The sequence below is a fragment of the Symsagittifera roscoffensis genome, chromosome 2 (genome assembly GCF_963678635.1).
Source record: "Symsagittifera roscoffensis chromosome 2, txSymRosc1.1, whole genome shotgun sequence".
NCBI classification, from domain to species: Eukaryota; Metazoa; Xenacoelomorpha; order Acoela; family Convolutidae; genus Symsagittifera; species Symsagittifera roscoffensis.
Window position 1 is genome coordinate 70,897,178 of NC_087063.1, and position 72,089 is coordinate 70,969,266.

Genomic DNA, 72,089 nt, shown 5'->3' on the forward strand with positions numbered 1-72,089 from the left:
CATCTCTCGCAAGCTTTCCTCAATCCTGGCCAATCAAACCTGTGAAGTATTCTTTGTTGCACCTTGTCTATCCCCTGGTGCCCCATCTGGTCGTGCGATCTGAATAACACCTCTGTCTGATACAATTGTGGTAATATGATGAGGTTGTGCTTGTGTAATATCTTCTCCTCATCTTTTCTCTTGCACGCTACCACCCCGTCAGCTGTGTGATAGAGTAAATCTTTCTTCTTTTTGTAGAACTGGCTCAAGATCTTGTAGCTGTCTTCTTCGAGTTCCCCTTTCTCCTTGGACCCCGTCCGGATCCATTTAAAGAGGTTAATTGTCATCTTGTCATTTTTTTGGGCTCTTATCAGGTCCGACAGCCTATATCTCGCCTTGACATGTTCCTGTAGTGCCATGATCTGTCCATTCATTTCCCCAGGGTTGTGGATGTCATCATTCAGCTTCACGAATATTATCCTCTTCACAATCTTCATATCGTCTTCTGGCACCAGATTTGTTTTGACATTTGAGTTGCATGATAGTTCCCTGAATGGTTTCCTCGAAACTGCAATTCTTTCAAGTTCTTCACCTCTTCGTACTTCTTGTACGTCCAAATTGTACGTTTCTGAAGATGGATCTGTTTGTAATTCCCTGTCGCGGTGTCTAATCTTCTCTTCCGCCAATATCATGCATAGACTATCCTGATTGTCGCTGGTTTCATCCGAGTCCTCATCCCATGTTCACACTCCCCGGACAAATTTCCTTCTTCAGTATCCTTTTCCTCCGTGGACGTGGACCACTCCCCGGACTCTTGACCTAGTCGCAGGTATTCAGCTTCTTCCTTGAACGCCACTTTCTTTTTCCTAACCCGAGTCTGTTCAAGTATGTCGTCAGGGATTTTTTCAACCAGTGACTGCACGACTTCTTTCCCATCAGGGTTAGTCACCTTCGAGGTGTTTTTATCACTAACTATCTCGCTCCTTCGCAGTATTGTGACCTCCGGTTCCTCCTTACCCTTTTCTTGGATCACGGTTTATCATCTGCTAGTTTCTCGAGTAACCTCATTAAGTCATCATCTATTTGTGCATCTCCCGTTTCTACCTGGTTAAGATCATAGCCTTTTGCCTTTAGCGTCTCCCTCACAATCTTTGACTTGAGTATTATCCCTATCGGCATCCCTCGGTTCTTCTTCAAGATTGTTTTCTCCGGAGGTTCTTTTGGTAATTCGGGGTGATCTTCTATTGGTTTGCCTGATTTGTCTAGCCATCTCGTGAGTGGAAGACTGTCGTACGTTTCCTTATCCATGAAGGAGAAGCCATCTTTGATTTCAGGTCTATCTGCCTCCCTCTTTTCTTGTCTCTCGTAGAACTCCGTCTTCTTACTCAAGCTGCCAGCGTTTTGATGTTTGTCTCGTGTTCTATGCTCAATTATCATGTTGTACCCATCCAGGCGAACTATCCACCTCCCAATGTAACTTTGGTCCATTGAGTACGTCTTCAGCCAGCTTAGTGCCCTGTTGTCGACTCGCAGCTTGAATGGCTCGCTGCCTAGGTATGCTCTATATTTCTCGACAAAGGTAACCACCGCGAACATCTCTGCTTTCGTGCCCCGTACTTCATCTCCGTGTCACTTAAGACTTTGCTCCCGTACGCTATTGGTCTCAAGACTGTTTTCCCGTTCCATTCTTGTTCCTGATGGAGAATTCCAGAAATCGCTACTACCGGCGCGTCCGTATCCAACACGTGCATCCCTTTTTCCGTTGGCATCCCCAACACCGGTGCCTCGCACAACTCTTTCTTTATTCTCTGGAATGATTCTTCTGCTGCGTTGTTCCACGTGAACTTCTTGCCTTTGTGTCTCATTAACTGTTGCATCGGGTATACCTTGTCCGCATATCCCTTGATGAATTCCTTGTAGTAGTTCGCAAAACCCAGGAAGCTCATCAACTGATGTTCCGTTTTTGGCGATTTCCAAGTTAGAACTGCTTCCACTGCATCTGGATCCGGTCTGATGCCATGCCTGTCCACCATTCTGCCCAAGTATTTTATTGAATCCTTCAGTATCTCGCACTTTGACGGTTTACACTTTAGCCCCGACCTCTTCATACATGCAAACACATCGTCCAGTCGCTCGATATGGTCTTCAAGTGTGGGCGTCGCTATTACCACGTCATCCACATAGCACATTATCAGATTGCCGTACTTCTTTGTCACTCCTATCATTGCATGTGCCATCAACCGTTGAAAAGTGGCTGTGGCATTGCAAAGGCCAAATGGCATCCGTTTCCATTGAAACAGCCCCAACTCGCAAGCGAACCCTGTTTTGTCCCTTTCCTGCTTCCTCGGTGGGACCTGCCAGAAAGCCGATCCTAAATCAAGCGTCGTAATAAATTTTGCATCAACTAACTTCGAGAGGCTCTCATCAATTCTAGGTATGGGATAGGCATCCTTCACCGTGACGGAGTTCAGATACCAAAAGTCACAACAAAACCTCAATTGGTCGCCTTTCTTTTTGGCCATCACTACTCCACGCGCCCACGGTGATTTGGATGGTTCTATCATGTCATACTCTAGTAGCGTTTCGATCTCGTTTCTACACGAATCCGATTTGTGTGGGGTGATGCGCCTCGCCCACTCCCTGTGCGGTACCGCATTCTCCTCAAGTTCTATTTCATGCTCAACAAAATTACAACACCCGATGTCTGCCTTATGTCTCGAAAAAACTTCCTCGTTCCGCTCTAATACGTCCTTGATGGCTTCGAGCTGTTCTTCCGTTATCTTGCCTCTCAAGTGTTCGATCTCCGGCAGGACCGGTTTATCAATTTGCATTCCATCGAGTGTGGGTCGTTCCGGAAAGTTCGAACAGCTCGATAGCCCATCGTCCGTCTCTGACTTAAGTGACTTCACAAGACCTGATGAACCTTTTATTTTCTTCAATCGTCTCAAGATACAAATTTTGTCCCTATGATTTGGACAATCAACGACTTCATTTTGTTTTGAATTTTCAGTCATTTCATATCGAGTTTTAACGGGTAAAGCATATCCCAGCTTCCTCCCCCTCTGTATCGTGATTGGTATGTCAAGAGTATTCAACAAGACACTGACGCAGAGACCGCTCTTCGTTATCGAGAAGGATCTTCCTAAAACAGCAGCACTTTGACTATTTGGATTTGGGACTATGCATACCTGCTTGTTGTCTTTTAGTTCATTGTAATTTTTCATTCGCAAGCTTACGATCGCCGCTTCGTTCGCCTTTAGCTTCACCCTCCTACTCAAGAATACCGGTGCTTTGTTCTCATTCGCCATTATTAAATTCACCGGTTTAATTGCGTACCTCCTATCCGGGTTCCGTATCCTGAACATTGCGTTGTTTAGATCAATCGTTACATCGAAGTTCCTGATAAAGTCTCTGCCTAAAATGAATTGGTCAGACTCATCTAGGTTTTCTACCACAAGAAAGCTCATCCACAGGTTGCGTTCCCCCAGATTTAGGGCTATTATTGGCGTTCTGCCCAGCACCCGCAGCGCCCTTTTGTTTGCAGCTGACAACCGTATTCTCGAGTCTATCAAATCATTTTTGTTGAAGCCCATTCGTTCCCAAGTTTCGATTGGTATAACACTCAAGACCGCTTCCGTATCAAGTAACCCACGTAACTGAGTCTTCTTGCCACTTATGTCGAGCACATGTGCTGATACATCTGCCTCTGTCCCGATGTGCATTGCATCTTCCTCAAGCATGGCGCAGTGTCCAATCGATCTCGCTTTGAACTCTTCTTTTCCTACGTAGATCTGCCCTACTAGATCTTCATCACATGTTATCATTGTTTTCGCATAGATGTTGATCCCATCTATATTTAGCATCACCTCGTGCGGACCATAAGCTTCTGTGTACCTGTTATCAACTCGGACTGACTTGCTACCCCCTCTTGTGAGTAGTGCCTTCAATGCTCTAGAAGTCGTTTGTGGGCTTATACCACTCAAGTAATCTGCGTACACATCAATGTGCATTATTGTCTGGTCGCTGGGTTCGCTCAAGTTTCTCGTAACCTCATGGCCGCCCACAGTGATTATTGACATTATTCTGGCTCCGATCTTCGTTATGCCGAATGGCTTCCCCGTCACCATTTTTACAGTGTTGTAGTTTCCACTTTTTGTCGACCCCGCTACAGCCTCTGGTATTGACTGCGAGCAACCTAATGCCTCGTTCATTTTCTGTCTTTCGATCTCTTGCTTTAGTCGTTGTTCTATTTCCTTTGTTGCTAGGTCCTGTTTCACCTTGTTGATCGCCTCTGACGCCGCTTTCTCATAATTTATCTCTAGGGCGTTCTTGGCCATGGCCTCTATCGCATTGTTAGCCTGCGTTACCGACTTTACTGTCTTCGTTGGCAGTTCCGTACTCGGTGCTTCTAAGTTTTTTGCTTCAAACTCGGTTTGTCTGTTTCGCTGATTCTGCAACGCCGCTAATGCAAATTTATGTTTGGGGTGACTCTGGTTGTTGACCGCCTCCCAAAACAAAGGACAATCCATCCTAAAGTGCCCTTCCTGATTGCAGAAGAAACATCTTGCACCTATCTTGATGATTAAGCCACTATAGTACTCGTGTTCTTCCATCTGGCTCATGTCCTCCTCATCTGGTGCGTACCCCAGACTCTTCATGCCCTGCTTTTATGTTGTGCAATCCGTCACGTGATGATCAGCTGACCCGCAGTTTGCCATTGATCTACGTTTGTCCATGTCATCCCTGGGCTTGTACCATGACGACCTTTGTGGTTGATTCCCCCCTTGCGTATTCCTGTTATCTGAATACGAGTACTTTTTGGGTTTCATTAGCATGTACTCTCTTGACTTCTGTCTCATCTCTTCTGGAGTCGGTGCAATGTCTTTCGACAAGGTATAGTATGTTGCTAACATTGTTCTCAAGTCATCACTCTTTACCCCATCAATGAACTTTGAGGCGATGCTAAAGTTCCTTCTATTGGTGGACTCTTCCGGGTCACTCCTTCGTCTCAAGCTCTCAAGATCATCTAGGAACCTGTCTATTGATTCATCGTCCCTTTGCCTTCTCTTTTCAAATCGCATCGTCGCTTGATGACCCTTCATGCCTGACCCGAATCGATTTAACAATATCTCGAAGATTTTATCCGCAGTGTCGCGTTCCTCTTCCTTCTTCGCAACCACGCATTTCAATGCTGTGCCTTCCAAGTTGCTTAGTATCGCTGTGCATGCTTGCCTCTCATCGTTCAAGTTATCTTATTCTAAGTGCAACCCCATGACTTCTACCCAAGTGTCAATGCATCCATCTGAATCATCCTTGAATTCTTTCGGTTTTTTGAAAGTTTTCCTGGATTTGTTGCTTCCTCTGTCACTCGAGTCGGTGTTCCTTGTGGCGAAAGCTTCTAGTGTCCTGTTCATCATTTCCCAGGTGCTTGCCCATGTCATGACAACCCGTCCCACGTTGTTGTGAGTCGTGGAGTCCCCTGAACCACTCGTTGTGTTTGCTGTTCCACTTTTCATAATCGCTTTGGCCCCCCGGTGCTGTACTTGCGGCATCCCGGGGTAATGGTAACGGTGTTGACTGCCGTTTGTTCCGTTGTGGTTCCACGAAGTCAACTCTATTGCCTTGCGTTCGCTCCACTGCTTGCCTATCCTGTGACGTTGAGTTCCTCAAGATGGCGTCTAATTTTGCCTGTATTGCACATGAACTCTCAGCCTGGTGCCTACTCATCGTATCCATTCTCGTTTCCAAACTCCCCAACTGGCTGTTCACTGCGTCATATCGTTGCTTCATTTCTTGCATGTCTTTTTTGATGTTCTGGTCTCGCTCTCCATCAGTGGTATCTACCTTGTCCGACATCTGCTGAAGCCTTTCCTCTGTAGCTTTCGCTAGATTGAAATAACTGTCCAGGTACTCATGTTTGTTGTTTTTTAATTCTTTCCTTATCACATCTCTATCCTCCTCGCTGTGCTTCAGTTTCTTGTCGATCTGATCTAGCTTTGCCATCAAATCGCCTAGCTCAAGAGTAGTTGTTTCATGGTCAGCTGCTGCCCTGTTGTTGGCTGCTGTTCCTGGTCTAATCTGGTCTTCGTTTTGGTCGGTGTCTGTCGTTTTCGTGGAAACTGTTCCGAATGTTTTGCCTTTCTCGGTTTTCGATTCTTCCGCTGCTGCGTCTCTCGACTTCATTCCGACCATTATCGCCAATCTTTCAGTAAAAGACGTTCTTTTTGCTTGAGACTCGTCCTTCACCGTTTCTGGCGTGTTGCCTATTGTGTCTTCTACATTGTCTATCGGTGAGAACTCCATGGATTTTGGATTTGAATCTTCTGCATTCGGCATCGGTGTTGAATCCGTCGTCTTCTTTTCCACCTCATCCACACTCTGGTCTGGTTTTTCTAGGTCAATCTCGATGGCGGGTTTTGCTTGTTTCCCTTCCGTGCCCTCTTTTGTTCTGTTCTCTGTATTACTCCTTGTGTTGACCATGCTAACTGAAAAGTTCTTCTTTGTTATCTTTGGGCCCATTGATGTCGTTTTACGAAGCGACGAGTTATATTTTGTCCTTGATTCAGTAGATCTTTTTTCAGCCACCGGTACCCTGCACCGCCTCATTATTTTTATTCACAATTGTTCCTATTTACAGTATTACTATATACAAAATTCTACTCTGAGGTTAAAATCTCTTTTGACAAAATTAATAAAAAGAAATTTACAATTTAATAAAAACAACGTTTCCTAAGCTTTTTTGAAAATTATATATTTTCTTGATCCCCACAGTACCGGATCTTTATGACAAGTCAGAAAATTTAATTTTGCGATTGGTTACTTCAACCTGTCTTAGTACTCTTTAGTACCGTCACCCCCCTTCTTTATACTGTTCCAAGACTTCCTCTCTACTGTTCCAAGACTATTCAGCGCTGTCCCAGTACTTCTTGTTAGTGTCCCAAGACCACTCTCCCAAGACTACTGTCCCAAGACCCTTGCCCTAAGACTACTGTCCCAAGACTAGTGTCCCAAGACCACTGTCCCAAGACTACTGTCCCAAGACTACTGTCCCAAGACTGCTGTCCCACGACTACTGTCCCAAGACTACTGTCCCAAGACCAGTATCCCAAGACCACTGTCCCAAGACCACTGTCCCAAGACCACTATCCCAAGACCACTGTCCCAAGACCAGTGTCCCAAGACCACTGTCCCAAGACCACTGTCCCAAGACCACTGTCCCAAGACCACTGTCCCAAGACCACTGTCCCAAGACCACTCTCCCAAGACTGTGTCGTACCAAGACTGCTCTGGCCCAAGACTGTCCCAAGACTGCACCGTCCCAAGACAGTCCCAAGACTGTACTGTCCCCAGACTGTCCCAAGACTGTACTGCTCCAAGACCGTCCCCAGACTGCAATGTCCCAAGACTTCTTCGGTACTGTCCCAGGACTTGTCACTAAGTGTCGGGATATTAGGATCTCTTCTTCTTCGTTGTGGGGACTTTTCAGAACCACTGTACTGTGTACCACCACTTGAGCTCTAGTAAAAATTTTCCCAAAATCCCTATCTTAATGGCCAAAATCCAAATACTGACCCCCTGTATTTATCTCCCTCTCGTTGTTTCAGGCTATTTGAAACCCCAATTTCTTCGCAGGTATCTTGTGATCACCTGTTCGTTCAAATACCAACAACAAATTTTCACTAAAACGTAAGAACTTAAACAGGAAACATTATAAAAACAGAGAGATGAACCCATCTAAAATTCAAAGCTGACTGATGTCAACCTTTGTCCGAAAAAATGTCTTGTACCCGATTGCCACGCGTTTTCCTCCCCCCTGCTAGCGATCTTATGGGGTATCACAAAAACTGTCTTTGTCCGTTCCCCCTACCGATCCGACCAGGGTACCTACCTTAACTCGATGTTAAATTTGGATATCCGCTTCTTATAACCAACGCGTGTAAGTCTCTAATGTAACTAAATCGACGATGCCGAACAATTAGTTACTCTAATGTGTCCCCCCTTTTTAAAATTTACAACCACCAACCTTTAACCTAACCAGCCCCCCTTCTAACCTCCCCCCTCTTTAGCCCCCCTCTTAAGCCGAAAAATCCCTTAAGCGCCGGGTGCTAAACCTCTCGAGAAAAAACCATAGACCTGTTTCCAGGCCTGCTTGTGTAAAAACTTCCTCAAAACAATGGGGCTCCGCTTATCCAATTTTACACTTATTTCCTATAATGTAATGTGGATTTTAACGATACCCGTTTGTCCAACTTGAGAACAACCCTGTGCGTCCTCCTCTTGTTGTTGCGATCCCGTGCTGGTTGTCCCCTTGACGTGCACTGCACTTGACACCAACACCTCCTTCCCACTTGGCTGGTCACCTCTTCCAGTCAAGTCTCCTAGTGGTCCAGCTCTGTCCTTGTGAACCACTTTCCCACTCGGCCGGTCACCTCTTCAAGTCAAGTCTCCTAGTAGTCCGTCTAGGTTGCAAGCTATCTGAAAACCCTTAACAACGCCCCCCACTTGGGCACCTTATTGAAGTCACTGGTTTAGATTGCTAGATTGATCGAAACGATCGGTCTTATAAAACAGTATGGGTATACTATTTAATTATTATAAAGGTTTGATCCACCTAATCTGGTATCAAAGTCACTGTCATTTTTGTTTTATGGTTTTTGTTCCTTTTTCTATACTTTTTTCTTGTTTTTGTTTCGCTTTTTGTCTTTTTGCTCGTGTTTTTGTCCCCCTAGTTACCCCCTCCCCCCTTACTCGGTTAGCTAAGCCTCGTTCGGAGAGCGTACCAGGAAGTTTTCTCAAGTTTTCTTAAAAAGCAATCACGGTACAACCGGAAGGCTTACATGTTCCCGCTGAACCGTACCACCGGTACTCTAGAATGGGCATGTAGCCCGGAGCTGTGTCAAGTGGGTTCGACTCCGTAGTCTTGATGTCGTAAAAACACCCAGGAGCGCCATAAAAACACTATGTAACAGTCGCCTACTTCGGTCACATATGAGGCTTAAGAAAAATAGGCCCTATAACCATTGGCTCAAGAGTCAGGGACACTATCTCTTGTGTTTTTCTACCTCAAAACGGTCGGAGCCAATTCGGTTCGCTTGCGACATGAGACTAGAACCCGTTACAGCTTAGAGGCCACTACCAAAATATCCCCCCACTCTAGAAAATAAGAACGTCCCCATAACTAGTTCTCAAAATACCCAAAATACACGAACGCCGTTAAAAACCGGGTTGGAACAATCCGTTAAGTTACTTTTTTATTGGACAGTGGAACTTTGATCCATTTCAGATGGATCAACCTAAAACTCGCCTTACCTCAACATAACAATCGTAAAACACACTCGGGAAAATTAAATTAGGTACTTACATAGCAGCACACTCGAGAACTAGAGGTAACTAAATTAGTGAGCAACTTGAGAATGATCGGGGAATTAAGTTTGATTCAATAAGTTCTAATCGAACAAGTTTTATCTCGAGAATGGAGTTTTGGTTCTGGACCATTGGGACACTTCGGCTGTCCACCTTTCCACCGAAGGCTCACTCTGGTTCAGCTAGATTCCGATCTTCTTTTGTAATCACTGTCTCCTATATCAAGATAGGACAGCGCTACTCTCGTGGTTTTTTCTATTATCTTAGAAATTGCGAATAGCAATTTCCCGCTGTTTTTCTGTCACTTTTCCCGCAATTGTCAATTCGGTCGTTCTTTTTTATATTTTATGTTTTCAGTTGTCGCGAGAAAACCGAGCATGACAGGCTCCATTCGAATTTTTGAAAAATAAAACTCCATTCCAAAACCACGTATTTTCGTGTTCCTCAAGGTCAAACTTCCAGATATGACCGACTGGTACAAAGTTTGTGATTCGAATTCAGCCGGGACCTGTTTTTTTTTTGCCAGCTGGAATTGTTGTGTTTTTCGGACTATCGTCCGTCTGTTTATTTTGTCGGCTTAATTTCCGTAGCCCGACTTTTTGGAAGACTCAGCTTTCTTCCAAGTTTGTGACGACGTAGCCGGGAGTTCGATTTCAGTCGGGACCTGTGTTTTGCAAACTGAAAATTTTCGGATATTTAAGATTCTTGTCTCTGCTTTTTTGTCGGCTTAGTTCCCACAGGAAGAATTTTTTTGGCAGTTCGGCTTATTTCATGCATTCCGAACGCTTCTTGTGAAGCTTCTTATAGTGCAGGTGTTTTTGTTCGAGATAAATTTTGGCAGTTTTATCAATTTTTTGAGGGTAGTGGTAGAAATACCAAACTTTCCAAATTTTCCAAATAGTAAAGCTCCTCGCACATTCTATTGCACATTCTACTAAATTCTCCAAATAGTCGCACATTCTACCAAATTTTCGCTCATTCTCCAAATAGTCGCTCATTCTCCAAATAGTCGCACATTCTATTGCACATTCTACCAAATTCTCCAAATCTATCGCACATTCTACCAAATTTTCCAAATAGTCGTAAAGCTCCTCGCACATTCTATTGATGTTTGTGTCATACTGGTGAGAAAGGCTCACTTAGTATTGATTTCTTTCGTTATAGTCCACGCTACCGAAGCTTCCATTCCAATTGTTATTATTATTAATATTATTATAAAGTTTGCTCAAAAAAACTTCTGTGCTTGGGCTGGCCGTCAATTTAAATATACCCTCCTCGATTATAGCACAGATAAAATTGTCTATGATAGATATATTTTTTTAAGTTTTTTGCACCCCCTGAGGCAGAGGAGTGCACTCCTCAGAAGTGCAGATCTTATTTTTGTTCTTTTGAAGTTTATTGTGTCCGAGTATGTTTCGTTCCGTTTTTCGCTTAGTTTCTCTGCTAGTTTCTGGAAGGCTTTTGTAGAGCCTGGTGCTGCACCTGCGGTACACGCAAAAATTAGTCTTGATTTTCACAAATGGTTGCTTGTTTTCCATTCCAATTGTTATTAAATCATGACTACGTTAAAGTCGTTTTTCAAATTTTATCAAAAGGGCGGGCATGAATAAGAGCCAAAATTACTTTAAAAAAGTCAAAAGGAGAACGCAATTTTTTGAATTTCTCAAATTTTTTGTTCATTGCACGTCATAAAAACACGCGAGTATCGTAACTTTAGCTGGTCAGATACTTTCAACATTCTAAATGATGAAACACACGATTGCTTTTTTCAGATTAATTTGTAGATTGTAGAATGCTTGCAGTCAAGACTGGATTTGATCATCTTATTACCCACAACACATACCGATTGAATCTTCCACACAATGTTGCACATACTCACCTTTAGGGCTCGAGCTGACTTGCAGTTAATTGACATATTTAGGTCAGTTGATTTTCTGGTTGATCCAAGAAGAAGCAATTTTGCTCAAACTTTGGAGTTTTTAGCCATGCTATTATAATTAGTGGCAAAAATTGGAACAGACTGAACTAAATAAAAAGAGCAGTTTGCCGATTTTGAGCACTTTTGCTCGCAACTTAGCATTTTATGCGACCTTGAGACATCCTTTCTGACGGAACAAGTAGCTTTTTCATGCAAAATTTCCCAAATAGGTAATTTGCTCTTTTTAATGAATTTTGTGTGTTCCAACTTTTTGGAACTCTCTATAGTAAGGGTGTTGCAACCATGTACTAGACTTTTCCCCTTGAACAACTTTGTTCTCAAAATTCGCACGTGAAAATCTTACACAATTTACTTGTTTAATTATAAATTCATATTCAATCAACCCTCTGGCTTTGAAGTTACGCACCTGCTTGAGACGGCAAAAGTTTGTGATTCGAATTCAGCCGGGACCTGTTTTTTTTTTGCCAGCTGGAATTGTTGTGTTTTTCGGACTATCGTCTGTCTGTTTATTTTGTCGGCTTAATTTCCGTAGCCCGACTTTTTGGAAGACTCAGCTTTCTTCCAAGTTTGTGACGACGTAGCCGGGAGTTCGATTTCAGTCGGGACCTGTGTTTTGCAAACTGAAAATTTTCGGATATTTAAGATTCTTGTCTCTGCTTTTTTATCGGCTTAGTTCCCATAGGAAGAATTTTTTTGGCAGTTCGGCTTCTTTCATGCATTCCGAACGCTTCTTGTGAAGCTTCTTATAGTGCAGGTGTTTTTGTTCGAGATAAATTTTGGCAGTTTTATCAATTTTTTGAGGGCTTTCGATTTTTTTTTTTCATTTCAATTATATTCATTCGTTTTTCTATCGCTAGTGGTATCGCCAATTCAAAAATCATTTATAAGTCTTTTTTTTCCAGACGAAAAAGTTGTTTCACGCTCAACTTTGTTTCGTTTCAACTTCTTTTTTTAGGGTTTGGCCTTTGTTTTTTTCTACCCTTGCGATCAACAAGGTTATTGCAATAGGGTACTAGACTGTTTTTTTTTCCTGTAAATAACTAGAGTTATTAGAAATTTCAATTCTAGTTATCAGGCACAGGACTCATCATTTGATCTTTTGGACTCCTTCGTCTTCTGACATGCTGAATTTCTTGAAAATTAAAATAAAACTACTAGAATTTGAGTAATAATTAGGTAAAGCCCGTTTCAGGTTGTAATTATTTTTTTGAAATTTTTTTTTCGGGTTCGTGGTTTTCGCCCTAGTTTCTGTCTGTTCATTTTCCGTGTTTTAAACGCCATTTTTTTTCTATCTCATAAGATTTTTATTGGCTGATTTTCTAGAGCATTTGTTTTGTTCCAATTTAAACAGTTTTTTACTTTTACGGAAAGTTCAGCAGTTTCTAAATTTACAAAGTCTAATTTTGGGTTATTTTTTTTTAGTTTCTAGTTTTTTTTATGTTTAAACAGCTTCAGTTTATGTTGTATCGGCTCATTCAACTTATTTTGCATAATTTCGAGTGCAAATATTTTCGGATATGATTGTGTGTTTCAGATTGAATGGGTCGTAAAAATTGTAAAAACTTTATGAAACTTTTCATGACAGTTTTGTTTTCGGCTCAAACAGGTTTTGACCCAAAATTTGTTGACGCTCGGTATTTAATTTTCAGTTCTTTTTCAGACAATTCATGAACTTCTTTTTATACAACCATGAAGTTTCTGTAGCTGTATCTTTCAAATATTCAAGTTATTCTTTCGAGTAATTTTTTTTTCAGTTCGGTTTTCAGGTTTTTTTTTGTACGCAAGTGTTGCGAAGCTTTGCTTCGCGCCTGTGTTTAATTTGCTTTTAAGTTCTTATTATAATAAGAAACGGCGTTAAATGATGATGAAATGGAATGCAAGTTGCGGCCTTCTGTGACTGAGTTGAATATGAGGAAAAAAACGTGATCGACATTCCTGCTTAAGTTGATTTTAATTTTAAGATTCAACCAGTTTTTTGTTGCATGGAGTGCATTGATACTTTTTTACACAAGCGAGCAGTTGCGTTAAATGCTTGTTAACTTTTTTCCAACAGAAGTGGCACAAATAAGTACTCAAATTTAGTACTCAATGTAGCTTGCGTTTTATCCGTTTTATAAGAGCGCCGGATATTTACGAAAAGATGATATCATGCTATTTAAGGCAGCTAGGATCGCAAATGTAAAAATCGACTCCAGTTAGGAAGACTTATATTCCATATTCCAGAGGTCGGCGGTTCAAATCACGTAGTTGGCTCACTTTCTTTTTAAAAAAATATCTGCTCTTTTGTTTGCTTCGAAGTACGAGTTTCAGAGAGCGAAAAAGAGAGAGACTTTTATTTAAACATATCCGTTAATTTAGTTGGTTATTAATTAACAAAAATGATGTAATTGTAAATTCAGAAAAGTTTGAGGCGTTAAATCCGCAGCAGTTCAAATTCATCATTAAAAAGTTTAGTTAGCTAATTTAACTGCTAGGACCGAGGTAAAGGGTTTCTTGCAGAAGTTAGAAGGCAAGAATAATTCTTGTCTCAAAACTGAAGAGGCTGAGTGGCAGTATAATGATTTGACTTGAAGCCAGCTTGTTTCTGGGTTGGCCCTAATTGGATGTTGGCGCTAGTTTTGTCGGCTTAGTTGCCGCTTTGTGATTTTTTTGGATCTTTTCCGTTACACGGCCCAAAACAGATATTTTTGACATGTTTAAAAACGGAATTAATTGGGATGAAAACTCCCAAGCCTGATTGGTTGCAAAAGAAAGCAACCGAGAATAAATATGGAAATTGATTTTTATACCAAAGTTCGATTAGCCGAATAATACAGAAATGACAGAAAATATTGTTTTTTAACAAATAACCAACTAAATTTCAAATCGCTGTAGTTCTCCGTTTTCCGCAACGACAACATGACCAAAATTAGATGGAAATTGCTCAAATTTGGTCAGATTCATAGCGGATTTCTCAAAAAAAAAAACTTAAAACGAATGAATATTTTTTGCATTGTGTTTTGTCACAATTATTTTAATTAATAAAAATGTTGACGCACGTTTTTTCAGTTTTGGGTCGAATAACTGAAAAGATCCTATTTTTAACTAATTGCACCAGTCAACTGATTCGAAATATGTCTATAAACTTATTTACTTATGCGGAGCTAATGCTGTGGGTGTAATATTATGAGGCAGCTGTTTTCCTACCGAAGCTGTTTGGCGATTAAAAATGACATGAGCTTATTTGCAGACCGGCAAAATAGCGCAGTGGATGCAGCAAGTGACTCAATGTTTTCAAGATTCAATGTTTCCGTCTCCAATTTCTGCTCGCACCGTTTTCCGCTAATTGTGCCAGTTCTATGAAAAATGTGTTGGTGGTAATTTTTTTTGAAACTTCATCATCGTACATTTTTTTCTTCGATTTTCGAAAGTTTTATCAGTCAATTTTTTCTGTTTACTTGAGTTCATTGACACTTCTACAACTGTTTGTTTGATCTTTTTGTCCTTTTTTGAGCTCCCGTGTTCGAAAAAACCCTAGAATTGAGTTGAATTTATTTCACATATCGGCGAGTTAACATTTTCCTGTGAAAAACTATTAATGCTTTAATGTTTTTTGATCATCAATGATTCCGGTTGAACTAATACCAGTTGCAGGTTGTCATTTGCATAATTTTGTTCTGTCTGACCCGGCGGATGTTGCGTTGTTTTGAAATCAACAATAAAAGTAATTTAGCCTCATTTCAAAAGGCCATGATGGATTGAGATTGTGTGTTGTTTGGTGTTGGTGCCGACTGTTTGTTGACTTCTACACTGAGAAATAAACTTTGAAAAAGAACTGGCGAAAAATAGGAGGACAGTGGCGGAGGAGGTGGTATTATAATATCCAAATGAGTAGTTTCAGTTCATTTCATTTTGACTACTGTCCGGTCTTGTCCTGCGACAACAACTGGAATTGAGGAATTGAATTGAATGGAATGGAATGTGTGCAACCAAAGCCCCCAGTAGTCCAGTCCCAGTCGGGTACTAGTAGTTGACCAGTGTAACAGTAGCAGTAGTATAGTTGGCTGTTAGTTGTTTAATCTCCAATTTTCCATCCCATTTCTGTTCACGCCGCCATATAATATTGAGATATGATTTTGCCCTTCTCTAGTTTGAGGCGCCTCTCTCTCTCTCTCCCTTTTTTCCTCTATTCACCCATCAACTTTACTTTTATTGCCACTAGCTCACCCACATCACATCACAGCCACAACAAACAATAACCACAACAACAACCACACACAACTCAACTGAGCACACACCACAATACAGCAGCCAACCCCAGCCACCCAACCCGCATTCAACATTTCTTTTCTCTTTTCTTTTCATCCATCGCCCCAACTAACAATCGCTTACCAACTTCAACTGAACTCAATCAGCAACCAACCAACCAACCCGCGTGCCTCATCAGCGTCACAACAGGAACAGGACAGGACAGACCCGCTCTAGTCCGCCAACGCCATGCCACGCCACATCACAAAGCAATAATTTATACACCGAGTTAAGCAAATAAATATGGTCACTTCTGAGTTTTATCGACTTCTCCATACCCATCGCAGTCAAATGAGACCAGCCTCAGCCTCAGCAGCAGCACTACAGCAGAGCTAGTCAACAATCTCTAACTCAGTCACTGCTGCCGTGGCAAGGAAACTAGAAGTAGATGGCAATTGACAAGGCGTCTTGTTGCTCCCTCTCTCTCGCTATTTGGTGCTTAAATGACCAATTCGATTGGCTCCCTCCTCAGTCATAAAGTGCAGTAGTCACTATATGGCCCAATTGCTTCTTCAAAACACAACATAACATAACACAGCAGCAGTTTCTATCTATCAAATTGAAAAGTGAAAAAGAAGGACTTTGATCCAAATACCAAGGGCGTTCAGGAGCTCCTATAGCTAGAGCAGTTGAATTCATTTTAATTTACAAACAATTACTTGTATACAGTTGAAGAGACCATTAAAATGAATCCACGCTGCCTTCAAACTCTGAGGTTTGATGTTTAATATACCCCTTTCACCATTCTAAAACTGTTGTCCTAAATATATTTTTTTGTTTTGTAAGTTTCCGTCTTTTATTGAAGGCGAAAAAAATGGAGGTTGAGTTTGAGTTTAACTCATCCTTATATTTAGATCGAATGTTGTAATCGGTTTTAGGAAACATTGTTCAGAAAATTTATAGAAATCTTGATTTCTTTTAAGTTCTTAAAATTCGAATGGAGGTAATCTACCCAGGACAAAAGCTCAAGAATTTTGAATTAGATTCTAGCATCGAGCAGTTTTGAGCGCTTATTTTCAGAGCTAATTCTGGAGTTCAAATATTCTTTTGAGTGACACAATCCTAAGTTTCACTTTTTCGAGTTACAAAGTCAACAATAATTTATCATAAGTATTTCATTTACCAACGCTTTAGCCAAGCAAATAAAATACTGCAGAAGATATAGAATGTCTAAACTCATATAAGAAATTACTGGTTGACTTATGGCCTCGTCTTGTACGTCATTTTTGTTCAGCAGTCTTATTTTCCTCGCAACCTTGAAAATGAACTTAAAAAAAATTTATATCGCATTCTTCCAGATTATCATTTTTAAACTTCGTGATATTCAAACGCGCGCTTTTTCTTTTTTTTACTTGCCATTTTTTTCATAGATTGAGCCAATGTTCCATTCATTTAAATTTTTTTCATAATCATTTCTCCAAGCAACTTCATTATCTAAGAAATATCATCCAAACCAGAGCTTAGACACGAGCGATTGGTAAGTAATGCTGCCGAAGTCGCTTTAGAATGATTTAAATGTGGGTCGACCAAAAATGGATGCCACGAAATAGTATCAAAGACCCTTTGGTTGGCCAGGGGTTAAAATCCGCACCTTGTGGCTTGATTTGTGCTTTCATTTAAAGCTTGATTTCCAATCTAATTACGCTTGCGGCTAGTAAGTTTTATCAAATCGGAGAATAGGTCGCGTGATCAACTTGTTTATCAAAATTACTTAGATAATTTGTTCAAAAACAGATGCCTGTATTTTAAATATACTTTCTTTTCGAAATTTGGTCGATTTGGTCTTTCAGTTTTCAAATGTCAATGAATGTAGTGAGGCCACTTCTGTAGGTCGAAATGGTTTTTGTAGTTTTTAGAATTTTGATTTTTTGTGGTTTGACTTTTGACTTCTTTTAAGTTCAATTTATTTCTTTTCTTAAAATGAAGGCAAACTCCACTTTTGAACAGCAAAAGTATAAAAGTCACAAAAAACATGATTGGCTTCTAGTTTTGAAAGTGGATTTTAATTTTCAGATTTCCCAGCAGAATAAAACTTAACTAATTGATCAATTTTTCTCCAATTGAATTAATTTTTTTATCATAAATTGTTCTTGAAACTTGAAGACCTTTAAAGGTATAATTTTTTCTTTAAAATTCGAAAATTAAGATTTTTCGTCAAACAACCAGATTTTTTGTTCACTAACGTTCCTGTCTGTGGACAATGTTTTCATATAATTTTTTCTGAATATTTGCTTTATTACGTGTAAAAGGTCGAATTTTGATTTTCAAAGTATTTGATAGCGGAGAGTTCTTTGACACCATTTTTTTGGCCCAACTGATATATGCTTAATTATTGCCGTCTTTGTTGCCGCTGCGTAAAGTTTGTTTCGCTGCAAATTCAACACTGGTAGTTGACTTAGTTGGTCTGTTTTCCTCACAATATACTTATACAAATCGTGACTAAGGTATACACTTTTGGTAGTTTTTCCGACATTGTTTCAAAATGATTTTGGGCTAGCTTTTTTTTCTCTGTTTTTTGTGGGCTAGATTGCCCGGGTAACTTTAAGAGCCGATGAACATAGTGAAAACTATATAGGTCGTGATTTTTTTTTCAGTAAAATTTGGCTTTTCGCGTTTTGAAGTTGTCCTTTTTTTGTTGAACTTCCCTACCGAACAGCAAAAGTCTGAAGGTCACGAAAAACGTGATTGATTTCTAATTTCGAATCTGAATTTTTTATTTTTAATAGTAATGAACGTAGCGAAGGCTCTTTTATAGGTCTTGCTGATTTTTTTTCAGGAAAAGTCGCTAATAACTACAGATGCGCATTCATACATCTACAAAAAAATGTTGTCCAATTTGCCTATATTACTATGATTGTCGATAATGCCCGAAATATAGATTTACGTTTATCCTTGTATCACATTACGCAGAAAAAACTACACTAATTTGTAACAAAAACTTGTAGCTTTTAATGACTATAGTCGGAGCATTCTGTTGTATTTGCACAGTAACCAGCTATCCTTATTGTTGTTGTAGAATGTGTTGCTCTGCTGTTTAGAGTGTGAGTGGGCTAGCTAGTAGGCAGCAGCAGCAGCAGCAGTCATGATGGAAGTGGCCATGGCAGGTGCTCCAGGTTATTACGAGCCGAGTAACTTGAGAGGATACAAAAGCAACCACAGACGCAAGCTTACACCGAATGCCAATGCGGCCAACCACAACCACCCCACAGAAACACATATGATGTCATCAGACCCTCCTAGGACTAACAACTTCAATTCCATGCCCCCCAACCCCAACTTCTCATCGCACCCCACTCCTAGCACAGATAAACGGTTACTACTGCACGACCGCATTGTCATCAACGTCAGTGGCCTAATCTTTGAGACTCAGGACTCCACCCTTTTACAGTACCCGGACACCTTACTGGGCAACAGGAACAAAAGGCGCAAGTATTTTGATGCGGCCAGAAACCAATACTTTTTCGACCGGAGTAGACCTTCATTTGACGCTATTTTATACTATTACCAAAGTGGAGGTCGCTTGAAACGACCGGCAAACGTACCGGTGGAAATCTTTCTGGAAGAGATCAGGTTCTACGAGCTAGGAGACGAGGCTATAATGAAGTTTCGCGATGACGAAGGCTTCACACATGAAACAGAGAAGCCGATGCCTAAGAGTGCGACTCTGAAGAGAGTGTGGCTGCTGTTCGAGTATCCAGAGAGCAGCGGACTTGCTAGAATGGTGGCCATTTTATCCGTAACTATAATACTGTTATCAATTGTCATTTTTTGCCTTGAAACGATGCCTGAATTCAAAGCCTACAAAGAACAAGCTCAGTATAACAACCCTTTCTTCATAATCGAGACCATATGCGTCATCTGGTTCACTTTGGAACTCATCTGCAGATTCAGTTCCAGCCCATGCAAATGGGCTTTCGTCAAAGACTTGATGAATGCCTTTGACTTAGTGGCCATCCTTCCCTACTTCGTAGAAAATTTCTCAAAAATTGTGGGAAGCGAACAGGAAAACAGCAAAACCATGTCGCTCGCTATCATCCGAGTTATCAGGCTTGTGCGTGTCTTCAGAATTTTTAAACTATCCCGACATTCGACAGGTTTGCAAATTTTGGGAAGAACATTACGCGCCTCAATGCGGGAATTGGGTTTACTCATTTTCTTTCTGGGAATTGGCGTTGTTGTGTTTTCAAGTGCAGTTTACTTTGCCGAAGTGGACTCAGATGTCTCCAATTTCAGTTCGATTCCGGATGCCTTTTGGTGGGCAGTTGTAACTATGACCACAGTTGGGTATGGAGACATTTTGCCGCGCACCTTTGCGGGAAAACTGGTTGGGTCACTTTGTGCAATAGCTGGTGTGCTGACCATAGCTCTGCCAGTACCTGTGATTGTGTCCAATTTCAACTACTTCTACCACCGGGAGCAAGAAGACGAAGATCCGGATCAGTACAAACACGTATCCAGCGAGCAAACTGTGCCTCCATCTAGCCAACAATTTCCTCCTAATCCAAATGTAGTTCTGTCGCCAGAACAAGCAGAATATGATATGCCTTTAGAACGTTCCCGCAACTCAAATCTATCGCCCAACTTATATCACAATGAGGCGACTCCGTCGTCGCTCAGACAGGTCAATTCCCAATCAGGTGCTAACTTGCTGCTATCCGAACCAAACCAGTCCTCGCCCGGCTCCAAAAGGAAAAGCAGCGCCGGCTCATCCGTGGACTTCCTCCCAGATCCGATGAAAGATCTCACAGCACCCAAAGTGTCCAGCGGCACTGGCCCTGGAGCTTCTTCCACTACAGTCTTGCCGAACTCAACGGGCCAGGGGGGTCGCAAAGTGTCGTGGAATTCGGGTGCGGCGCCTACGATCTCGGGATTAGGGCGGAGGGTGTCTCTAGTTCAGCCAAAAGTATCGCCAGCAACAAATAACGTCGATCCAGGCAGCGCAATCCGAGACCGCGATGCAGGGAAGAGGATAACTAACGCCACCTCAGCTCCTCCGACTAGGACCGAGACTGATGTTTGATATCCTGGTTAAGACGGACCAATATTGAAGAAATTTGAGCCAGCTGCCTTCACACGATTTTCGTTTCCAATAGGGAAGCTCCAGTTAAGGTACGTTGAAGTTGTACTTCTTGTTGCAATATAAAGATACAATTTCACTGCAGTGATTTTAAATCGTGTCAACTTTTTAATAAGGTATTTTTCTTTAGCACCTTTTTTCCAGCGTACTAAACATCATAAAATGTCGAATTATCTTAATCACACGACCTTTAGTTTTTTTGAACTTTGGCAGGTAACGATAAAGATGCACGTTATAAATGATGAATTTGATTTTTATTAATCATTTTAAATAAATCGAGTGAATCCTCTTTTGGCTTAGATCTAGATCGTGCGGAATTTTTACTCGGCGCGGAATTATCGCTTTCCTTAAATTTTTCGAGTTGTCTTTTGTTGCGAGTTTTCACGGTATCCTCGCTTTCCATTTCATATTTCAATTGGTTTCCGTTTCATATTTCATTTGGTTTCAGTTTCATATTACACCTCTCTATTAACGAAGATGGAGAAAGCGTAAGAAATGATCGTCGACGAAGCTGAAAAAACTTTTCTGTAATGTACTTTTGTCTATAAAATGGAACACGGCAGTTTAATTAGTTTCTATAAAAGTTTTTTTAAGTGTCTAGGAACGAAGTGATGAAACTTATTTAGGTCTTGCTGTTTTTTCGGGAAAGTCAAATTCAATATTTCGCGTCTGGCTTAATGTTAAACGGAATTTGAAAATTACCATTTCTCAAATTGAATTAGTTTCATCAAAAAACGTCAATCATAGAGAAATTCTTGAAACTCTTCGTTTCCCTGAAGTTACCCTGGTTTCTCACTTGTCTAGTGGCTTTCATTCGCGTTTATTTTTTCAATTGCGACTAAGAATTGGCGCCAGATTGGTTACTTGACGTTTTTTTCCTGTAAACAACTTGTATATCTAAATCATTTTGAGCCAAAACGTACTGAAAACTGCCAGAGCACTCTGTGCTACTTGAAAAGTGACCGGCTTCTTTTGTTGATTTGACTTATTTTGGAATGTAAATTTTCATGACAACTAATGGTGAGTATGCACGATAGTTTGTATTTTGTTCTTTCTGAAGACTTAACTAAAAACTTTTATATTATAGTGCGAGTAGATGGCCATATTTAAGTTTTACTGCACGCCTGTTTTAACACATCCATTTTTCAACCGAAACTTTGAAAGATTTGATTGTTCGTTGCTCTCGTGATATTACTGACTGGTTGGCTGGCAATGCAAGCATCTAAGTTATGATATGCGAAGAGGGGGGGGGGGGGGGGTTATAATTTTAAAGCTCAAATTAATTGTTCGTGTCACTTGGATATTTTATGTAGTTAAGAAGCCATTAAAAATTCTATAGCAATCCGCGCAAGAATCAGCCAATCGAGAGATATACCCCCCGTCTTTCTCTTTTACATTTAATCTATTCTATGTACGGTGCTTGCCAAGCTCTATCGTGACTTGTGTGATGACTTGTCTGCTGCCAGAGAGATACTAGCACACTTAAGTCTCTTGAACAGTTTAGCTGAGCCGCAGATCTCAAGCATGAAACTTGACTACTGGTGTAGATATTTGTGCCAACTTGTGAGTTTTTTCTCTACGAATCCTCTCGTAATCAAGAAAAATTCGAGCTTTTTGTGCTTGTGCCAACACGAAAAATTAAAAGCACTTGCGAAGCACTTTCTGGTAGAAAAACATTCTATATTCGAAGTTTTCTATATTTTGTCAAGTGTTTTGGCTCATTATAAGAATAACCACTCCGTTCGAGCCAGTCGTTTTTTTCTCGTTTTGCCGAACTTGTTCACGCTGCGTTATAATTTCAACTTGGAATGCCGCCATCCGGCTCTATTCGCCACAGAGACATAGGAGGATTGCATTCTATTTCGAATACAAACGGAGTATTGGATTCAAACACATCCCCTCTAATGAGTTCCTCGCCACAAACCAATCCCCTGATGAGCTACCGACACTTCTGCTACCTGTGTGATCTGCCTCGCATGCCCTGGTCGCTGCTCTACGACTTCACTGAACCCGTGTGTCGAGGCTGCGTGAATTACGAAGGAACCGATCGAATCGAGAGCGTCATAGAAAGCACTCGATTCATGAAGAACCACCTTTACTCGTTGCGCAGAGGAGGAGGAGGAGACCCTTCCAACTTAGAATCATCTTTGGACGGCATCGATAGCCCGTGTGGGCCACCATCTCTCGCAAATGGCGGTGCGACCACCTCTACATATTCGAAGCCTGACTTGCTCAATTCGGTTGCTCTGATGAACAGAAAGCGTCTTCAAACCAACCAAATTCCACCAGCAGTGGTGCACAAAAAGGAACAAACGAGTAGTGGCCTTGGTTTGAGACAACGTGCTGTCAATAACGCCCAAGCCATCAAGGACACGTTGAACGTCTGCTGTCCCTTCCTGATCCGCTACTACAACACGGGAACTCGATGTCTGGCAAAAGTCCTGAGCTTCAGTGCCAGCTCAAGTTTCGGCCTAGTTGTGTTGGTTGAGTATCCTTTGTCGTCCGGTCAGAGGTTCCATTCTTTAGTTGAAGTTGTCCGTGCAATGACTAATGACAATCCAAATATCGAAGCCCTTGTGAAAGGCGCGTATGTTGCGTTCCCAGAACGATTCTTAGAGTATCAGAAAAATCTTGAAGACCCCAATTCGTGGAATCTTCTATCAGCGCTCTTGACTGAAGGTGTGATGTCTTTCCTAGAAACGCCGAACCCATCCCTGCTTCCAACCTCGCTTCAAAATACTTCAAGCAACGCCGTTGTGGATGATTCAAGCCAGGAGTCAAGGCCTTCACCACATCAGATGGCTAACGGCATGGATTTGAGCATACGACCAGCCAAAAAACCCAAAACAACTATTGAGATTCAAAGAAGCAACGCAAAAGTTACGAAGTCTCCGTCGCCTGGGGGCGTTGGAGCCAAGCCGCCATTGACGTCTGGAACCATTGACTTGACAAACAATGTCAGGTCATCTACGTCAACAGCAGTTTGTGGTAAAGACAGTATCCAGACGACGATGAGTGTTTCGAGTAGTTGTAGTGTGAGCAGCAACAACAGCACTCCTTCAGTGGGAACTGTGAGCTCATCGGCAAGCTACAACTGCTTCATCTGCAAATCAGTGCTTGAGGAGAGTCACTTCATACAATGTCCGTCAGTGACTAAGCATCGCTTCTGTTTCCAGTGCACCAGCAAGGTCATCGATCAACAGTTCCATGGCCCCACCGGCACTGGCTCTACAACAGAGGTCCACTGCCCGAGCGGAGAGCACTGCCCAGTGGCGGGATCCACCGTCCCCTGGGCCTTTTTCGAATCAGAAATGACTGCAGTCAAAATAGCTGCTTCTAAAACTGCACAAAACTAATAGCAATTTTAAAGTTTATGTTCTGTCATTCTCTACTCAAAGAATTCTCTACTTAAACTATAAAATAATAAAACAACTTAGAGTTAAGGAAGCTCTTGAAATCTAATTTCCTTTTTCATTGTTTTCAAGGAAATATGGCTTGGGTAATTTTGCCGATATATTTTGGGCTTAGTTACTGCTTCGCAGTTTTTGTTTCGATGATAATTGCACTTATCTTTTTTCCGTAAACGACAACTTAAAAATCTTCAAGATCTAAGTGCAATTACTGTCACGCGCAGGCTGCTGTAATTAGGACAAGGGGCGGATCTAGGATTTTCTCGAGACCCTATTTTAATTTTAAAAATTTAGCTCCGCAGGCAAATGTCGAAAAAAAAAACAGGTAATAAAATCCGTTTTTGGGCACTTTTGCGTTTTTTTTTCGGCGCGCTCTCCCCTTTAAAATTAGGGTTGGTTGGCCTAAATTGGATGTCATAAAATAATACATGGTGTGATGGGGTCTGAATTAGGTGGAGTTCATTTGAGGCAGTATTTAAATTTTTGGGGATTCGTGGTTTTCGTCCTAATTTCCATCGGTTAATTTTCGTGTCTTTAAAAGTCGATGAATGTAGTTGAGGTTCTTTATGTGTCGGGATATTTCGCGGTTTGACTTTTTACTTTAAGTTTACTTCATTTCCTTTGTTAAAAGAAAGGCAAACTGCACTATCTAACAGCAAAAATGGAAAGCTTATTAAAAAGTTTCTAAAGTGGATTTAAATTTTCTGATTTCAAAGAGGAATTAAAGTTTTATCTATTGATCCAGTTGTTTCAAATTGGGTCAATTTTGTCACAAAAGTGTCAATCATAAGTTTTTCTTGAAATTAAAATTTTATAGAGCTGTAAGGCCATTTTTTTCTTTGAAATTCGAATCTTCTCAAAAAAAATAAGTATTTTTTTTCTGTTTAATTGCGTTCTTCGCTCTGTTCCAACTGTCTGTTAGCTATGTTTTACTTAAGAAGAAATACACTTTGGGCTTAGGACGTTTAGTTTATTTATTAGTTTCCCAATGCTTAAGTTTCACTTAAGATTTTTTTTTATTAGTTCTTACTTGAAATTTTGAACCATTTTATTTAATTCTCTGTAGAATACAAATTCATGCTAGAAAGAAGGCAAGTTACGCGATCAAATAACTAGTACCAGTGCCAACAAGTGTGATTGGCATGAATTTTCGAAAATGCGTTTTTTTGATGCGCAGCAGTTTAAAGAAATACCAATTGATCCAGTTTTCTCCAATGGGCTAGTTTTTATAAGAAAAGCGTCAATGTGAATTATTTTAAAATTTAAAAAACGAAGTGATATTCACTGATAGAGTTCTTGATGATTTTTTGTTTGCTTTTTTCAGGAACAATTTCTTGAATGCTCTTATAACTACATAAGAGCATACTTCATATTAGTTTACTGTAGGATCCTTCTTTTTGATCATATCCTTGTAATTGATTAGATTGATTGATCTCCTAAGTTTTTCCAGAAAAAGAAATAAGAGTTCGCTAACACAAAATTTAATCTTTAGTGGGTTGACTTGGTTTTTTTCACGTTCACTTCAATTTCATTTCCGCAACGCAAGGCCGTTTACGCTCTTAAAAAACAAAAATGCCAGAGGAGTGTATCAACTTGAATGATTTTTAGTTTCTTTTTTGTTTTTCTTCAATTTATAGACTTCCCTGCGGGTAAAAAAGTTAACGTATCAATCCCGTTTTTATCAAATTGATATTAATTTATCAAAAATGTTACAATCATAAAAGAGTTCAATACATACTAATGTCAGTATTATCATAAACGTTTGTTTCAGTCGTTAAGACCCTGCCGTTCTAACACAAAGAATAAAATTATTTCTATAACAATCTCAAGGATGGGATAATTGTGAAAAACTATTACACCTACGGAGAGATTACGTAGCACACCGATGATACACAAAAGGTTGATAATTTGTTAATGCCCTTTTTTGAATATTTCATTGCCAGTCGAACTTTTTCAAAATTTTAGTAAAATGGCACTACTGTTTTTCGAACCTAACTCGCAAATAAATGTGCTCATTTGGCAGTACTTTTGCTAATATCACTATCTTTTACCATTGGAAATTTCATGGCATCTGTTCTCTGCTTTAGTTGTGGCTAGTGTTTGCCGATTGTTAAGCGTCCATGGCTGAGAGGGAAGGACACGAGACTCAAAATCCCGAGTTTTTTGCTTCGAATCCGACATGTTGCAACAGTTTTACTAATTCGAGGCGTGTTTCTACTTTTTTTTATTTCACTTTATAGAGCTGCTTTTTTGTCGTTTTCTCGCTAATTTTGCGAAGGACAGCTTCACCTCTTTGTGAAATTTAGCTTCTCGAGCTTTTTGGTCTATAGTTTTTGGGATCAGTTAACGCTTCAAGTTTGCTTTAGGATGCATTCTTTGGATGGTTTACAAACCGCAATTGAGAAATTTCGCAAAAATTCGATTCTAGATTGTTCCATATTATCCAATTAAACTTGAAAATATAGTCTGCTCATATTTATCTTGCATTTAAAAAAGTAACTAAAAACGTTAAATCTTAAAGTACTAAAAATTATAAATGACATTTTCCACTCAAATTTTAACCTGTGTAATCTGCTCATCTTTGCAATTGATATTGCAATTCAATTGAGGTCATTTTTATGATCGAATGCATGTGGTGCGTATTTTGTCTCATTGTTGGTACTGAAACGAGAATGAATAAGTTTTAGTTTAATGTCAACAGTAGTAAAGCGATTTTTTAACAAATGCATCCAACATTACTTCTAATCAATATTTAAGTCACGAAAATAATAAAATTTAGTGTATATTTAGTGATGTAAAATGAAAAGCTTCAAATTTTTTTCGTTTGCAGCTGGAACTAGTCTGACTAAAAAAGGGCCGGACAAAATTAAATCTCGAGTTTTCGGTTTCTAACCTGTTTTTGAATGTTTTGAAGCAATTCCAACGAGGATAGCTGGTTGGTGTAATGCAGTTTTCTGGCTTTTGTTTTTCTGAATGCCGTTTTTTGCTGATCATTTTTCAAATTATTTTGATAGAATTCTAGAAAATACTGTTATACGAGAAAACAAGACTGCTCGTATCAGGGCAAAGCCCTGATTGTTCCGACTGTCCTTCAATTGGTATCGAATAGTTTTTGGTAAATTAAGTATTGGCAAAACTATGAACTTTAGGCTGATATTATTTTAGTGTTACAAGAGGACACATACTTAAGATCATGGATTACTATTTTTTTGGTGTCCAATTAATCGTCGTTCGTTTTCTAATGGAGGCTGAAGTAAAATTTGAGCTTTCATATTTTTGCCAGACTATGAACTTTAGGCTGATATTATTTTAGTGTTACAAGAGGACACATACTTAAGATCATGGATTACTATTTTTTTGGTGTCCAATTAATCGTCGTTCGTTTTCTAATGGAGGCTGAAGTAAAGTTTGAGCTTTCATATTTTTGCCAGACTATGAACTTTAGGCTGATATTATTTTAGTGTTACAAGAGGACACATACTTAAGATCATGGATTACTATTTTTTTGGTGTCCAATTAATCGTCGTTCGTTTTCTAATGGAGGCTGAAGTAAAATTTGAGCTTTCATATTTTTGCCAGACTATGAACTTTAGGCTGATATTATTTTAGTGTTACAAGAGGACACATACTTAAGATCATGGATTACTATTTTTTTGGTGTCCAATTAATCGTCGTTCGTTTTCTAATGGAGGCTGAAGTAAAATTTGAGCTTTCATATTTTTGCCAGACTATGAACTTTAGGCTGATATTATTTTAGTGTTACAAGAGGACACATACTTAAGATCATGGATTACTATTTTTTTGGTGTCCAATTAATCGTCGTTCGTTTTCTAATGGAGGCTGAAGTAAAATTTGAGCTTTCATATTTTTGCCAGACTATGAACTTTAGGCTGATATTATTTTAGTGTTACAAGAGGACACATACTTAAGATCATGGATTACTATTTTTTTGGTGTCCAATTAATCGTCGTTCGTTTTCTAATGGAGGCTGAAGTAAAATTTGAGCTTTCATATTTTTGCCAGACTATGAACTTTAGGCTGATATTATTTTAGTGTTACAAGAGGACACATACTTAAGATCATGGATTACTATTTTTTTGGTGTCCAATTAATCGTCGTTCGTTTTCTAATGGAGGCTGAAGTAAAATTTGAGCTTTCATATTTTTGCCAGACTATGAACTTTAGGCTGATATTATTTTAGTGTTACAAGAGGACACATACTTAAGATCATGGATTACTATTTTTTTGGTGTCCAATTAATCGTCGTTCGTTTTCTAATGGAGGCTGAAGTAAAATTTGAGCTTTCATATTTTTGCCAGACTATGAACTTTAGGCTGATATTATTTTAGTGTTACAAGAGGACACATACTTAAGATCATGGATTACTATTTTTTTGGTGTCCAATTAATCGTCGTTCGTTTTCTAATGGAGGCTGAAGTAAAATTTGAGCTTTCATATTTTTGCCAGACTATGAACTTTAGGCTGATATTATTTTAGTGTTACAAGAGGACACATACTTAAGATCATGGATTACTATTTTTTTGGTGTCCAATTAATCGTCGTTCGTTTTCTAATGGAGGCTGAAGTAAAATTTGAGCTTTCATATTTTTGCCAGACTATGAACTTTAGGCTGATATTATTTTAGTGTTACAAGAGGACACATACTTAAGATCATGGATTACTATTTTTTTGGTGTCCAATTAATCGTCGTTCGTTTTCTAATGGAGGCTGAAGTAAAATTTGAGCTTTCATATTTTTGTCAGTTTATTGCTAAAATTTTCATCTGTTAATGTTTCTTCTAATCATCTGCATAGCAAGTGTAGAAATCATTAAATCCTATTTCTCACATTCGCCCACTAAAAATAATTGCCGATATTTGAAATTTGTTGTTCATGACTGGCGCATCAAAGATGTGTATTACGCAAATATTCAGTGCCTTTGATTTAGCCGTTAGCACGGAGTAGGATAACGAAAACACACCAACATACACACAAGAGGCTTTTGATATATATAGAGTTGTGTTCAGAGCACGTATGAGAAATCTAGGATCGTTGGCCAAAGCTGGTTATCCTAATTAAGAAAGCGCCCTCCCCCTAATTGGGCCGTTGAGTAAGACCTTCTGGTGAAGTATGTTTTCCAATTTTCTGAAGTTGAACTACTGTTTTCGTTTTACTGACATGCCAGACACATCTGTATAGTAAACTGGTTGGCTGTGCGATTTGTCCTACCATGACCTGTCCTGTCCATTCAGGTCATTTAGTAGATGATTGTGAAGTAGCAACTTGTACCCAATCATATTCATTAACTAAGGGGCGAGGCAGTGCAATTGTGACCATAGCTGCATGCAGATTACTATGTGTGCAATGTAAGATTGCATGATTGTTGGCACTGAAAGGCAACGACTGTTTCTATGCCGCCGCCGCTGCTGCTGTGGGGTTAAAAACTGAATTGGCACAGTTTATTGGATTGAGTCGAAATGGCAGATGAGAGGAGGAAATAAAGCAAAATAGCCGCAAAGAACTGCTCTCTTTATTTGCCAAATTGACGTCATCATGATTAGCACCTCCGCCATCCAGTGAATTCATCTATCTCCACTCTCAGCCATCATCACACAACACACCTCTCTTATGTGTTGTGGTATGTTGTGTTGTGTTGGTGTGTTAGTTTATCTTTACTGACATTATCCCGTAGTTCAGACCATATCAACTCAGACTTGATTTGAAGCACTATACTCCACACAGAATGACCGGATTGCAGAAAATCCCCCCCCCCCCCCCCAATCAAAAAAGCCTTCAAACAGATCAAAACTCTTCACTGAGCTGTTCAATTTTTCTATCACAGTGTTTGAATACTGAATGATGATTGGCTAATTCAACCGTATGCCATTTGCCCTTAATGTGCTCTTCAGTCTTCAGTTGGTTCTCTGCTAGTTTGCATTCCCCCGCTTCCGCCAACTTCTCTCTGGGGTCGATAGGGACAAAGACAAAGAGAAGAGAACAGAAGAATTAGAAGAAGAAACTGGCAATAGCAGCCAATTTTCATACTCTGCTCTGCTCATTTTAGATCTTGTCTTGTCTCTCTTCTCTCTCAAGACTAGAGGTGCGACGGCGGGCGACGCAGATGGAAATAGGATGCGTAGAGGATTTCTTTTTGATTTGAATTTTATCACGCTTGCCACAAAGGCACAGCTTAATGTGAACAAAGCGCGACGCGGCCGAATTATCTGAGAAGAATTTTTCAACCTCTGTTTGATATGGCTAATATATGCATGTCTTGCTCCGTCATCCAAACATTTGAACGAATACCAGCCAGCCACAAAATATGACCCAGTGAATCTTTTTCAAATTCAATAGCATTTTTCGATCTAAATACGAATTGGACGTACTACAGTGGTGTGCGCAAGATTTTTTTTTGTTGTGGGTTGGTTGAAAACTTTGGTCGACTTTGTTTTAGGTCAGCCTTTTTGAATTGATTATGCTTCGCTGAAGCCCTAGAATGACCAAAACGTCCCATTTTTAGTTGAGCTTCCTCCTCAAATTTAGAATATATTGGCGCCGAATAGGTCTTTAGTTTTTCTGAGTTTTTTGGCTTTTAACGGACATTTTTTTTTGAATCGTAGTTATGCTATCAAAGCAACGTAAAATGTTTCCAAATTTCATGGATTGAATAGCTTGCTGTCAGAGCTTGTTCCTTTCAATATCTCAGCTAAGTATCTTTAATATTCCAGCTGACTAGATGCAGCAATAATCATGATTAATTTTTTTACGCCTGATATCTATGAATCAATTATGTGTGACAAGTTTGCTAACCTTCGAGAAGTTGACTCAACTGCAACTCTGCCATTCTGTCATGTCAAAACTAGAATTTTGAAATACAAACAATTGATTTGCAGATTGAGATAAGGACTTCGCAAGCACACAGCAATCCATATCTTGAACTCCTGATTGACGAATGAAAACTCTCCTATGTAAATTGACCTTTCGTGTTTTCTAAATAGAAAGAGTCATTTTAATTAGGAATAACCCTTGTAAAAATAGCTTAATCAGATGGAAATTATTATGTTATAAATGGCGTGATATATCCGAAGTGGCGTGATGCTCTATCTTATCAAATTATGAAATGTTATATAATCTGATTTACTGAGAGCAATAGAAATACTAACCAGAATCACGTAGAGAGTTGATTTTTACAGAAAATGTCTTCCTTTTCTTATAAGCAGGCTTCTCTAGAAGACCAAAACCACGCATTCTGAAATCTCAAAAGCAGCTGCAGGTCTTTAATTGAGATGCAAAAGCTGTAGTTATGAGACCGTAAATCTATTGTATAACAATATGTGTATTTGTTGTCTAGATGATGATGCCATTAGCTAAGTGGCGAAAACACAAGGCTGCAGATCTAATTTCGAATCCTGTTGTACAGAGGTGTTTAAATTTAAAATCGATGTTAAAATAGAAAAATCACGGTTTTTAACATATAAAGCCCGAGGTTTTTTTTTAATCTTAAGGTAATTTTTAAAATGTATTTATTTTTTATATACTTTTTTTGGCCGCTTAGAATTGCATTTAATGTGGATTACTACTCTATTTTAAACGGGGTTTTCTACTTTTCTACCCTCAGTCGAAGCTGCTATTTGGAAGCTCAAGCGAAATAGATCTCTTACTTTTTTGCTGTTTGTTTTTGCTTGTTTGCAAAGTATAACATAACCTCGCCGGTGTGTAGAAATAAGTTTCTAAACTGAAACTGAAGGTTCTCAACTTGTTTAAATTAGAATAGTTATCTACATTACATGTAATCCTGAACTTTTGCGTGAACTGCATTGGCGTTTTTTTAGAAAGAGCGGGAGAGTGGAGATATAAAGTAGCAGCAGCTGCAGGCAGCTCAACTGTCAATCACTCGCACCAGTCAGTCAGTCCTTAGTTGACATTCTTCTAACATGACCTTCTATACATCTGCCGCCGTCACTGGGCTTCGAAATTGTGGGTCGCGATTGGCTTTGTACATTTCAAGCCAAGCTCTTGGTTTGCACCCTGCGCCGGTGGTAGATGGAGGAGATACTCACATCCTCGGTGAGTAATTATTGCACTATAGTTGATTTTTGAGCTATTTTGCGTCAATTTATGATGCTTTTTTGCCCATTACAAAACAAAAAACTTTGCATCTGCAAAAACACAGAACAACACGTGAATTTTTCCAGAAATTTTCAAAAATGCACATGATTTTTTAAACAATTTTGTTCCGACCATTGCATTGAAAATCGGGAGGAACTTTGTATTCGGATGAGTTTCAGTTTTTTTAAGTTTTCCACGCAAAATCGGGTACCACAAATAATCATCGGAATGGGTCGAGTGATATATCACATTAAAGCCCTTTCAGTTGTGATTCGAACTACATTAAAACAATTTTCAAACAGGTGTCTCAGTGTCAAGAAAAATCGGTTTAAACCGGCTATCCTCCTATGTTTCGCCAATGTTGCAGGGAGCTAAAACAAAAAAATTCAAGATAATATTGTTTTAGCTTTGTATTGTTTTAAGCTCCATATTTTCATTTAACCAAGGGGTTGACGTCGAATTTCCACGTTACGACAATTTATCATCGAATTGGTTGACTACACTAGCGTCAGCTTAGTGAATTAATAAGAACCTTCTTTTTTTTCTAACTTCAGTCGCAATTATTGGTGACACTTTCGGGGCACCTTTACAGCTTTTTGATAGCTTGTGCTTTAACATTCGAATAGTGATAAGTTAACACAGTTGATTCATTTTTCAGAGTAATGAACGTAGTGAGGACTCTTATATAGGTCTGATGTTTTTTTTAGGAAAAAGTATTAAAATGATGATGCACTTAGGAATATATGCACTTTTTGAGCTCAATTGAATTTCATCTGCTGAAAGTGACGTAAATAGCACTCTCCAATTACGAACGTGCAAATGGCGCAAAAATTCGCCAACAATTTCTAGTTTCGAAAGTGGAATTTATTTTATAGATTTCCAGCGTAATCAAAACTTTACTGTTGATCCAGTTTTCTCAAATTGGGTTAATGTTATCAAAAAAGCACCAATCAGAAATCGTTCTGGAAACTCGAAGAGCTTAAAGGTCATCTATTTTATTCTTTCAAATTCGAAAGTTGAGATTTTTTCAACGCGCTCATTACTCTTTTCCAATCTTCGATTGGCCATGTTAAGTTCGTCAAATGAGCCGAAAAAAGCTATTTGTTTCAAACAAAATAACAACAGTAAAAACTCGATTTCAGAAATTTTCTATCTCAATAGATCTTGCAATTTTTTAAAAATTCATAATGAGGTTTTATGCTTTCCAGTTTGTTACATGCAAAGTTAGTGTGGATGCCTTCAGTTTGCTATATCCCAAATTATTACTTGCAAAATTGTGTCTATTTGAATTTGGTGCCACTTTTGCTGAATTGTATTGGCAATTTATTAGCATGGTAGCTGCTTTATTCGTGACTAGTGTTTGTCGGTGGTTAAGCGTGCGTGGCTGAGTGGTTAATGCGTGAGACTCAAATTATCTAGATTGCAGTAGGCTTAGATCGAATCCTAGACCTAGCCCAATTTTTACTAATTCGAAGCTTATTTCTATTGTTTCTTCGTGCAATTTCTAGAGCTGCTTTTTGTCGTGTTCTAGTGTTTGCGAAGCAATGCTTCTATTCTGTGTACCATTTAATCTGTAGCAATTTTTTAAATGAACGATGCACTCAATGCTTCGAAAACTCAATAAGTATAATTTTATAATACTCCTTGAACGCAACATTAGCATAAAGATGTTTAAATGGAAGTTATACTGGAAGTGCTAGGGATCTCAAGTTTTGCTGTCGAAAACCAGCACCGATGTTTTCCTGAGTTGAGGAGGTTCTGATTGAAACCGATGAAAATAGTATTGCTCTTCAACGTTTTCAATCGTCTCAAAATTTGGCATGTTGAACAGAAGAAATACGTGAGCTCTGAGCTCCATACATAACGTTTCTTAAGGATTACAAATCTTGACTAGATACTCACCCCTGCTGGAGAAACATGATTAAGAAAAGGCGTCAGAAAAGACAACGCACTGTTTCTATCGTTTTGGAGTTTTCGTAAGTCTTACAGCCGAGGATGAGATAGTGGATGCAATACCTTCGGTTTTTATTACTCCTTACCTGGTACCAATACGGTTGGTTTTTATTTCTCCTTACCTGTACCAATATCATAGGGTAGATTCGCTGTTTTTCGAAACAATTGCTTGTCTGCAATGTTCAACCCATTCTGCAATGTTTCGTTAACGGCTTTTTCGGGTCAGTATGAGCATGCAACTTACTTTCTTGGCCTGTTAATGTTTGGTCAGCAAAACTTTTGATTTTATTGATCATCGAAGGCGCCAACTATCGATTTATTTGGGTTTACTGAGTCTGGTTTCAGTATTACAAATTTTGTCATAGTGTTATGCCACCATGTCGTTTCTTTTTTCGGGTCTGTAAATACTGCAGGTATGATGTTGTCTCGAAAACTTATCACAACTCCATTTTTGGATACTCGTCGGTCATCGAAAAAAGATGATATAGGAGTTTTGGTTATGGTGCTCGACGCCACCGATTCTTCTTTGAACGTCTCCAAAGACTTCCTCGGAGAATTTTCTCAGATTTTCAGAAGCTTCGCCGATATATAATTTTAGGAACTTTCCGTTGGCCTTCAAGAGTTTCAATCAAACGAATTGCAGACTGGAATATATATATATATATATATATATATATATATATATATATATATATATAAAACATGCTTTTCAAGTTCTGCAGTTTTTTGTATTTTTGAAGATTTTGATTCCAAAAAGCGCTAAAATACTCAAAGTAAACTAACGTTACTTATATAAAACTAAGTTTATTACGTTTTAAATTAAGCTATTGTAAGCTTTCAAGCAGTTAAAGTAAGACTGCTTGCTCGCTTTGTTCGCTCGAAATAAGGCGAAAAGTCAAAAATTTCTAACCGGATTGATAAATCATTCAACCCAGTCCGATGATTATTTGTGGTACCTGATTTTGCGTGGAAAACAAAAAGAAAACAAACAATTGCCTCTTACTGTGCAAATTGCACAGAATTTTCCGACCATAGACTTTAAAAAACTACGGTTTAGAAAGTTTTTTTTTCCAAATTAGTGTTGTTTTTTTCTGCTTGGTGTGATGAAAGGACCTGAGGTAAGACTATAATTTAACTATTTTATACAGTCATAGTACTATAGGCAAATTGGACATCAATTTCTTAGAAAAGTGACTAAAAACCTGAAAAAAAATAAATAAAAATTAAGTTGTGAGGGCTCTTATATGATAAATAACTCAACCCAGTTCGATGATAATTTGTGGTACCTGTTTTTGCGTGGAAAACAAAAAAGAAAAAACTAAAACACACCCGAATACAAAGTTCCTCCCCATTTCATTGGTCGGATCAAAAAGCATAACAAATGAAACTTTATGAATAAAAAAATTGTTGAATACCTGCCAATTCGCAATTCATTGAAATTTGTCGTGCAAAAATTTGAACGTGGGTAATCTTTTCAATTTTCACTATGCGTACTGGTAGCGTTTCAAAGAGCCGAATACCCGGATAGCCGAAAAAGTTTGTTCCCGGATAGCCGAAACATAAATTCGTTCCCGAAGAGCCGAAAAAAAGTTCGTTCCCTGATAGCCGAAAAAGCAATTTGTTCCCGGATAGCCGAAAAAGTAAATTTGCGCATAGCCATGAAACAATTGTTCATATTACTCAACTGGATTTTTACGTTGAATATTAAAATAACAATTTTATTAAGTTATAGCAAAGCAGAAACAACCGAAGCACCAGACGAGTAGTCCTGTATATTACGAGTTCTTTTTTGAACAGACAGTTTGAGTGCTGTTATTTTACCATTCAATCTTTGTAATTTTTTCAATTGTCTCTGGGGGTCTTGACCCTATTCGAACATTTTTTTTCTTGTTACGCAAACATTCTTCAGGTTCCATTTACCTAATTATGAGCCAATCGAACATTGTCTTTCTGAATTTTTGTTAAACGATTGTTCTAGCCCTCACAGCAGTTTGTGGTTGGCTCTCTATCGAAAACATTCCAGAACTTGGTCAGAAAAAAATGCAGTCGAATCTTTTCAAAGTATTCTGTAAGTTTTTGCAATTGTGGATATCGAGTTTTCAAAACCAGAACATTGGGCGAGTTCACAAACGTTCAATAACAATTTCGAGCTAAAGCTTCTGGCAGAAATGCGAGGGCAAAAAATTGTTTCTTGACTTTTTAAACTTTGATTTAATCTGTAAGCAGTTATTAGGCCCAGTGAACTCACTTTTTGATAAGTGCTGCGTAAAATGAAAATAGCAACCAATAGGACGACTTTCTGGGAAAATTTCTGCTATGGCTGCTTTGAATCAACTTTCCTAGTCGGATAAATCATTATCTGATTTGAAAACTTTGTAAATTTTTTCTCAGATAATTTTAAGCATAATTTGTAATGGTCGCTTGTCTTCCCAGTAAGAAGAGCAAACACTAGCGGAATCTTGCAGTTTTTAAAATCACCAAAAATTATATAAATATTCAAGTACGGGTCTGGCGCAGTCCTGACTGTTCCCTCGCACAAAATAATTTCACATGAAGTTAGCCGTTCCATTAAATTTTTCGCCGAAAAGTTATCACGCCTTTTTTCGTATCATTTGAAAGCAATAATCGTTTTCCGAAGAAGTTTGTCCATTCTGGTGGAGTTTTGACAGCCTCAATGCTCTGTGGAATAGCGGACAATAGTTGTTTTCGAGCGTGAGAAAGAAATGATGGCAAACTATTGAATGGAACTAAGGTGGTGAAATGATCCGGGTTAAATCTGAACTTAATGTTATACGGGTTTTGCCGGAACAAATAAAGTAAATATTCTCATTAGTTGATTTGTTTTTCCGGAAAAGACAGCCGTCTATTACTTTATTTTGACGGCTAGGATGTGAGCTAGGTTGAAAGTAAAATTAATATCAGTTATATAGGAAAAGGAATTAATAATATTATTGGAAATGTTATTTTCGGAAATATTGCTCTTTGTAATTTTATTTGAGGGTTATCAATACCAATTCGTTCAATTAGTTGATCTGCTTTTGCTTTTCGGTATCTAATCTGTTTTTATTTTAAATACTGTGATCCAATTCACTTGCATTATTTTAGGTACATGCGTAACAAATAAAATTAGAAAAATTCATGCGTTAAAAAGTAGTCGCACATTTAAAAAGTAGTCGAACCAATCAAATCTCATTAAATTATTTGCAATTTTGTTGGCTACTGGTCTGCAAAAATTTAGGGATTTTTAATGGCCAATCAAATTTTATGACAACTTACTTCCATTAATTTAGTTAAAACCGGAGATACTTAGTTTTTTGGCTATCTGGGAATGCGGCTCCGTGGGTACGCACCTGCCTACTTTGAAACCAAAAATTTAAGTCTACTTAGAAACCGAAACAGAAATTGTTAAAAAAGGCAATTTTGCTGTTAATAATTTTGCATGCAACCGACTAGATAACGTTTTTGAGTGAATAATACGAACAAACAATGCAGTAAAAAAAATTACTGGAAATGTAATTTTGGTTCTATTGGACGCAAGAAAAAAATCACTAAAACAATCGAATTTGAAAATAAGTGCTTTGTAAACGTATGAACTTTCTTATCGTGTTTTCTGAGAAATGTAATTCATCTTCAATCGACTGAATTGGCAGTCTTCGACGCCGAAAGAAAGGACTGCTTAAACAACCTGATCGATGATTTTTTCTAACCATTGCGCCGTGTGGGTACAAAAAATATGTCATTTGTTAATTAAATACATAGCTGACCGGCACTATAAGTACTGTTTTTTCTCGACACCGTGTGGATTTTTTGGCCGCCGTGTTGTTGTTTTTTTTTCAGTTCGAAGAAACAGTTCGAATCATGAATTCTGCAGTCTTTAATGAACGTGGCTTAGCGGGGGAAAAGCACCCAAACTTGTAGTTTGTCTCAACTGCAAAATGTTTGCGACATAATTTTGTTGTTTGGATACCTGGTAAACAGAAAAGGCTCGATTAATTGAGAGTATTGAGACCTAGAATTCGTCATGGGGATGAAACTCGTGAATTCATTTCTAATGCAGATTATAGCTTGAATAGTTTCGCAAAAAAATAAGTTGACCTTACTGAGCGTTTCATCACTTGAAAAGCTTAATTTTTTACTGATTTGGTTCAAGCTATTGAAAAAATTCGATGGATTTGGGTGCAGTATCTAAAGGGCTTAATGAATCCGTGTAAAATTTAAATGTATTCTTAATTTCATCGCTTTAAAAGCTTGCCTGAAAAAATTCGAATTAACTTCAGAGGTTTGTCGTTTGAAAACATTAATTTTTTGATTTTGTATTGAATCGATTCGAGCTATTTGCTTAAACCTGAACTTGCGACAAGCTATGAAATTTGCATTGAAAATAATTTACATCACTAAAACTTGAATTTGGTATAAATTTTGTTTAAGTTTGGTCGACAGTTTGAATTGATTAAAATCGATTCACGTCTGATTAGGTACCTTAATTTAAGTTTAAAAAAATAGTTCTGAATAGCATTTCAATTCGTGGCTTTGACGATTTCCAATTGATATAGCTCAATAGGTATTTGAGACCTGTTTATAACCACTTGAGCTACTTTTTATTGTAAACTATGCGCCGGATTCTCCAACAAACGCGGAGAACCAAAAACCACATTATGAAAACTGAAAAATAGAGTCTGAGTGAAAAAATGGCCACAAAAGTCGCATATAAAACTAGCGTTTTCCTGTTTTGTTTGAAGAAAATGTGCAATTGCATATAAAAAAATTGGAATATTGTAGGTTTTTTTGGACCAAATAGAGGTCAAAGAGTTCATCCAAAGTTAAAGCTAGTTTAATAAGCTAAAGTTAAAGAGGTTTGTTTCTTTTTTCAAAAACTTTTCTCGGCATTTATATAAAAGAATTCAGTCGACCAATTGATTGCGACTTATATACATTTAAACATCTGCTCGCGTTTGAAAACGTCTTTTATAGTGTTTTGCAGTTGCTTGGGGGGGGGGGGGGGGGTGGGGGGAGGTAGCCCAAGTGTTCATAACGGGGGAGATTACTCAATTGATACAAGCTTTTAATGCTTAAGCGCAGTATTTCACGCTTCTGTTTCTCAATTAGATCGGATATTTTTCGACTGATGAAAATGGTCCAACGAAAGGCAATGCTGGAATTTCCTGGCAAATTTTGGCTATTAGGTTCGGGTGTGTTACTGGCGGCCCTGGCAATGTAAAAAAAGTTTGCGATCAGCGCATGCTCAAAGAGAGCGGACTTTACTCTGCATTTTGCTATGTTTCAGGAAGATCATCAGAGCATAAATCAGGTACAGGACCTCACAGCTGAGAAGGGAGGAATCCTAATTGGGTATCGTGTGGCAATTGCAGAAACAGGAAATATCTGGGCGCCAGCCGTCAATTCTCGAGTATGCGATTTGGCCCTAGTGTTGAGCGCATCAAACTAGTCGGTGTCTCTTAACAGTGGGAAAAATCTGCAGAGGTGCAATTATCATTATCTTGCCTTTTATAACTTAACTGCTTGCTTCTGCACTTGCTGAACTGCTTGCTTCTAAACTTGCTAATTAGTGAAATAGGCGAATCACGCTTAAAAAGGAACGAATGATGGAACATGATTTTCGCTGTTCAGAATTGACAAGTCGAATCAAGAACTAATTTAACCGAGTGAACGACAGCTCTTGGAAATTTAAAGTAATAATAAATTTAAAACTATATAATTTAAATAGGAAAAAGTTAGCTTTCTTTAGAAAATACATTGGTCGGAACTCTCTGTGCCATTTACAAAGGAATCGGCTACACTTGTTATTGTTTTGCTTTATTTATTATTTGTGACATTGGCTTTCATTGAGCTCCGACCAACTGTTCATTTGCTTGAAAGTCACTATTGAATCAAAATGTTCAGTCATTCGGACCTTCTAGTAACATTCTCTAATCTCGACTCAGACTCCTTAATATTCAATTAATTTTGGGCAAAATTGATCCAAACTGAATAACAGATAGATCTTGTTACATATCAACAGGGTGTTTCGGTGTTTCACAATTATATTTCACAATCATAGTTCAACTTAATATTTTTGTCTGGCAGGGCTAGTTGATTGCAGATGTTATAGACATCATACTCTCTCAGGTTTATAAGATGAATAAATTGCCTGCATAGAGGGACTGGAGGCTTCTTAATGGTGATTTTGCACAAGAGTTGAAATGTTGTAGCGATCAATTAAAATTAGATGAATATTGATTCCAGATATTTTTCATTATTTTGGCTTTGTGACAGTTCTCTGCGTCGTGGTTTTGTCAGTGGAACTTGATTGGAGTTGTCAATTGAAAACATTGAAATAGAAGCAGATTAAAAAAACAAATTTTTGGTTGCAGCCGTCAAGGTTTCCTATTTCTCGATTTCTTAACCTATTAGTTTTTACAGCTTTGATGATGGAATTTAATGTCTCGACACAAAAATGATGAAATTGTAAGATATAGGCGACTATACCAAATGTTTCTGTTAAATTGCTGACGGAAAATTCACTCGCAGCGATTATTTAGATCAATCTTGTGCAGTGGTTGAAGCGTCGTAATTGGTATAATCCATTTGTCCATTTTTAAGAACGATCCGAGTGTTTCTTTTCAGAACTGAACTTGATCCGGAGTTATGGATGGCTTTATTGCAATTTGTTTTTCAATAGTTTTAGGGTATTCGTCATTGATTGTATTTTTTTCAGTTCAAAATGTTTTTGTGGTGATGTCATATTGTGGCTGATGTTGCTTGGGATCAAAATACATGATTTACAGTAAATTAGCGTCTAGCTGAAGTTCATAATGAATTTTACGGTTCCTACATGGCGGCAAAGATCATTCTGATGGGTTTAATTAAGCGCACCGTAGATGTATGAGTTTTTTCACCCAGCCTTGAGGATAGATCAAATTGTTTTACCTTATTAACGTTTTTCATTACACATGCGACTTTTTCAAGTTGATTTTTTATTGAATTTTTCATGTTAACAACTGGTTTAGCAAAATCACTGAATGATATCATCAGCAGACATTTGGTCAGCATATACATGTTGAGTATATCTGCATTTTTACTCTAGCGATTATTTTGTCCTTACTTGTTTTCCAATTTACTTCGGAAATAAATGTGCTCGTTTGTGGCACTTTTGCTAGAATCACGATTGGTAGCTATTGGAGTTTTATTGCATCTGATCTCTGCTTTATATGTGGCTAGTGTTTGCCGATCATTAAGCGTCCGTGGCTTAGAGGTAAGGAAGTGATACTCCTAGTGTTTCTCGATAGTGTTTGCAAAGCGCAGCTTCGCCTCTGTGTAATTGATGCTCCCCGTTCTAATTTTAAGCGGAAATTAGTATTCATGCTGGCTGTAACAAATTTTGAGTTTTTGTTTTGCTGACCTTCGTTTTTTTTTTTGCTTTTTTTCGCTTCGTGTTTATTCAGCCTTAAAAATTTTGGCTAATTTTTATGGGCTTATTCGCCTCATGTCGTTTGAAGAGCGATGATAAAATTTCATTCGCGTATGTGCTCGTTTGTGGCACTTTTGCTATAATCACGATCTGTAGCAATGGAAATTTCATTGCATCTGATCTTTGAACTGTTAATGCTGACATTTCGAGGGGGATCTTTGAACAGTGTCGTTTGGTTTTGAGGGCGCTCACCGGGCTTGATTTGATTTCTTGCGGAGCTTAGCCAAGTGGAAAAAGTAAAAAAGGTTGTGTTGGTGTGTGCGTGAATATAATAAAAAGTAGAAGCAATCGGTCAGAAGCTGGCGGAGGCGGAATGGGAGGGAGGGCTTCAAATATTTTTTGCTCTGGATTGATTGCTTTTTTTCACATGCTATTCAAATGCTGGCGTTGTAGATGTAGTCAAGTGCACTGCCGGCGCAAGAGTGATATCCATCCTTTCCTGAACTTATGTTCTGTCTCGTTCTAACTTTATCTGTCTACGTCCCCAACTATCGCTTTAAGGCCATTTTCATGCCATCCATCCCATACCTATACACAGCCCACGCTTTCTCAAATCTCTAAGTAAACACACACCCGCTTTCATGACGATGAAAATGGGCTATTGCTTCCCTGGCGGCTGTCAGAGCAGTTGGCGGTAGTAAAGGGGGGGGGGGAGGGGTAGCTGACGAATATGAATGAAAGGAAGAGTGGGAGAAAGAGTTAGAAGGAGAATAACACGGGGTAACGAGGGGGGATGGGTGGGATGAAGTTAGGAAGTTGCGACTGCATGGGGCGTTTGTTTCTGTTTGTAGTTAACTACACTTTCATTTCCTCTCCCATGTTTGTCCTCCCAAGCCCCGCCCTAGTTGACCGACTACACAATTGCTATTATTGAAAAAGAATAAGGTCGTCTAATTTTGACCTTTCTGCCCGAAATTTAAAAGCACGCACAGTTTAAAACTCTTACTTAGGTGCAATAAAAACTGGATCAATTTTTAAGGACGATCAATTAAGAAGTTTGAATGGAATATAGTTAAGGCTTAGTCATATGTGAAGTGTAAAAATTAATCTCAACTGTCATTCTCAACGGGGTCATGTCAATTGATGACATTTGCTTCGCAGTTCAGATTGCATTGTCACCTGTTGAAACTGATTGATAAGTTGATGAAAGCAGCCGTTGGTGAAAACAGACGGAATGGATTAATTTGTACAGGATCCAAAAAAGTGCGTATTAGCTTACACATGAACATTTTTCTCAATTCTGGTGCTATATAGTTTGTGTGATTGCATAATCAGTTCGATTTGTTTCACTCGTATCGCATTCGCACCTTCACTCAATTTTAGTTCGGAAACTTGTTCGATAGAACTGCCACTGTTTCTCATGTTCCTTTAATATTATATCAGGTGTTTGTGAACTTAAACTTGCATCTCAACCGTGCTGTTCTGTGTATATTGCGACTGTCGTCTCCTCGTCTATAAATAAATAATAGTTGTGTGCCGGGCGCATTGACCAAGCTTAGTTTTATATTTTCTGTCGTCTAAAAGCGGAAGCGAAGTGCAGTTCTTTTTCAACTCTCCTGAGTTAGAATATCTTCCATTTTCATTTTCATTGACCTTATGTGCAATTATAACTGTAATGATCACAATTAAAGCAATCTTAATTAGCAGTCAATTTACCTCTTAGTTACGTTTGTTCTACATTTCAGTTTCTTTACCAAATTAAATCAGATTAAATTTGTACCAAATTTTCAATTTTTGATGAATTAATTCAAATATTTAAAGCCTTGTTAGTGTCAACTGCAGTAGCCGAGTCAAGTAGGTGCAAAGAGTTCGGGTACCTCCCTATCATCGCCAACCCATGCGTTTTCAAGTTACCCAATCCTTGGCTGCCGTATATGTTATATATTGACATCGGGAGAAGGAGCCCCTTTAGAATCATTAAACAAAGAGAAAAGGGGCCTTAAATGTTAAGGGTCCACCTCTTGGTCCTTTGGAAAAATTAGGGAGCCACCCTTTAAATAGACGTCTCCTCATTAGGATTTTGCTGAGCAAAGTTCAGCTATAGGCCGTTTTATGCTTATATTTTGATGCCGGTACAGCGGGTGGGTATGTATATTTCGAATGTCTAAGATCTTTGGAAATTGAACGCTCTATAATTTGTCCCTTTTTCAGGTAGTGTTCAGGTAGGGGCTAGGTCTTTTACCAGACTGACCTTTTACCAGACGACTTTTTACTAGACCACAATGCAATAGTTCAATTAAGTGGAAGATTCGAAAAGGAAGCGGTTAGAACAAACAAAACTTCGCTGAGAAACCGTGAAGTCATTGTCTTTACCCAGACTAAACGGCGTCATTACATCTTTTGATCAAATTTGTTTATCGAGTCTGGTAAAAGGTCCATCTTATAAATTTTCTGGTGACAGGTCGGTCCCCCTTCAGGTCCTGCACAAATTGAGCGTCTGTTTTTTTAGCTGCAGATCAAATTTGACATTGAATCTGAACCTAATGTTTTCATACTTCGGAATAAAGTAACTTCTGGTTTCTTCCAACAAGTCCCATCTAAAACCAACCGCCTGCATTTATTTCTAATTAAACACATTTTGGCCAACTGCGATTAGTTTTTTTTTGTTAGCAGCTGAAGTAAATAAGTTGCGGTTGTGTTGATTCGCATTCCGTATTTTTATCTTTCGTTAGGAACCTCTGGTATAGTGATGGACAAATGAGTACGAACAATGGCGGACGTCCTCGGACTGTGCTACGTGGTATATCTCCTTCGTTTATCTCTTTTTCAGATTAATGAACGTAGTGAGTACTCTTATATAGGTCTTGCTGATTTTTTTTTCATGAAAAAGTCTCTAAGTTTGTTCACGCTCAATTTTGATTTTTCGCGGTTGGACTTATGATTTCTTGAAGTTCAGTGCATTTTTATTGTTAAAAGCAAGGTAATTTCAACTAAAGAACAGCAAAATTGTAAAGGCCACGATAAACTTAATCGACTGCTAATTTCGAAAATGGAAATTAATTATCAGATTTCCCAGCGAAATAAAAATTTTACCTATTGATTCAATTTTCTCAAATTGGGTTAATTTTAACAAAAAGAGTCTCAATCATAAATTTTTCTAGGAGTTCAAAGAGCTTTTGGGCTATCAATTTTTTCTCGGAAAATCGAAAGTTTAAATTTTTCAAAAAACAAGTCAGATTTTTTTCAGTTTCCTTGCGTTCATTTCTCTTTTCCAACTGTCAGTTGGCTTTGTTTTAGTTAATTTTTTGTGTAAAAAGCCCCAATCGGGAAATGTCAAGCTCGGACTGTTTTTAGTGGCGTACGTATTTGACCTTCGTGTGTCCAGCATTATTTTCTGGGAGTTCGTTTTCTTTGGCAGATGTATGCGAAAAAAATGTGCAAATACCTTGAAAGGGTTACATGACAAAAGATCCCTCACCTTAAGATCCCAAACGAGAAGGTCCCAGTCAATAAGATACATTTCCAAAACATACCTCCTTCTAAAGTAGCCCACGACATAAGATACCATAAAAATAACAAAGAACCTGAGAATTGAAAATAAAGCGGTTAATCGATAAAGGCAAAAACAAAGCGGCGGTTAAAATCAAAGAAACGGCAAAGTTTTTGCTGCACAAATTTCTAACATAAATTAAAATACCTTGCTAATCAGTTGACCTTAATTTGAAACTCAAACTTCAAAGCAGCTTAGACTACAAATGAACTTGAAAAGGGTTTCCAATTAATCAAAACCAACTTTGCCAAAAATGGCCTGATTTTCCAGACAACTCAAGTCGGTACAAAATTGAAATTGAGTTTTTGCAAAATTCCAAAGCTTTGAAATCAATTTCATTACGAATCACTTGCCATTCTATTTGGTAAAAAATATCGATTCTCAATTTTGATCTAGTTTTTTTCGCTAGGCGCAATACTCAAAGGGCCGTTAGGCCCCTACCCCCAACCTAGCCTCCCGTAAATAAGGGCAATTGCTCTGGGATCAATTAGCTAGAGAAAGCATTTTCGAATGCGAGTTGTAGTGTTGCGTTTCGGCGTTCTCCAGGAGGGTGCAAGGAGACGTCCATAAAAAAGTTGATCAAACATTTTTATCTTTAGGAGAAATAAGGCAAAAACTTAAACAAAGTTTAATAGTTTAAATGGGCAAGTGAACGGATATAAGACAATAAATTAGAGTCTGTGTATGAACGAGTTATCTGTTGAAATGTTTCATTCAGATCACGGTACTTTTTTAGGGATAAGTTGATAGTACCGCTGGATGCCTTCAAAATTTTGAACTTTTGATTGTAGGAATCCAGTGGAATTTTTTCAAGAAACTTATATATTGAAGGATGGCTGCCTTGAAACGAAGCGTTCACACCTAGATGCCACCCATCAGCTGCATTTGTTGTTCGAGTGTTTTTCGGTCAATCAAATCATCTTTAATGTACGGTTTTTGGAAATAAGCCGTGAGCTCATCTAATTTTTTGGAGATCGTTTTGTGAAATAACCAGTTTTGTTGCCACATTGCATATTTCCTCAATTATTAGGTTGAATCCAATTTCCACTTTTGACTTCGGCACAAATCTTAGCGCAGGAATCATATTCAGTGCTAAGACTAGCTCGCTGTTTGATTCGTAAGTCTTTTTAAGGCCCAATTCGGATATTTTTTGCATGAGGCTCTGACAGAGGTGAAAATAGCATCCCTCAATATCATTTTCGTCGTGAGACGCAAAAGCACTCAATGCCGCAATTTCAAAGTCGATCAAAAATTCTTCCGGGGTTACGTCACCGATAAGCGATTTGTGTCCGGTTAGGAACTTGTTTTAGGTTGATAAGCGCTTATTGCTGAGCAGAGCGTAGACGCAAGGTGGATAAAACCCGCTAATCTGGATGTGTACTGTGTAGAGCTCGTTAAACTGACTGGGGCAAATTTTGAAAGTACCTTCTACAAGCCAGGTTTGTACAATTTAAGTCCATTGAGGTTCTCAATGTCGCTAAAAATAAACATGCGTTCAGTATCTTGTTTTCTGCTATGAAAAAGACAAAATTGCTTAAAATGATCGGGTATTTCGAAATGGCCGTCAGCTCTGGCACTAGTGCGCAAGGATGTCGTTTGTTTACTTCTGTTCAAAATTCGCGTTATCGTCGACCCGGAGGGCAAATATAGTTGGGTTGCTTCGTCGTCATCGTGCACCAATTGCAATCTAGCTGCGATGATCTGGCTCTTTACTGGATTTAGTTGATTCCTAACTGTCTCCTTCTTTTGCTGAACTACTTGCGGAGCGTCCTGCGTTGAGCTCGTGACTATGCTCGTTGCTGGTCGAGATTGTGTCGCTCCCAGAAGTTATTAAAGTCTTCGGGCAATTATATGATCTCAATTTGCTGCAGCGCCAGTTTATTGTTGTCTTCGTATCGCGTTTCTTTTGAAATTCATGGCCGTCAAGAATAATCAGTGTTTGGCTTTTTTGTGAGGTTCTCAAGTGAAAGAGTTCATTTTTGACTATTCATTGAGCTAATTCAATGCCATATTAACACTAAATTAAACTATGTTAATCCCAAAAATGAGTCCAGTTTAAATTTAGTTACCTTAAATTCGCGTTGTTCTTTAATAGCGCGAACCTAATTGAGATATCATTACTCTAGAATTATTTCTGCTTACACTTTGATCATGGTTTTTGTTCATAACTCATGAGATCTTTGTAATTGGCATGGGATCTTATGTTATGGGCGAGTTTTGTACAAGTGATCTTTTGGTACGGTATCTTTTGTCATGGGAGATTTTGGTATGGTATCTTTTGTCCTTACACCCTTGAAAGATGAACCTTTTGAATCAACCAATATATTATGCCGAATATTACAATCTGACGGTTTCTGAATTTAATTTATGTAGCTTTATATTCTTCATTGTCTTTCAAGTGAGTAATTTGTTCCGGAATAGTAAGAGCCCTAATTATTTAAGGGCGTTTCGCGCAATGTTGAATCTTGGCAGAAAAGAAAACGTTTATTGACGATTGAAAGCAAATTGGCTTAACAACTCGACGAAGTGTTCAATTTTTCTAAATTAGCTGAGCTTTTAGACATTTTTGCAGCGATGATCCTCGAATTGCTGTTTCTTTAAAAGTTTTTTATTTAGTTAAGAAGATAAGACACTTGGGCCTCAGGGCGTTTGATTCTTTTCATAGTTTCCCAACGCTTAAATTTTACTTGGGAATTCTATTTCTTTCTTTTTTTTGGACCTGAAATTTAGCACCATTTTTCGCTAATTCTCCGTAGACTTCGTTGGTTATATGAATATAAAAATCCAATGATGAGATTTGGTTTCATTTTACGAAAGTAATAATGAAACGTAAATTGTTTGGTGGGATCTGTGTTGGTTGAGATACAGAAAATGTCCCATACGACTTAAGGCGCAGAAAACTAACTGTTGTTGAATTATCATTAAACTTTTTTGGCATTTTCAGAAGGAGCTGGTCTAAGTATTTTATTAATACGTCCCATTTTTTCGTCTATATTCCCCTTGGGACCCTCGCTGTGCTACAAAACATAACTGTCGACCGAAAAGGAATGGATGAACTCTTAAAAGTGATCAAAAAACTAGATAATCTAATGCTAGATAACCTAATCCTTGGCTCCATTAAATATACTCTAATGACATCACGGGTTGTATTGTATCGTGTAGAGGAATGGAGGGGAGTGCAAACCAATAAGGGCGTATCAGTGGAATAACTAAATACCAAGAAGGAGGTCGATTGAAAAAAAAGAAACCCACACTCAAAGTAGAGATCTATGTTCGGGAATTTTCTAAGCCTAGCTCAATTAAGGGTGGCTTAATGTACGTTGAAAAAGTGGGTGTGTATATTTACAATTTTTAATATTTTCTTGGCAGTTAAACGCTCAAATAATTGCTGTAAGCCCGGAACCTCCACTTTTTTTCTTTTTTTTTCATTGAACCTTCGACATGTTGTTTGTGTTTACTGAAAATAAATTAGGTTACAGCCCTCCCAGGTATTTAAGATCTCGTATACAACCCTCTTATATGGATCAAGATATTTTTTTTCAGGAAAATCTTAAACTTTTTTCACGCTCAAATTTGATTTTTCGCGGTTTGAATTTTGTTTGTTCCCAAGTTCAGTTTAACTTCATTTACTAAAAGGAAAGTAAATTACGCTCTCAGTTATGAGTTTTCTCAGTCAAAAACATGGATTAATGCTTCGAAAGGGGAATTAAAATCAATTTTTTATTCACTTCATTTCTTTTACTGAAATGAAGGCAACTCAACTAACGAGCACTGTGAACACTAACGAAAATGTAAAGGTCGCAAAAACCTGATTGACTTCTACTTTTGAAAAGGTGTTTTAATTTCCAGATTTCTCAGCACAAAAAAACTTTGCCTATTGATCAAATTTTTTTTTAAATTGTATTGAGTTTACCAGAAAAGTTTCAATCAAAGAGCTTCAATGCCATTTATTTTTTGCTTTGAAAGTTGAAGTTTTTTTTTAATCAAGTCAGTTTTTTCTGGTTGCGTGCGTTCCTTGAATCTTTTCCAATTGTCTGTTCATTATATTTTCAAGTAGTGTTCAGGTCCTGCACAAATTGAGCGTCTAATTTTAGAGCAAATCAAATTTCACATGGAGTCTGAACCAAATGATTTCATACTTCGGAGTAAAATGACGTCCGTTTTCTCTCAATTAGCGCTATCTAATACCGCTTGAATTTTTATTTAAAAAAAACATTTTGGCCGTATTTTTTCCTCAGTATATTTTTCCGTATTTTTTCTCTTTAGGAATCTTTGGTATAGTGAAGGACAAATGCTTACGAACAATGGCGGGTGTCCTCTGCTTGTGCTACTTGGTATATCCTTCGTATATCTCTTTTTTAGTATATTTATCCCCTAAAAAGCCCCAATCGTACTTCTTTGGATACCTTAGTCAATCAAGGATGAGTATCTTGTACGGTTCTTTAATAGACGATATGCCCATTCTTAGCAAGACCTTTCAAGATATATAGTATTTTGCGGAGAAAAATGGCTTTACGCGCTAATACAACCTAAAACTTTAGTCAAAAATGATCTTCATAGTCCTTTGCTGGCGGTCAGAATAGCTTTTTATGAAAAAAAAAATCTAAATTGGTTATCTTGCAAGATATCTTCCCTCTTTCAAGATTCTTCCAAGATAATAACATGTTGCAAGTTAAACTCCATCTTGCAAGTTAAACTCATCTTCGGTGAAACACTATGGTTGGGGTGGTTATTGCTGTTATTTTTGGCGGGGTTTTGGGTACAACTCGATACAATGTACAGTTGAACCGCTTTTACTTGGTGATGAAGGGCATAGACCATCAAAGCAGTTTTTTATCGAGTTTGCTAATTACACTTGAATCAGCTTAGTGTATTATTACGAACCTTCTTTTTCTTCTAACATAAGTCGCAAATATTGGTGCCACTTTTGGGGCACCTCTACAGCTTTTTGATAGCATGTGCTTTGACATTCGAATAGTAATAAATTAACTTATTTGATGCATTTTTAATTATCAAGTGAACCGAAAAAAAGCTGTTTGTTTCAAACAACATAATAATAATAATAAAAAATCGACTACAGAAATTGTCTAACGCAACATATCTCGCAATTTTTGAAATACATAATTTATGCAAAATGTGGCCTTATTCTGTCCGATTTGTTATATGCAAAGTTATTGTGGATGCCTTCAGTTTGTTATATTCCAAATCAGGGGCGGATCTAGGATTTTCTTGAGGGGGTGGACTTTCGTCAGCCCTTTTTTTACGTCGACCAAATTGATTTTCTGACCTCTCCCAAAGCACTACAAAGACCCTGTTTTGGCCAAAATTTCTGCGCCGTAGGCAAAGTTTTGAAGAAACAGGCCAAAAAGGGCGTTTTTAGGCAATTTTTGGAAAATTTTAACTAAAAAATTGCGTTTTATCGGCGCGTGTTCCCCCCTCAAAATTAGTATATATTGGCGCCAAAGGGGGGACCCTTTGGGTCGGCAGGGGTCGAATCCCTGAGAAGGGGGGCGTCAGCCCCCCGCACCCCTAAATCCGCCCATGTTCCAAGTTATTACTTGCAAAGTTGTGTCTAATTGTATTTGGTGGCACTGTTGCTGAATTGCGTTGGCAATTTATTAGCATAGGTAGCTGATTTATTCGTGACTAGTGTTTGTTGGTGGCTAAGCGTGCGTGGCTGATTGGTTAATGCGTGAGACTCAAAATCTCTTGATTGCAGTAGGTCGCAGATCGAATCCTAGACCTAGACGAATTTTTAATTCGAGGCTTATTTTTTTTTATTATTGCACTTTCTAGAGCTGCCTTTTGTCGTGTTCTCTCTATTATTTGCGAAGCGCAGCTTCGCCTATGTGTTAAATTTTGTTTCAGCTTGCGAAATTGAAGTGCCATTATTTGGTCTAGTACTGATTTGTTTTTGTTTAGTTTTGGAGAAGACTAGGTGCAAAGTAGAATTCCAAAAACTCATATTTAATTTCTTAATTCAGAAATTTCTATTGGTATTTAAAGTGTTTTTTTTTGCAGATAGGAATGTTAGATAACAATTCGAATGTTTTGAACCAAAGTGTTCACTCTTCTGAGGCAAAATTACTTCTTAATCAACTCAAACAAGCAGTTTCGACCTCAGTTCAAATTCAAGGTTTTGACGAGCATTGTGATACAAGTTGGAACAAAAAACAATTCAGTTTGCATGATTTGCAGCAGACCCTCACGCGATCGCCTAATGCTCTCTTAGAAACGATAGGGCCTCAGGTTTTACATCCTCTTCTTTTCCTCTTAGACAAAAGACAGCAGTCGGCCTCTGAAAAAGACATGCTGGCTCTGCTCGAGTGTGTCGAACTAGTGGCGGTAAACTCAGTTTTTGAGACATCATTTCCAGCTCAGCGGCAGGTGTTAGTGTCATTAACGAGGGTCATGCAAACGAAAAAGTCTGACGAAATTTTAACAAAAAGTTTGCAGGTTTTCAGAGCTTGCTTTAGAAGTTGTTATGATACGCACGAGTTTTGTCTAAATTTTTATAAGTATGCGAACTTTCCTCTGCTAGCGATGGCAATGCAAACGTTTCTGCAGTTCTTAAGCGAAAATTCTTCTAGCAAGCATAGTTTTCAGCTGCAGGAAATGGCCATTACCTGCTTCGATTTATTAGTTACTGCTAAATTATTAACTCCCGGTTTAGTGAACGTGCGATCTCATATGCTTGCTTCACTTTTCCCAGGAATCGTTGCTGTGCTCATGAAAGCCATTTTGAGCACTAATGGCACTTTCAAATCGAGCATTTTGGCAGCACTGATCTCATCTTTGCGTTCATTTTTAATTGTGGTATTGGAACCAAGTGGCGCTGGTAATACATACCCTGATGCTGAAACAGCCAAATTAGAAAATATACCGCAGAATATTGCAGAAATGTTGACAACTCGCGATCTTAACTGGATCGACAAAGTAAACACGAACCTGGAAAAGTTTTTCAAGTCTGTCCAAAGTACTTTCATTGGGCATACGAGTGAAAAAGTACGATTTGCTGCTCTTCATTTTTGCCAAGATTTGATTCTAAATTGCGCATCAGCTTTGAGTGAAAATTGTGTTTATACATTAACATGGACGTTGCTCTGCTTCGAACGCGACTGTCATGACGAGGTGAAATCACTGGCTTTAATCGCTAAACACAGAATAGTAGATGAAAAAGAGGCACTGGTGATGAATGTCAACTTCCAGCTGAAATTTTTTGACGATTGTTTGAAGTTAAGTGACCAACTTGCTGGAACATTAACTAGAAACTCAGCTGAATCATTTTCAATCTTACTTGCCAAAATTATTGCCTGTATTTCAGTACTGGATACAAAGCGTTGTTTTGGGGTTTCGTCAAATTTAAACAGGATTCTATCGAATATCTGCAGCTGTTTTCGAATTGAATTTGACGCCATTCAGATATTGGAAACTTGTGAGGATAAGGCAGACGCGTGTTCTGACAGTGGAATCGCTACCATCTCCTCTATTTGGAGCGAGTGTGGTGATTTTCAGCTGGGAGTTGGTTTCAAAAACTTGACTAAGAAGCACTTAGACCTAATGCGACAACTGTGTTCAATGATTGTATCTACCTCAGAAAACATTTTCAGTTTAGCGTTAGATATCTGTTCCCCGCTGCAGAATGGCCAAGATGACCACCCAGCAGAAGTGACGCTGCAGAAGTTATGTATGTCCTCGTTTATTCTGGATTGTGGCCACGATCTTTTGGACGTGAGAGTGAAAAACCAAGTTAGTAGTAACTGCGAGTACCATCTATCCAGGGCTGCGGAATTACTCAACGCGAAATCATCGAAATTTACAATAGCTTACATGATCTTGTCTTTAAAAGTTGCCAAATCAAGTTGCTACAAAGTCGGCTGTTTTCTTGATTTGAAAGCTGTTTTATACAAAACTGCCATCTTTGCAACGCATAGTGTGGCAATTGTAGCGTCAGCTGCTATCGATACCCTCTTGGCCTTTTCGAATGTTTTCTGCACTAACGAGAAAAGTGTTGCAAAATTGATCGAAGCGAATTCGGATTATTTGTTCTCAGATTGCATAATCAAACTCAAACATGCAAGTCTTTACCCGGAAGTGATAAGTGTTTTATGTGTTATTTTCCAATTCGCAAATGACGAAGTTGTTCTCTTTGCCAAAGACATTTGTGTTGAATGTGAAAACTATCTGAGACTTTCAAGTCCGAATGAAATGCGAGGCAATAATTCAAACGTTGAAAGAATTTTTCTCTTGCTATCTAAAGTTTCGGGATATCTTGTTCGAAATTTTTCTTTGAGCCCTATCTATAAACCTGCAGATAGTAAACAAGAAAAAACTGCTCTATCTCAAAAATTGGTCAGTTTTCTGCGAGAAGTTGCCAACGAACGAAACGAAAGATCGCAAAGGTTCTGTGAGCCAATGGCTGAAGAGAATGTAGATGATTCCGTTGAGGAGGGGCTTGGCCAATCAGATTGCGACCCGTCTCCTTCGATAGCCGATCCAATTCAAGTGCAGATCGCCTACAAAATCATCCAGATGTGCATCGTGTATACTGCGACTTCTCATTTCAAAACAAAATTCTACTGCTTTAGCAGTGCCACAAACTGTTTCACCATCCTGGCCAGTGAAGAGGAACAAGCGAAGAGGAGTTCTCGCAGTGCCGGTGGCAATAACTGTCTACTACCCATGGTACACCAGTTTTGGAAGCCCACAGTCGCCCGTCTCAGGGACCCAAAAGCCACAATCAAATTGAAAGCGTTCAATCTTGTTGTTTTGTTCAGTGAGATATCGAAAGATTTCGTTCGTGCAAAAATTGCTCAAGATTGTGTTGCTTCAATATTAGACGGGCTAGAAATCTTGTTGTCAAATTTCTCAAAAGGTTCAAGGGGTTGCAGCATATCGACTTATGACAAGACTACAAATGATTACAAATTGCTGGAGGCGTTGATTCAGGGTGTTCCGAATTTGCTCTCAAGTTGCTTAATTGTACCCTGGGATCGAGCGACAACATTCAAATTGACTAAAACTGTGACTCAGAGTTTAACTGTTTTTGAAAAATTGGACAATGATATCTTCAGGTTGCTCTTAAATGCACAAAACAATTTGAGAGCGCAGGATGCTTGTTTAGTTAGTTTTGTGGAAAGTTCTGTTAAGGGCAATGTTATTGAATAAATTTCTTATCTCACTTGCTAAGTAATGCCCAGTTAGGCAAAAGCGAGTATGCATACTGGCTGTTCAGTGATGCAGCTTTGGGGTAGGAGGGAGGGCCCCTTTGGATTGTTAGGGCGGCGTTAAGCGAATCAACACTTATTTCACTTGTCAAATTGACTAACTTACTTGTTTGCTGAAAACTTCGAACAAGGTTAAGTAACAACGTAACATTATAATCTGATTGTAGCATCGAAAAAAATTGGTGTAAATTGTCATTTTTGACACGAAAGTTACTCAAAAAGAGCGAAAGGGAGTCCCTCAAGTGAAATTCGGCCGGTCAGAATACATTTATAGACAAAAACGCCCAAATTGCTACTAGCGGGATCAAATTACTCAGAGAGAGTAAAATACTGCAGTTTTCAAAGTATTTCAATGTCGTCCTTTTAAATTCAGCTGAAACAAATTCACAATTAAAATTATTTGAAAAGTATAGTTCCTAAAGGCAAAATGACAACATATGGTTTGAGTTGAATGAATCAAAATAAGTCGTCTGGCAATCTAAAAGATACCTATCTTCAAGATCCTTGAAAACAGAATTTAAATTTTTGAGATAGTGACGTTGATTTGTTTTTGATTAAGCTAGCTGCCGTAAACTAGTTAACGGTAAGTATTTGTCTCATTAAATTAATTGTTATAACTTGGAAGAAGACAGCGTCTCGAATCGGGTGAAAAACATGATTGTTGCAATTGTTCGTTTAATTTGTTAAAAGTATTCACGATAAAGTTTTGTAAAAATTTGGGGAAAAAACGTATCCATCGTCTCTTGTATAATTTCGCACTGTTTTCAGTTGTTTATCGATAAAATTTGGAAATGCAAATGTTTTAATTATTTCATCTGCTATTTCGAGGCGTTTATTTCTTGTTTAAATTTTTTTAGTCAAACAGCCCGGATGCCAAACTCGTAGTTTGATTATTTAGTTTGACGAGCGCATGTAACCAGCGCCCATTTAAGCTATGACTTATTTGCAAGAGCTCAACATCGCTACCACAATGATGTTTAGAATAAAAATTACATAACAATAAAGGCTGCTCGTGTCAAGGTGAAGCTCTTTTTTCCGACCATTTTCTCAGATGTTTCAAGAAAATTATGTTGAAAACACTTTTGGAAAAAATGAATATGATTGTTTTCCGCAATGATTACAAAAATATACAAGACTGCTCGTATCAGGGCGAAGCCCGGAATGTTCCGACTGCCTTTTAATGTTTAATGAAATGTAATAAAAATGAAAAAAAAAAATTGCAAAATTTGAAATTTTTTATGAAAATCATCCCCCCACATGCCATATAAAGTACAAAAGGATAGATTTCGCTCCTTGTAACAAATCAATTATGGCAAATAAGCTTCTTCCAACTAATTTGGAACGATTTCTAAGACGGATTAAATCTCCGCTTACGCGTTAATAGCGCGAATTATATCGCGCGTTAATTGTCCCAAATTGGTCAAAATGGCAATCTTTAAACCCTCATAACTTCACGAAAAATGATCACAGGTGAAATATCTTTTCAAATATAAGCTCAGGACAACAATAGCTTTCGAATGATAAAAAAAATTCCGTCAAAAATGGCTAGTTAAAAAAAAACCCACCCCGAGCACAAATATTCCGTTACTTTCGTATCGAAAGTCGGAACAACAAGTCGCATTAGTTAACCCAATATTTGGAGCAATTCACGTGCCTCTTTCATTTGGAATTCTTTCTGAGCAGGAATAATTCACCAAATTTGTTAGAGCGGTAATTATCTGAAATGGCTTGACTTTCGAACAATTTAGCTAGCACTAAAATTAACAAGACTGCTCGTATCAGGGCGAAGCCCTGAATGTTCCGACTGCCTTTTAAGTTTTATGGAGCAGCAGTAATAACATTAAAAAAATAAATGAAATAAAATAAAATGAAAAAAAAAAATTTCTAAAATTTGAAAATTTTAATGAAAATCATCCCCCCACACGCCATATAAAGTACAAAAAGAGAGATTTCGTTCCTTGTAACAAATCAATTATGGCAAATAAGCTTCGTTCAACCAATTTGGAACGATTTATAAGACGGATTAAATATCCTCTTACGCGTTAATAGCGCGAATTATATCGCGCGTTAATTGTCCCAAATTGGTCAAAATGGCAATCTTTAAACCCTCATAACTTTACGAAAAATAATCACAGGTGAAATATCTTTTCAAATTTGAGCTCAGGACAACAATACCTTTTGAATGATATAAAAAAATTCCGTCAAAAATGGCTAGTTAAAAAGTCGAAATTTGTCGGAGAAAAAAAAACCCACCCCGAGCACAAATATTCCGTCACTTTCGTATCGAAAGTCGGAACAATAACAGCTCTTGTTCAGTGTTAAGGATGAAATGATTTATCAATTATTTTGGTTCTGTGGTATTGAGCAGGAAAACGCGTTAATATTTATTCCCCCTCGATTTCGATTCCTGTTTGACTTCGATTATTCCCAAGTACAACTTAAAATTTGCAAAAAGGAAAATATATCACGCTCTCAATTATGAGTTTTCTCAATCAGAAACATGAAACGTTGGAAAGCGTTATTAACATCAAACAATTGTGCAAGTGTTTCTGAGAAAACAAATTTTGAAAGCAAATACGTTTCACGCATTCATAAATGCTCACGCGTCTTTTGGGAAACAGTTTTCGGAAGCATGCATGAAAACATTTTGATGTACAAGCATTTCTGAGAAATCAAGTTTTGAAAGGGAATTAATTTGACATACCTAAAAGATGTACCAGCGTTTTTGAGAAAACAAATTTTAAAAGCAAACACGTTTATGAAATCTAACATGATCTATAAACATTTCTGGAAAACAGGTTTTTTAGGCAAGCACAAACTTTGAGGACATCTAAAAAAATGTACAAGCTTTACTGAGAATAAAATTTTTGGAACCATATGAGTTTGAATCATAGTCTTTGCACAAAATTGGTTTAAAAGAAGTAAAAAAAGGTTTCTGAGAAAACAAGTATAGGTTGTAAATGCATTTAAATTATCAAAAAAATGTGCAAGCATATCTGAGAAAACAAATTTTAGTTGCAAACACCATTGAGTCATCAAGAAATGGTACAGGCATCTGTGAGACAACAAATATCGGAAGCAAATTCGGTTAAACCAACTTTAAAATTCACAAGCTAATAACATGTTTCGCTTTAAATGTTTTGAGGACTAAGAAGCATCCGAGAAAACATTTTTTTTTCAATCAGAAAAGTTTTAAAACGAACGAAAAGTTTTTAAGCAAGAACTTATAAAAGCTCTAACATGTACAAGCGTTTCTGGAGTTTTTTTCTTGAAAGCAATTACGTTTAAGCATCGAATAGATTTGAAAGAGTTTAAGATGTACAAGTGTTTCTGAGAAAACAAAATTTAATCTCAATAAAAATTGGAACATCTAACAAATTTACAAGTGTTTCTGAAAAAAAAAATCCGGATGCAGTTTTTTCAGGCAAATACATTTAAACATCTGAAATATCTATAGCATATGCTTTTTGTAAAGCAGGCAAATTTTTTTAAGAAATCTAAAAATGTACAATAGGTTCTGAAATAACAATTTTTGAAAGCAAACAAATTGGAAACATCTGAAAAATGATTAATCGTTTCCGAAAAAAAATTTGAAGTCCAAATTGTTTAAACTTGAAATACATCTACAAAAGTTTTTGACAAACATTTTTTGTCAGGCAAGCAACAAATACGTTTAAGACACCTACAGAATAAACAAGTGTTTCTGAGAAAAAAATTAGGAGCAAATATTTTAAATTATCTAAAAGGTACAAAAAACTTGCAAAGATGCAGTTTATTAGAGCAAACTCGCTTAGCACATCTAAAAGATGTACAAGCTTTTCCGAAAAAAAATCAGAAACAAATACACTTGAAACTTCTGAAAGCTGCTTAAGAGTTTCAGGGAACACAATTTTTGGAAATAGATACGTCGTTCAAAACTTCTGAAAGAGACACAACCGGTGCTCAGAAGTCAATTTACTGAAAAGAATTAAGTTCAATTATATACAAGATGTATAACCGTTTCTGAGAAAATAGGTTTCGACTGCAAATACAATTGAAACTTCTGAAAGACGTTCAAGAGTATCAGAAAATACAGTTTTTGGAAACAATTACGTTTAAAACATCTAAAAGATGTAAAACTGATTCTGAAAAAACAATTATTCTAACAAATATTCGCACATCAAAAAACACAAAAAACGTGCGTTAATAGAAAAAACATTAAGTAAAAAAAGTTTAAAATTTTTAAATACAGTAAAAAGAAAAAAGTTTTTGCCTTAAACAAACCTAAAAATTATTATAGTTCAGATTTCAAAAGAAAAATGAAAGAAAAATCTAATTTTGTTTTGAATTTACTTGTTTTGTAAAAATCCTAAAAAGTAATTTCAAAACTTTTTGTCAAAAAACAGAATTTTTTTCGATTGTAATTTGAATTTTGAAGTATAATGTATAATTTATTCTTATGAATTCTCCATAAACGCTCAATTTTCTTTTCGCTTTTAATGCGGACGGCATTTTCTGTGCCACATGCAATTGATCAATAAAAACAATTTTGCCTGCAAAGTGCAAAACGAAGGAGCAAAATCTGGTATTTTTGCTGAAGAAAATCAAATTTTCAGCTGAAAAGTTCGCTACTCTCCACACGCTAACTTTATAAGCTTTGAAATTTGAATAAAAATACCAAACCAGTTATCTCAATATTGCGAAAATTTTGAAAAAACTCTCCAATGTGGATCCAAACACTATTGGAAAGTGTATTATAGTGAGAAAATACTTCGTCACTATATCAACATTTAGGTTTTGTGAGATGTCAGATTTTGCTTGGAGAAGAAAAAAGGTACGAAGTGAAAACGCCCGAATACAGAGTGGACGCAATAATTATTTTGTCGGCTCATTAAAAAATAATTCAAATTATTGATTTATGAAGTTGGAGTTTATTTGCGCCCTAATCAAACAAAGAGAAACAGGGATAGCTGGTTCCGACTCCATTCAATATGGATTAGAGAATTAGAGAATTAATTCAACGGTTGATCGTATACAGTACTTAAGCAATTGGTTGAGGTGTAACTAGATAGCTCCTTGTAAACATGTGAAGTAAATTGGTGGATGGCTAGTTGAAGTGAGCTCAAGTTTGAAGTTAGTTTAGACCTAAATTAAATTGTTGTTTATCTTCTTAATCGTTTTGCGCTTAGCTAATGAACAGTTTTTCAAAAGAGTTGTTTCATGTCTGCATCTTTTGAAATAATTTAGAGCAAAGCTACTACAACTGATGAGTTGTGAAATACTGGCTGAGGTGAGAACTCCAACTTTATTTATGCCTTTGCGATTTTCAAATAGATCTGATTAATTGCGGTGTCAAGTTAAATATAAATTCTTGACTCTTTCTTCATCGCAGCTTGCTGGTTATACAAAATATAAAAGATACACAAAATTTTGTTAGAATCCTGTAGTACTGCTATTTGAGAAATCTAATTTTGTCACTCAACGCTCTTTTTTATTTGAAAAAAGCTTGTCGATTGATACTTGATCAAATGATACTTTTTGTAGTCTTCAATTTGATAGCGATAGAAAAAAGCACTGTCAAAAACGATTTCATGTTTAGCAAAAAAAAAATCCTATCAAAATGAAGTTCAACAAATAACTCAACTTCAGTTCTAGAAAATTCAATGACTTAAATTTTTAGGAAGCTTTTGTTTAAAAAAACTAAATGAAACTAGTCAACAACTGATTTTTTCCCATTGGAGCCCTACAGCCTAGTAAAAAAAGAAATTATAAAACTCACACCAGGTTTTCACTTATATGGCGGGGGTTATGGGTAATTGGGGTTCTCTAATTTGAAAGGCCCTAACAAAGATTCGCATGTTTTAATATGCTCAGGAGTGGATTTTTTGAGGCGGTGGCGGACATAACCCCTTCCAATTGAAGATTCAAGCAATCACCAATCGTAGTTTCCCCCTTTGGTATTAATTCATGACATTCATTTTTTTCGTACTGTTTTTTTTACCGCTTGTATACAAGAATACTGAATACTTTAATCCAGCTTTCAGAGAATTTTTCAGTTGAGCTTTCGAAAAATACAATCGAGCCGTCCTTTATCACGTCTCAAATACTGAACCATCTCATCTCAAATACTGATGAGTGCGATGATGATTTCTGAACCAACTGAACCATCTCATCTCAAACACTGATGCGTGACTTAACTGCCATTTCAAACCTGAACTGCCATTTCAAACCCTGAACTGCCATTTCAAACCATTTCAAACCCTAAAGGGCTTTCTATGATTGTATTTTCCGATCCCAAAAAATCATCCGATCATCAGATAAAGATATAGATTTGACATCCGCACGGTTAATCAATGATTTAAGAATCGTTTGTGGATTCCGCTGATAAATGGATAACTCCTTGCTTTCAAATTGCGCGTTGCTATAGATAATAATTCCACCTCTAGCTTTTAATTGTTCATAAGCTAGTTCAGTAATAGACAAAATTCGGCTTCCACTTACACTTGCGAATTCCACTTACATTTTGCGGAATCCACTTACAGTTGCGGAATCCAGAACAACTAGCTATTTTTGCTTGGTGCCGAATCCGCGACAAAACAAATGTGCATGTGCCAATTAAATTTACGTTACAGGTATTTGTAAGCGGAATCCACTAAATTTTGTTAGTGGAATCCACTTACATTTGGAACATATTTAAAGACTTGTCTCTGGAACCCAGGAACATACAGACACCAAAATGTGCGCCTATCTAGTGCCCAGTTTGACCTCGTAATGAGGGATTAGAAAAATGATAGTTTTCAAAAACGAGTCGGGCTCACTGTTTATCTTAAACTTGAAAAAATCAATTAGGGAATTAGGATATACAAAAAAGACATGAAACTGGGGAAACCAGTTTTTTAAAAGGTATTGAATATTTGCCAAAACCATTAAATTCATTTTCAGGGCTAAGCCTATTGTAAAACTTAATCACGCAATGGCAAAGGTTTTACAAGCTTTTAAAATGATGATGATGATGATGATGATTTGTTGTGTTTTGCAATCCTACAGTAAAGTAAAATTTTTGACTAACGCGGTTCAATCCATTTAAAAAACTAGCGAAAAAAATTGCCTGGGAAAATAAACTCTATGCTAAACAATTGGTGGTACAGCATATGATACCAAACGGTGAAACAAAGCCGATGCAAAAAAAGAGATTTTCAATTGGTAAAAAATTCAGTTTTAGAGAATAATTATAACCGGATTGGTATATCTTCACATTAATTGACACTCAAAAATCTTTCCTTTGTTGAATCTATTTGCTTTGTAATATAAGGATAGTTTAATTTGAGCGTCAAATAACTAGACAATGCAATTAAGCCATGAGCCGGAAAAATTATTTGCATAAAAAATACAACAGAAAAAAAAACACAATTTTATGTCCCTTTCGAAAAACAAAGCCGCGTAATTTTTTTGCTCACTAACGATGTAAAACTAGGCCAGTAAACCAATACGAAAACATAAATTTTTAAATCAATATAAACAAGAGATAACTAACTACATTGAACTGGAACCTGTAAACTTACAACCAATTTTAAAAAAAATTAAAACGGACAATTAAAACGCAGACCTGATCAAAATAAATCTGTTGGTTGCCAAGCGTACAGATTTGAGAGAATGATTCGATGATTCTGTGAGACAAATTGCTTGATTGCGAAAAAGTCTATGTTCCAAGTTAAGCGTAATCAGATTTCAACAAGGGGTTATAAGAACGAATTTGATGATTTTAATACCACTTTCTGAAAAAAATACAAAATTGTGCTTTCAAGGGTATTCTTTTCTTATTGAAATAGCTGTTAATTGACTTTGGTGTAATAACTGATTACAAGTCCGAATGATGGCTCATTCAAAGGTCGGGTTCGAAGGCTTCGCACCGCCGCTTGGTTTATCTCTCAAACAAAGTATTCAAGCTAGCAGATGGAAAATCAAACCAGCAAATAAGGTTAAGAAATGAACCAAAAAAATCAAAAAAATGAAAATTTTTTCTGCAACGATGTTTGATCTGAGAAAAACACGTCAAGATACACAGTGGTCTTACACTCCCTTATCCTAAAAATTACAAAAAGATGAAAACAAAATTTTTCTTCAAGTGAGACAAATTTATGTCATTATGCCGACAAAACATAAATTGAATTCTTTCATACTAAATAAAATTTAAGCGCAAGAAAAAGAGAAAAGACCTTTAGACCTCTCGATCAAGTGCTACTGAGAAGCTAAGAAATTTGGATTCATTTTTTAAACTATCTTATGAATCAAGCGTTTCTGATAAACAAGTTCAAGCTGTTAATCCAAAAAGAGTCTATTTTCCGATTAAATAATGCTTGCTAATTGCAAGCGTAAAAATGGGTCCGGACAGTTTCTTTTAGAAAAACGCAAAAAATGCAGTTGCAAGAGCTATTTAAGTTACAAAACATCAGCCTTTCCGCTTAGGTTTCAGTTAGAGGGTCAAAAGATTTGTAAAAAGTCTAGTTCTGGTTTTAAATATGAGAAACAATTTGCGGTTTCAAGCAAATTGTCAAAAATTTAAATTGATTTCAAAAATTTATTTTTTAAAACCCAAGTTTGTTTGCAACAAGTCTGAAACAAAAAAATCTCAAAAAACTTTAAAACACTAAAATCAAGTTTCTGCTAAAAAGTTTGAGCGTGTTGCTGTAGGTTTAATTGAAGTTTAATCTCTTCAACAAAACTTCTTAATCAAACTTTTTTAGTGCAAAAAAATATTCTTGGAGCAAATTTTTTTCGAACGGAAGATTAATCATATACAATCGAATCGGTTGTAGCCATTATGTTATTGCAGAAAAATTCATTTACGATTTTTCCTTTTTCCAAAATTCAGATACTTTTCATTAATTTTTGAAAAAAATACCGCTTTATTTTCTAAATGTTTCTCTGTTTTCAGAAAAGAATACTGATTAGGTCCAGAGATAAGAAAACTCTACATTCTATTCTTTTTCGCATTTGTAGTTACCAAAATCCATTCAACGCCGAGTTTAAATTTTTGTATAACTTTTAGTCTTCAAATAGTCTCATTGTTGAAAATATTGAAAAAATAATGTTTAATTGAAATTAAAAGAGGTTTAATTGAAGGCTGTAGGTTTAATTGAAATTTAATCTCTTCAGCAAAAAAGTATCTCAACCAAACTTTTTTACGGCAAAAAAGTACTCTTGGAGCAATTTTTTTTCGAACGGAAGATAAATCATATACAATCTGTTATAGCCATTATGCTATTGCAGCAAAATTCATGATTCTGTGAGACAAATTGCTTGATTGCGAAAAAGTCTATGTTCCAAAATAAGCGTAATCAGATTTCAACAAGGGGTTATAAGAACGAATTTGATGATTTTAATACCATTTTCTGAAAAAAATACAAAATTGTGCTTTCAAGGGTATTCTTTTCTTATTGAAATAGCTGTTAATTGACTTTGGTGTAATAACTGATTACAAGTCCGAATGATGGCTCATTCAAAGGTCGGGTTCGAAGGCTTCGCACCGCCGCTTGGTTTATCTCTCAAACAAAGTATTCGAGCTAGCAGATGGAAAATCAAACCAGCAAATAAGGTTAAGAAATGAACCAAAAAAATCAAAAAAATGAAAATTTTTTCTGCAACGATGTTTGATCTGGGAAAAACACGTCAAGATACACAGTGGTCTTACACTCCCTTATCCTAAAAATTACAAAAAGATGAAAACAAAATTTTTCTTCAAGTGAGACAAATTTATGTCATTATGCCGACAAAACAAATTGAATTCTTTCATACTAAATAAAATTTAAGCGCAAGAAAAAGAGAAAAGACCTTTAGACCTCTCGATCAAGTGCTACTGAGAAGCTAAGAAATTTGGATTCATTTTTTAAACTATCTTATGAACCAAGCGTTTCTGATAAACAAGTTCAAGCTGTTAATCCAAAAGGAGTCTATTTTCCGATTAAATAATGCTTGCTAATTGCAAGCGTAAAAATGGGTCCGGACAGTTTCTTTTAGAAAAACGCAAAAAATGCAGTTGCAAGAGCTATTTAAGTTACAAAACATCAGCTTTTCCGTTTAGGTTTCAGTTAGAGTGTCAAAAGATTTGTAAAAAGTCTAGTTCTGGTTTTAAATATGAGAAACAATTTGCGGTTTCAAGCAAATTGTCAAAAATTTAAATTGATTTCAAAAATTTATTTCTTAAAACCCAAGTTTGTTTGCAACAAGTCTGAAACAAAAAAATCTCAAAAAACTTTAAAACACTAAAATCAAGTTTCTGCTAAAAAGTTTGAGCGTGTTGCTGTAGGTTTAATTGAAGTTTAATCTCTTCAACAAAACTTCTTAATCAAACTTTTTTAGTGCAAAAAAATATTCTTGGAGCATTTTTTTTTCGAACGGAAGATTAATCATATACAATCGAATCGGTTGTAGCCATTATGTTATTGTAGAAAAATTCATTTACGATTTTTCCTTTTTCCAAAATTCAGATACTTTTCATTAATTTTTGAAAAAAATACCGCTTTATTTTCTAAATGTTTCTCTGTTTTCAGAAAAGAATACTGATTAGGTCCAGAGATAAGAAAACTCTACATTCTATTCTTTTTCGCATTTGTAGTTACCAAAATCCATTCAACGCCGAGTTTAAATTTTTGTATAACTTTTAGTCTTCAAATAGTCTCATTGTTGAAAATTTTGAAAAAATAATGTTTAATTGAAATTAAAAGAGGTTTAATTGAAGGCTCTAGGTTTAATTGAAATTTAATCTCTTCAACAAAAACGTATCTCAACCAAACTTTTTTACGGCAAAAAAGTACTCTTGGAGCAATTTATTTTCGAACGGAAGATTAATCATATACAATCTGTTATAGCCATTATGCTATTGCAGCAAAATTCATGATTCTGTGAGACAAATTGCTTGATTGCGAAAAAGTCTATGTTCCAAAATAAGCGTAATCAGATTTCAACAAGGGGTTATAAGAACGAATTTGATGATTTTAATACCATTTTCTGAAAAAAATACAAAATTGTGCTTTCAAGGGTATTCTTTTCTTATTGAAATAGCTGTTAATTGACTTTGGTGTAATAACTGATTACAAGTCCGAATGATGGCTCATTCAAAGGTCGGGTTCGAAGGCTTCGCACCGCCGCTTGGTTTATCTCTCAAACAAAGTATTCGAGCTAGCAGATGGAAAATCAAACCAGCAAATAAGGTTAAGAAATGAACCAAAAAAATCAAAAAAATGAAAATTTTTTCTGCAACGATGTTTGATCTGGGAAAAACACGTCAAGATACACAGTGGTCTTACACTCCCTTATCCTAAAAATTACAAAAAGATGAAAACAAAATTTTTCTTCAAGTGAGACAAAATTATGTCATTATGCCGACAAAACATAAATTGAATTCTTTCATACTAAAAAAAATTTAAGCGCAAGAAAAAGAGAAAAGACCTTTAGACCTCTCGATCAAGTGCTACTGAGAAGCTAAGAAATTTGGATTCATTTTTTAAACTATGTTATGAATCAAGCGTTTCTGATAAACAAGTTCAAGCTGTTAATCCAAAAGGAGTCTATTTTCCGATTAAATAATGCTTGCTAATTGCAAGCGTAAAAATGGGTCCGGACAGTTTCTTTTAGAAAAACGCAAAAAATGCAGTTGCAAGAGCTATTTAAGTTACAAAACATCAGCCTTTCCGCTTAGGTTTCAGTTAGAGGGTCAAAAGATTTGTAAAAAGTCTAGTTCTGGTTTTAAATATGAGAAACAATTTGCGGTTTCAAGCAAATTGTCAAAAATTTAAATTGATTTCAAAAATTTATTTTTTAAAACCCAAGTTTGTTTGCAACAAGTCTGAAACAAAAAAATCTCAAAAAACTTTAAAACACTAAAATCAAGTTTCTGCTAAAAAGTTTGAGCGTGTTGCTGTAGGTTTAATTGAAGTTTAATCTCTTCAACAAAACTTCTTAATCAAACTTTTTTAGTGCAAAAAAATATTCCTGGAGCAATTTTTTTTCGAACGGAAGATTAATCATATACAATCGGTTGTAGCCATTATGTTATTGCAAAAAAATTCATTTACGATTTTTCCTTTTTCCAAAATTCAGATACTTTTCATTAATTTTTGAAAAAATTACCGCTTTATTTTCTAAATGTTTCTCTGTTTTCAGAAACGAATACTGATTATGTCCAGAGATAAGAAAACTCTACATTCTATTCCTTGTCACATTTTTAGTTACCAAAATTCATTCATCGCCGAGTTTAATTTTTTGTCTAACTTTTAGTCTTCAAATAGTCTCATTGTTGAAAATATTGAAAAAAGGTCAAAAACATTTGGTTCTATTTTGCAATCAACTTAAAGAAGTATACTTAAACAAATTTTTAGAAATTTTTGACCTGAGCATTAACAAGTGACCGGTAGACCAGCTTTTTTCTGTTAAATTTTATGTAAGATTTAATTATCCATTGAAACTCTTAGAAGAGTCTACAGGTCGTGATATGTCTCTGTGTGATTTTATTTGCACGTCGTTTATTGTATTGTACTCTCACAGAATGATTTCAAATTCAATTTTTCGTCCTAATAAAGAATAGGGTTACAATTTACATCTTTCCAAATTAAGTTGAGGCAAAAAAATAACTCGTTTTAATACGTTACCAGACGCTAATTATATCAATTTTCACATTAAATAATGTGCGAGGGGATAAAACTGAAAAATTATAATTTCAAAGATCAAAAGATTTTAACTTTTTTGAACAATTTTTTCTACAAAAAACTTTTTCAGCTACAATAAAAGGCAGTAGGAACATTCAGAGCTCTGCCCTGATACAAGCAGTCTTCTTCTTGCTACTGGATTTTGTCCGTCTCCTTGTTTAGACAAAATTTCGATTCTGAAGTGATACCTGAAGTTTTCAGCTTCCAGCAAAGATGTCTGCTTTTTTTTCACATTCTCATGTTAAAAAATAAACGAGGAGTCAACAATGCTTTTAAAACCTTAAGAATAATTTTGTTTATTTGGCTTTCTTTTGTTAATCTGCAATAAATGTTTCATATCAGTTGTCGTCGCTCAATATCGCTTCCAATCTGCTTTATTTGAGTGCTTTCATTATTCTCTCCAGTTTTTCCTTGAAGTTCTCTGTACATATATTATAAAACACTGGCGGTGGTGGCGAGCTACATATGCTGGTAAGCCAAAAGTGCGTCTTTTATTTTCCAAGTACCTTTCCACACAATACGATGACCACCACACTGGAATTTTCTACCACTCTCCTTGTATTTAAATTCTCCTTTTTTTCGCTTGAGGCGCTTATTTTTAACATTTTGCAAATTTAGGTCAGGCAAACTGGAAGCATCAAATTAGTTAATGAGATCTCAGACCATGGCTTTTAAGTTTGTTAATATTTTCGCCATTTAGAGGCGTCGGTTTTAAATTGAGTTATTCTGCCCGAAGTCTCACATTTTACATTATTCCTGCGCCTTTTTACACTCCGTCTAATTTGCAGTTTAATGACCAATTGACGCAACAGCGGTTATGAAGTCTCTTATGTTTATATGAATTTTCAGGTGAGAGCAAACAATTTAAAACGGATTGAGAGAAAAATGAGAAATAATCTAGCTAATTTTTTATTCAAAAACTTTTTAAAATTACCACAAACGGAAAAATTTCGTTTTACACAATTGCTTGTTTTGTGGATGCTTATGTAACACCGTTTCAACTTAAGAACTCATCTCATGAATAAAAACAATTTTAGGACAAGATGCGTGTGAAAAACTCCTGCTTTACAAAAATTCAGTTTTGAATAGTCTTAAACAAAAGCTTCAAAATTATTTTGAATCAAAATTTCAGTGCCTTAGCTCAAATACTAAATGAGAAATTTGAATTCAGTTTGGAAAAAATATCTGAAAATTTTGGTATAATATTGAAACTCTGACTATTATGAGTTGGTTTCTTAAAAAGAATCAGACAAGTTTTGAAAATGTCTGAAGAGAATAACAAGTTTGAATATTTCAGTAAACTTCCCTTCCCATCTTTTTAAATCAATTTTTTAATAGGATCTCTTCAATTGAGAATTTTATTCCTAGTAACGAATCTCCACCTTTTGCGAAAGGGGGATATTGTTAATGAGTTCCCTTTAGTGAAGACCAAAATCTAATCATACAGTTTTCACAAATTAAAACCTATTTTGTCACACACTTTCATATAATTCCATACGTTCAGAAATTAACACTTGAGATCGCTATGAAATTTGAGTTACTTTACCAGCTACATATACAACGCCAAAAGCAATTTATTATGCCTGGAGGGAGATCCTAAAGATCAGTACTGCTCATCGAGTAGGATAACCTGGAGAGTAAAGAGAAGACAGCCAGCATCAACTCAACAAACAAGTTAAATTAAATTAAGGGCTGAAATTAAAAAACAGTTTGTAGAGGTCCTGATTGTCTTATAGGTAAATTTGAAAAAAAGGTTTTTAGAGTCTCAAACAACTAACTTCTGACATTTCATGTATATTAACAGGTATCAAGTCATTTTGTTTTAAATAGTTAAAAGCCTGCACAATTCTAGCTGTAAGCGATCTCTGTTTAACGGTAGTAGAAAATTTTGCCACTTTAATTACGCCTTTCGCTTTGCTCCTGGTACATAGTCTACTTTTTTGGGAGTAAATCTGAGACAGAAAACCATTTTTTTTGTCCGATCGCATTTCCATAAACAAGTACTTAAACATCTCAAAAAAGTATAAATCAAAAACAGTAAGCAATTTGTTTTCGTCCATAATTTCCTTAATTCATTCATATCTACGTTTAAAAAAAAACTGCTCTCAAGATTCTTTTTTGTAGTTTCATTATCTCGGTAAGGTGAGATTGGGATGTATTGCCGTATATTAAAATTCTATAAGTGATTGTAGGGTTTACATATGCTTTGTAGAAGCGAAGCATCTGCTATTTAGAAAAAACATACCTAGCTTTCCAGACAATGCCACAAAATTTAGTTAATTTTTTGCACACATGTTCAATGTGAAATTTGGAAGTAAGTTTCATATCAACAAAAATGCCTAAATATTTACACACATTTGTAATTTGAACTGTAGTACCAAAAGCAAAGTAATCTTTTGAAAAATTGCTACCAAATTTCATTATTTGAGTTTTACCAGGATTGACACAAAGTCCATTCGTTTTGAACCATCTATCCATTTTATTTAACGAACTATCAAAGTTATCGCAACAATTTTTTTCTGCATTGCATATTGTAGTATCATCAGCAAACAGAACAACCTCAGATCCTTTAGCAATTTTCGGAAGATCTTTTATATAAATTAAAAACAAAAAAGGACCTAAAACTGACCCTTGCGGTACTCCACATGACATGGAGCGACTAGAAGATATTTTATTATCAGTTTGAACAAATTGAAACCGGTTTGTAAAGTGAGGTAAGAAGAATCCGAAAGACAAAGAATCCGGCCTCTAAAGCCGTATTTTTCCAATTTTGCCAAAAGAAGATCATGATTTTTGGTATCAAATATTTTTTGAGATCAACAAGGCATGATTGACCAATCAATTTTTTGTCCCATCCCTCTCTAATAAATTCGGTGAATTCGATTAATGCGTCCACGCATGACTTTTTCTTTTGAAATCCAAATTGTTTTTCATGAAGAGTCTTCTGCTTGTTAGCAAAGTTATACATTCCATTTAATATTATCCTTTCGAAAATCTTGCTGAGTGAACTGAGTAAACTGATAGGTCTATAATTTTCCAAAGATTTTTTTAAACCTCCCGTAAAAAGGGGAATAACTTTTGCAACTTTTAAGCCTTGAGGAAAATAACCACTCTTAACGCATTGGTTGAAAAGGCTGCAAATTCTTACAGAAATAACAGGCAGCGATAATGTTATAATTTTGTTATTTATGCCATCATGACCATTTGAACCTTTGTTTTTCAACATATATATGGCATTTTCAATTTCCTTGCGGGTAATTTCATAAAAAACCATTGATTTTTCGATGCGATCTACATAACCCAACGCCTGTTTGTAATCAAATTCAGGATTTCTCAGTTTCTCGCCAATTGAGGCAAAAAATTCATTAAAAACATCAGCAGCCAAAAAACTCGTGTTTTTGGAGTTTCCTTTGCAAAATTCATTAAAGGCCTGGAACAGCGTTTTTGAATTTCTACCATTTCCAACTTTTTTGTCGTAATAAACTCTTTTTTCATTTCTTATTACCTTGGTTGCTAAATTTCTAGCTTGAGAATTTTTCAGTTTAGTCAATTCAGTAGGATTTTGTACCCACTTACTGAAAACCCGATCGCGGTTTTTGAGGACTTTTTTGGTTGAATCGGTAACCCATGACTGTTTTTGTGATTTCGATTTTTCTAAGATGGCAAAACGATCAAGTGATGAAACTATGGATTCAACTAACAGAGATAATTTCTCATTGGGATCACTTAGCTTATAAAATTTCGACAATTTGTTTTCTAAGAGGAATAAATATTTATAAATATTATCGTCACGGTAAAGATTTTTAAAATTTCTATAGCGCTAATCTTAATTTTCTTGCGGATCAACAATCACGTAACCAGATACAATTACGGAAAAATGATCAGAAATAGTTGAATCCAGTGTTTTTACGTTGGCGTCAAAATTAGCAATTAAATGATCAATACATTTACTCGATGTTGGAGTAATGCGAGTTGAATCTCTATTCAAAATATGCGCACCACAGCTTTTAATTAGAATAAAATAAGACTTGGAAATTGGCTTGCAATCTAAAGTATCGTTATTAAAATCTCCACAAACAAGAAAAATAGATTCACCATATAGCGAAAGAGTTAGAAAGTGTATAACCAGCATTTTTTTGTGTTTTGCTTTATAATTAGTGTTTTGTTGGGATACACAGTAACTACGAAAATTCCCCAAAAAATGTACTGGGGAAATGGCAGTGAACTCACAGAAAAACCGCACTTGTAGATTTGTCATCCAAGCTTATGTTTTTAATTTTACACAAATTTATAAGTAACACCCGTAGTTTTTGTATTTGTCGGAGAGTTTTTTTTACTTTGATTACTTAACTGATTGCGAATCATAAAATGTTTTTTGAAAAATTTAGATTTATCATTCCACATGGAAACAGAAAAATAATATTTCTGTGTTCTCAAAGCAAATTCAGAGTTTTTTTGTACTTTTTTTAAAAAATTTTTGATTATTGCATAAAATGATTTTGCGACTAAAAAGAGAAGCAAAAACGTTTTTTTTTTTTTTTTGAAATTTTCTGATGTAAAAGAAATCTTTATTATACAATATTCATATATAAAAATTGGATGATACAGATTTAAGACTGTTTTTTTATTATACAAAATGGGGTGCTTTTTCTCCAGACCATTCCGACTTCTTTACTAGCCATTTTTTGACCGAATTTTTATATCCACTGAAAGCTCAATACTTGAATGATACTTTTTTCTGATATTTTGGAAAAGCTGTCGACTTTTGAAAAATACTGATTTGGCTAATTTAGGACATAATTAACGTGCGGGTTATTTCGTGCTAAAAACGCGTAAGCGCCTCTTTAATCCGCTTATAAGTTGTTCCAATTGAATTGGGGGCAATATATTTGATGTTTTTAATACGTTCCTAGACGCTAAGAACATCAGTTTGTACCTGACATAGCGTGTGAGAGGCATCAATTTTTAATTTTAGAAAAAATGTTATCAATTTTTTGTTCAATTGATGGTTTAGAAACTGTTTCAAAGACGTTGAAGGGCAATCGAAACATTCAGGGCTTGGCCCCGAAACGGGAAATTTTGTCTGTATATGTGGCAGACTGATT

At 36.9% G+C, this 72,089-nt stretch overlaps 4 protein-coding genes across 8 annotated transcripts in view; all 4 read left to right on the top strand.

Moving 5' to 3' along the window:
* The first annotated feature begins 11,118 nt into the window (after positions 1-11,118).
* On the top strand, positions 11,119-39,780 carry LOC134840433 (potassium voltage-gated channel subfamily A member 1-like). 5 transcript variants are annotated; one of them, XM_063856225.1, is made up of 5 exons: positions 11,119-11,263; positions 15,483-16,283; positions 18,585-20,677; positions 31,887-32,121; positions 39,401-39,780. In XM_063856225.1, the coding sequence occupies exon 3, from the start codon at positions 18,651-18,653 to the stop codon at positions 20,586-20,588; it is 1,938 nt and encodes a 645-aa protein (XP_063712295.1). In that variant the 5' UTR covers positions 11,119-11,263; positions 15,483-16,283; positions 18,585-18,650; the 3' UTR covers positions 20,589-20,677; positions 31,887-32,121; positions 39,401-39,780. The 5 variants fall into 5 exon arrangements, with proteins under 5 accessions (XP_063712295.1, XP_063712293.1, XP_063712292.1 ...); XM_063856223.1 differs by having other exon boundaries at positions 18,607-20,677; XM_063856222.1 differs by lacking the exon at positions 15,483-16,283 and having other exon boundaries at positions 18,607-20,677.
* Positions 21,972-24,119, top strand: LOC134839128 (interferon regulatory factor 2-binding protein 1-like). Its single transcript, XM_063854571.1, has one exon. It carries the CDS (start codon positions 22,454-22,456, stop codon positions 23,999-24,001), a length of 1,548 nt encoding a protein of 515 aa, XP_063710641.1. The 5' UTR covers positions 21,972-22,453; the 3' UTR covers positions 24,002-24,119.
* Positions 39,781-51,617: 11,837 nt separating the features above from the next.
* LOC134839937 (uncharacterized) lies at positions 51,618-54,242 on the top strand. Its single transcript, XM_063855566.1, has one exon. The coding sequence runs from the start codon at positions 51,618-51,620 to the stop codon at positions 54,240-54,242; it is 2,625 nt and encodes an 874-aa protein (XP_063711636.1).
* Positions 54,243-67,497: 13,255 nt separating this feature from the next.
* The window catches only part of LOC134840418 (uncharacterized), a 71,007-nt gene continuing 66,415 nt past the window's right edge, over positions 67,498-72,089 (top strand). The window contains exon 1 of the mRNA XM_063856201.1: positions 67,498-67,833. The gene's annotated coding sequence lies outside the window, so the exon portion shown is untranslated. The remainder of the gene's footprint in view (positions 67,834-72,089) is intronic.

Excerpts from the sequence above, each read along its gene's own strand:
- LOC134839937 (XM_063855566.1), top strand. The coding sequence starts at position 51,618 with ATGGCAATGCAAACGTTTCTGCAGTTCTTAAGCGAAAATTCTTCTAGC.
- LOC134839128 (XM_063854571.1), top strand. The coding sequence starts at position 22,454 with ATGCCGCCATCCGGCTCTATTCGCCACAGAGACATAGGAGGATTGCAT.
- LOC134840433 (XM_063856225.1), top strand. The coding sequence starts at position 18,651 with ATGATGGAAGTGGCCATGGCAGGTGCTCCAGGTTATTACGAGCCGAGT.